General features: G+C 39.4%; 1 protein-coding gene, 1 long non-coding RNA gene, 1 other non-coding gene and 1 pseudogene across 7 annotated transcripts in view; 3 read left to right on the plus strand and 1 right to left on the minus strand.

Moving 5' to 3' along the window:
• Positions 1–6,460: 6,460 nt before the first annotated feature.
• On the plus strand, positions 6,461–8,736 carry LOC116743111 (annotated as a pseudogene).
• A 9,748-nt stretch (positions 8,737–18,484) lies between these two features.
• On the plus strand, positions 18,485–57,801 carry USPL1 (ubiquitin specific peptidase like 1). Of its 5 annotated transcripts, none has more exons than XM_032611331.1 (9): positions 18,556–18,687; positions 26,911–27,076; positions 27,593–27,721; positions 33,165–33,810; positions 37,434–37,547; positions 43,255–43,384; positions 46,587–46,712; positions 52,056–52,213; positions 54,152–57,801. In XM_032611331.1, exons 2-9 carry the CDS (start codon positions 26,978–26,980, stop codon positions 56,050–56,052), a joined length of 3,303 nt encoding a protein of 1,100 aa, XP_032467222.1. In that variant the 5' UTR covers positions 18,556–18,687; positions 26,911–26,977; the 3' UTR covers positions 56,053–57,801. The 5 variants fall into 5 exon arrangements, with proteins under 5 accessions (XP_032467226.1, XP_032467225.1, XP_032467222.1 ...); XM_032611332.1 differs by having other exon boundaries at positions 18,559–18,687; positions 26,911–27,058; XM_032611334.1 differs by lacking the exon at positions 26,911–27,076 and having other exon boundaries at positions 18,550–18,687.
• An 11,570-nt stretch (positions 57,802–69,371) lies between these two features.
• Positions 69,372–69,445, minus strand: TRNAN-GUU. Its single transcript has one exon. It is a non-coding gene; the product is annotated as a tRNA-Asn (tRNA).
• Positions 69,446–69,664: 219 nt separating this feature from the next.
• LOC116743103 overlaps positions 69,665–72,089 on the plus strand; it is a 7,784-nt gene continuing 5,359 nt past the window's right edge. The window contains exon 1 of the long non-coding RNA XR_004346682.1: positions 69,665–69,802. This is a non-coding gene — a long non-coding RNA (uncharacterized LOC116743103). The remainder of the gene's footprint in view (positions 69,803–72,089) is intronic.

Raw genomic sequence — 72,089 nt, forward strand, 5'->3', positions numbered from 1 at the left:
GAAGAGACGATCTCTTAACATTCTCATATTCAATTGTTTACAGTATACCACCAGTCTTTCAACAGAAAACAGAAAAGATCCTCTGTAACTATATTCAAGGGATGGCAAACTTCTTCTACAGAGTCAGATAGTAAATATTTTAGGCTTTGTAGGACATATAAGATCTCTGTCACATATTATTTTTTAAAAACTCTTTAAAAATGTAAACATCACTTAGTCCAAGGGACATACAAAAACAGGCCTCATTCCACATTTGACCCACGGGGAAAGTCTGCTCACCCACGATGTGTAGGGCTAACAAGCCTCTTTTTCCTTAGGTTCCTTTTCCTCATAGTTCCAAGCCCAGGGAAACTATTTCACATTCTTTTCACAACTAGATGGAAGATATTTTACACTAGATAAGGCATGCTTCCAAAGTTCTTAGAGCTAGCTGTCCCTTCTTGACTATTATAACTATTACACTGTAATAGTCCAGAACTAGCAGCTTTCCCCATTTCTCCTTCAGTTACTCTCCATTAAGAAGGAGGCATGCACATGCAAATTACTTGTGACTGTCAACTACACACTCTCAGAAGCACTAGTGCCCCCATGCTATTTCCAGGGACATTCCCAAGAATACCCTAAGGATATGCTGCTTTCACATCTCACAAAATGATTAACATCTAGAGGTTTAAACAGTTAAGGTGCTTTTCATAATCACCAGGTACTGTGGATCTGATAGCAGGGCTAAGTATATAGAAAGCTAGACACGGGCCAGAGACTTAAAGTTTCAAGGTGATGCCACAGGCTATTACTGTTGCTTTTCCTTCTCTTTTTCTAAATTGGGCCACTGCTGTTTTCTCACTAAAGGAGCTGGTTTCTGTAAAGTGAATAACTAGTACCTAGCATAAAATAGGTGCTCCATGAATGTTAAAGCCCTCTCTCCTTAACTGGGCTACTCATGTGTTTTACAAATTGAAGATAGAAAAACAAGATGGATGATTTTCCTGTTGCTTAGGAAAAATAACTAAAGCTTGTTTAGAGAATATACCTGAAAATGCAAGATGAAAGAAGCCAGCTTTCTGGTATGCATGCATGTTGGAATGGCTCAGGGTGATGTAGGGTCAGGTGAAAAGGATTGAGAAGTGGAAGGAAAAGGGGTTACCATGGCCATAGTGGTAAAATAAAGGAAGACACTTCTAACCGAATTTATTTCAAATACCACATCATATAACTTAATTGATTACTTATTAAGAAAAGATTCCTATAACCCATTCCTGATTTGTTCTCCTATAACAAAATTTTCGGTTTTGAAAAAACAACAAATATTAAACAGCATCTACAAGGGTGGAAAATGGGCCCTGTATTAGTTTGCTTGGGCTGCCATAACAGAATACCAAAGACTGAGTGGTTTACACATCAGTGATTTATTTCCTCACAGTTGGAAGCTGGAAGTCCAAGACTAAGGTGTTACCATGTTGGTTTCTTCTGAGGCTTTTTTCCTTGGTTTACAGATGGTTGTTTTCTCACTGGGTCCTCATGTGGTCTTCCCTCTCTACATGGTACATCTGTGTCCTGATCTCCTCCTCTTATAAGAACACCAGTCATAATGGGTTAGGACCCACCCTAAAGACTTCATTTTAACTTAATCACGCCTTTAAAGAACTTATCTCCACATACAGTCATATTCTCAGGTACTGGAGGTTAAAGCTTCAACATATGAATTTTGGTGGGGGGGGGGCCACAAATCAGCCCATAACAGGCCCAAACTTTAATTTGTCAGCACTGTAGTTTGCATTTATGGTACAATGACTGCATCTCTATTTATCTACATGTCACATAAGCAAATGAAGCAATACAGCATGATGACCTCAATTTATTAGAAAGCATCTCTTCTTCCTATAGAAACCCAAAGTGTGGTGATCTACTTGATAATTTGCCAGGGCTGGCCCACGGTAGTAGGCGGACCACAAGGAGCACCAAAGTTCCCTTTCCGAATCACCGCTTCCTCACTGGCTTGCCATAAAATCTAAAATTCTTATATTTTATTCCTTCACTGGCATTTTGTTTCCTCTGAAAATGTAATATATTAAGTGATCATTAGCCACTAACACCTTAGGGTAGAACAACTAAGTTCGCAGTCTTAAAATAACTAATTCCATCATAATGGAATTTTCTTTATTATGGCTCTGCTATTGGAATGTTAATGACAGTCTTCTTTAATAATAATTCTAGTATAGGTCATTCAAGTGTTTTTTGAAGATAGAGACAAATATCATGTATAAAAACACTTCTTCAACTAATAAAGAAACCTGAGAAGATTAAGAGGAAGGTGATGAATTAACATTTTTGAGTACCTGCTCTGTATCATGTACTCTGCTATGTACTTCAGAAAGCAAATAATTCAATCTTTAAAATAATTCTATATAGTAATATTAACCCCATTTACAGATGAGGAAACAGGCTCAGATAAATTAATATCACAGAGTTTGCTGATAGGTAAGGAGAGATTAAAACCCATGTCTGGTTCTGTGGCTTGCCTGTTGGGTACCTGTGGTCAAACTACTAGTACTGAGCTCCAGTTTCCTCATTTTAAGAAATGAAGGTAATAATGGTACCCTACTTTTCATAGCACTATTATGAAGTTTAAGTGAGTAATGTGCATACATAATAGTGTGGTGGAAAGCAGCAGAAGAGATGTGCAGCTTCTGAGACTAGGCCTAAAAACCTTGTCGCCTTTTGCTCTTGCCCTCTTGGAACACTCCTGCTGCCTTGTTAAAAAGTCCAAGGGAGACTATGAGTGAGGAAAGATGGCTTGGAGACAGAGACAGGCCCAGCTGAGATGCAGCATCCTGGCCTCAGACCCTTCAGCCCCAGGCCAGCTGCCAACTCACAGCAGCTACATGAGTGGACCCAGGTGAGACCAACAGAACTTTAGAGTCACCTATAGAATTAGCAGGAATTATAAATCATTTTTAAAGTCACAGAGTACAGTAGATGCTAGGGATACTTCTAAGCATCCTACAATGCACAGGACAGCCCACTCCCCCCAAAAGAATTATGGTCCCAAATGTCAATAATGCTGAGGTTGAGAAACTCTGTTATAATGTATCATAGAATGGTGGCAAGGATTAAGACAGTAGTGGGGAGAGGTGGAGAAGTGCTTAGATTCTGGATATATTTTTAAATATTTTAAAAGTAAAGCTGACTGTATTTGCTGAGGGATTAAATGTATAGTACAAGGGAAAAGGATTCCTATCAAAGATGACACCAAGGTTTCTCATCTGAGCAATTAGAAGAATGAAGTGCTTCGTACTGAGATGAGAAAGGATGTGGGAGTAGCAGGTAGGGAAAAAGTGCTTTGTTTTTATTTGGGAGTGAGAAGTAACTGATGGAATTCAAGCATTCGATTTTGGACATACTAAATTTGAAATATCTATCTACTTGGCGCCAAGTGAATAAATATATCAGGTAGGCAAATGGATATGAGTCTGAAGTTCAGGCGCAAGGTTGGGGCTAGAGAAAACTTGGGACTCTTTAGCATCTGTATAGTATTTAAAGCTACAGAACAGGCTAATACTATTTAGAGAGCAAATGCAAACTGAGAAGAGCTCTGAGCTCTGAGGCATTCCAATGTTTAAAGAGGAGGAGCCAGTAAAAGATACTAAGAAGATGAAGAAGACAACTTGAGGTAGGAGGAGGAGAGAAGAGAATGATCAACTGTGTCAAATGCTGCTCAGATGTCAAAAGGAAAATGAGGACCAAGAAATACCCACCAAATCTGGCAACATGGATGCCAACACTGATGTGGAAATGAACAGTTTTGGTGGGGACATAGAAATGAAAATCTGAGTCGCCTGGACTCAAAAGAGTTAATAGTAGAGGAAGGTAGAGATAGTAGCTGTAAATAGTGATCCACTCTCTCCAGGCCTTTGTAAAGCTGAGTAAAGAAACAATAATATCTGGAAGGGATTTTTTTTTTCTTCCAACTTCTTGTTCTACATATGCACATACAGAAAAGTTTACAGTATGACAACTCCCCTTATATCCACCCCAGAGATTCAAATTTTAACACTATCATATTAGTTTTCCTGTATATATATATACACATACACACACACACACACACACACATTTCTGTTATTGAAGATAACTTCACCTCTACATATACTTCAGATATACCTCATTTTAAAAAGGACTTTCTCCTTCATAACCGTGATAAACATTAACACACCCAGGAAAATAAAAAATATATTCCCAAATATATTCTATAGCCAGGCATACTCAAATTCTCCCAATGTGTTTTACAGCAGTTTTGTTTTTCTTTTTTTCAAACCAGGATTTAATCCAAGGCCATGCATTGCATTTGGTTATCAGGTTTCTTTGGTCTCTCTCAATGACTTTTTAAAAAGACCTGTTTTATAAAATGGATTGGATTGATTCTTTGTTATGACATTTAACTTGTTCTTCTATCCTGGAAGGGAAGTTTTTGAGGGTAGTAAATACATTTATTATTCCTGGCACAATATCCTAAAATTAACATTTCCCAATTTTCTGATCTCTCTCTGCAATGCCCTTCAGTTTCAGAAAATTCTCAATTTACCCCAAGATTTTAAAAAATATTTAACTGCCACCTATTAGTTCTGAAGACTCAACTGAGCAACTTTCAGGGCTTATACACTCTATATTCAGAAAAAATATACTACCATCTTTCATTTACTATAAGAATTCAAGGGAGATCTCATCTTAAAGCTAATCAGTACCCAAACCATACAACATTTTATTGATTAACCACAACAAATTACATTTAGAAAGTAAAATGAATTATCTGGAATTTCTTTCCTGATTAGCAAAATAGTGCCTCCTAATACTTGAGGGTGAAAGCTGCTGTTAAATATGCCTACATGACTGGAAATTATAACAGCCAGATGAGTTCACTGGGCTGATGCTGGTATGTTCTGTATGCCCTTCTGTCTATGTAGTAAACAGCTTAAATACAGATGAAAAATTTGATTATACTCATATTTGGGCTTCTATAACTGGTCATTCATGTACAAATTCTTTAAACAACTTAATGAACATTCTTTAAGCAACTTAAAATGCAAATCGACCCAACAATTTTTACAGCTATAATTCCAAGGAACATTTAGGTGTTGTCAATTTATCTTAAAACATTTCTGCCATAATCTTCAAATTACTGTCTTTTCCACAGTGTTGGAAAACATTAAAAATAGAATGTTTTATACAAATGAATTTTATACTCTAATTCAATGAACATTTCAAGTTCCCTCTAACTTGCATTGCTATTTTTTTAATCTTACAAAACCTGAAATTATTTAGCATTTATATGAGATCTAAATTATGATGAAATAAGTGAGTTCATCTCATATGATGAAATAAATGAGTAAAATAAAATGGTTAATGATTTTTAGTGCCTTGGCACTGGAATCTGAATCAAACCACTGGCGCTTACTTAGAGAGATGGAGACTCCTTTGGGCCTATGGACCATCTCAGGGCGGTAAATGCCCTTCACCAGCCGTCTAGTCCACCTCAACCTGATTACAAACCCTCCCTTGAATAAATCAGAAGCTGATCAGACTTTAAGAAACAACTTCCCTAAGACCAGAATTATTAATTCATATAAAAATCAAAACTGTAGCTATTATTACCTTATAATAAGTCAGCCTGTAGATCACTTGAACTTTCACAGACTATCTGGAAGACCATAATCATACTATGTAAACTTTAGATTTAGACGCAGAGCTAGATGGGAGGGAGGGACCAACCAGCAGCAGAAAATCATCCTCTCAATTTATTCTCCAGCTAGGAAATTATACAGTAATATATACAAAAATACAGTTATTTCACAAACTACCTTAATACTTTAATAATTTTAATGGGATAGTCAACATTACTGAATTACTTGCTCTCATATGAAGCAACGTGAGGTAACAAAATCAAACTAACGTTATATATTTGTGGTAGCCGCCTACAAGATGGGCTCCAGTGGGCCCTGCCTCCTGGTACTTACAGCCTGTGTACATCCCTCCCACATTATATCAAGGTGGATCTGTACAACAGAGTGATGGTGTGTCACTTCTAAGGCTATATTATAAAAGACATTGAGGTTTCTGCTGCTCTCTCAGACACTTGCTCTGGGTGAAAGCCAGCTGTCATGTTGTGAGGACCTGAATTGGAACCACTCAGCTAAACCACTCCCAGTTTCCTGACCATCAAAAACTATGTGAAATAATAAATGTTTGTCTTTTAAGCTGTTTTGGGGAAATTTCTTACAAAGCAAAGGATAATATATACTAATTTGACTGGTTGAAGTTATAACTCTATAACTTCTCATATAGGTATTAAAAATCACAGCATGCTGATGCAATGTAAGGTAGTAAAAAAATCCACTAACAAATACCTACTGAGTACCACTGAGGGCAAAAAAGCTCTCTCATACTCCACATGAAACTTCCTCAGGGTAATAGTCACGGCTGACCTCTAACTTCTCATTAACTCCTCCCTGGGTAGAAGGGAGTAACTGGTCTGATGACAAATTTGAGAGGAGGAATTCTGAGGCTCAGCTACTTCTCTCCTTTCCATTTCACATTTGTCTGACTAAAGAGAGCCATTTGTTCTGGTCTGCTGTCACACAGTAAACGTAGTGGGACAAGCTTTACTCTTGAAGACACTGAAACCTGAGATTTAAGTCTGAGTGATTCTGGAGCGCAACACTAGGAAGCTCACTGTTGCTGCAAACCTCAGCCGCATTTTGCAAACAACTTTTTCGGTAATTAAACTTACATTTGGGCGTACTCTGGGGGGGTTCACGCCAAGGAGTACTTCCCACAACTTCTGCTGCCCGTGTCCTTGTCCCCACGGTGAGCCACTGCCACCCCCCCCCCGCTGCAGGAGACCCTCCAACACTAGCAGGTTTCAGCATCAGAGGAGCCCAGGAGGGGGACCCTCCCGATCCCCAGCTAATGAGACTGGACAATATGCTTTTGGCAGAAGGGGTTTCAGGTCCTGAGAAAGGCACGTAATGAATTCACTACACACGTGATGAACCTTCTCCGAGAGCAGAGTAGAACACGTCCCATTTCCCCAAAAGAGATGGAAAGAATGGTAGGCATCATCCATTGAAAATTTAGTTCCATTCAGATGCAGCTCAAACAAAGCACTTGTGAAGCAGTTATGATTTTAAGATCAAGGTTTCTTGATGCCAGACGAAAAAGTCGTAACTTCAGTAAACAGACCACAGAAATCTTGAATGAATACTTTTACTCACACCTCAGCAACCCCTACCGCAGTGAAGAAGCCGAAGAGGAGCTGATCAAGAAATGCAGCATCACAGTGTCACAGGTATCCAACTGGTTTGGCAACAAACGAATCAGGTACAAGAATATCGGCAAGTTTCAGGAAGAAGCCCATCTCCACGCTGCAAAGACAGCTGTGACAGCTGCACATGCAGTGGCCGCAGCCGTGCAGAACCACCAGACCAACTCGCCCACCACGCCAAATTCTGGTGGGTACCCTCCGTCATGTGACCAATCAGATGGGGGGATACACTGATGGCCTTGGAGGAAATTCACTGTACAGTCCACATACTTTAAACGCTAATGGAGGCTGGCAGGACGCAACAACTCCATCTTCTGTGACTTCTCCTACAGAAGGCCCAGGAAGTGTGCACTCTGATACCGCTAACTAATCTCTGGCAACACCTTTCCCTGAGCTGACATGCCTTGATAAGTGCATTCAGAGTAACAGGAGGAAAAGGAAAGCGTTTTTGTAGCCTACCATCTACAGCTTTACTGTAAAACCTTGTCTTAATTAGAGAACTTGGTAAATCTGTTTTTTAAGGAATCATAATCATTTGAATTTATACTTAAAAACACACAATGTTAAAAAAGCACTTTAACCAATTAGGCCAAGGTTTAACACTGTTGACAGTCCTATAGCTATTTTATTATAATTTATTACCAATAGTTTACATTAATGGTTTCTCACTTGCCAATTACTTGGCCTTAAGGGTAAAAAGTACAATATATGCTAAACCTCAGTCGCTAAAGCAGATACAAAGACTCACCTCACCTAAATTGAACTTCTTGCATATATCCACTGCAGACTTTGATTGTCCTTCTTTCATATCACTAATGGAGTTGGAATAAAGGAGCTGTTTGGCTACCTGCTAATGATGGTTGTGTTTAAGAATCTTCTCGTCACACTTGGGTTTCGATCTCTTATGTTATAATTAGATCAGAGACTGGTAGCATCTTTTCTCTCTCTGAAAGCACCAGTGCCCAGAGTCTGCTCGGAAATTAAATTATGGATCCAGACTGTTTTGAGAGCTGAAGATACTTGCTGCTGATAGAGGTGACCACGAGATCCGTCTGGGGTTTTATGGTGTGCACTGGGTGCTGCACAGACTTGTCAAGGTTTGCTACGTCCTCTGGGCATGCGCAAAGGCCCTGCTCTCTGGAGTGTTGTATATAGTGTAGCAAAAGAGTATTTATACATCTCACCAATCAAAACACAGCTTTATTACCTCATGCGAACTCATACAAACCAAAAGAATTTCAACATGTTCTGTAGCTTAGAGTGCTTACTTACTACCTCTGAACAATACTCACGCTGTAGTTTGTCTCTTTCTTATCTTTTTGCATCTTGCAATTAACTCTTTGTTTCCCTTAATAAAATGTAATGTACATTGTAATCTTTTAAAAGAAAAATCAGGGTTGCATTTGCAACTTTAAAAAAACTGCGAGTGGTCTTCCCTGGTGGCGCAGTGGTTGAGAGTCTGCCTGCCGATGCAGGGGATACGAGTTCATGCCCCGGTCCGGGAAGATCCCCCATGCCACAGAGCGGCTGGGCCCGTGAGCCATGGCCGCTGAGCCACAGCGGAGAGGGCCACAACAGTGAGAGGCCCGCGTACCGCAAAAACAAAAAACAAAACAAAACAAAAAAACATGCGAGTGGAAACATTGGGTCTTAAATTAACACAGGATCAGTAAAACTGTTGTAAGTAAATACATAAAATAAACCTACATTTGAATCTTCATCTATCTGACTTCTGTGTCCTATTTCTAAACTGGATCCAAACTTCAGTAGGGAAAAGAAAAAAAATGGGGGGGCAACTTATCAACCTTTAAACTAAGTACAAAGTACTATTATGGGTATTTTGTGCCCTTGTGGAGTTTACGGCCTATTTGGGTATAAACTAGAACACCTGAAGGGTTACATAATAATATAAGAATTATCTAACAAATATAAACTATAAGAAGCACATAATTACTACCAAATATGTGAGAAATTATGATCACCTTTGAGAATCAGAAAATCTGAAGGAGAAAGGTAAAACACAGATGCCCTAATCTCCCCCCATGCCAAACCCATGAAATCAGGAATGGGACCCAAGCAATTGTATTTTTAATAAGTTCTCAATACAATGCTGACCCATACTAATCTATCAATAAGAACCCAAGATATACAAAGCAAGTGCAATAACTCTGGAAAAAAGGAGCATGCTATTACCTAGCAAAGGGAAGATTATAGCAAACAAAACTTGAAGCAAACTTTAAATGATATGCAGGATTTAGACGAGGTGGAAGAGTATGAGGGGAAAACAACACTTGCTGAGGGCTTATTAACAGCAGACACTTTTCTACATATCACCTCATTTAAGACAATTTCATTTCATATATGGAAAAACTGAGGCTCAGACAGATTAAATAATTTGCCTGAGGTCACAAAACTAGTTAAATGACAGAATGGGATTAGTAGATATTTTCATTTTAAAGATGAAATTGAGCCTCAGGGAGATAAAATATTTTGTCAGAAGTAACAAAACTGAAAAGTGGCAGAACTGTGATTTATAAGTGGCCAAGCTGAAATCAGGTCTGTGAATCTAAAGGCTATGCTTCCTTTTTTTTAATAAGGGGGGAAGGAGAAGATCTATATTGCTTAGGAAAACACACAAAAGAAGGAAAGCAAAAGCAAACTTAACAAAAGAAATATTAGACCATTACAAAACAGATACATCTTAACTTGTGATGCAGCCAGAGACCATACATTAAAGGCCACCAATGGCTTAAAAAGCAGTCAAAAAATAATTGTTTAATCGTTATGGTTTTGTGTCAATTATTTAGTTTACTAAATAATTACTGCCATCAGCAGTCAGTCAGGATCCAACTGTTACATTGAAGGGATGATGGAGCAACTAGTTGGAAAGCACCAAGCTAGTCAAAACAGTCAAATTAATTTTATGATTGGCCTCAATTTTAGAATTGTAATGTTAAGGCCAGAGTAATTTTATTTATAACTGAAATTTTTTAAGATTGCTTTATGACAACGTTTTATAAGATTCTGTGGTCAATATTACGATTTTAAGAACTTTTAAAAAAGTGAAACTAAACATTTATTGTCTCTATTCTCCACGTATAGGGACTTCAGTTCTACTTTTCTATCTACAAGACCAAAATCAAAATTCAACTCTGTGAGGCCCTTCCTGTAATTAAAATTCATCATTTTTTCTTCATTGCTGCTATACAACATTGCTTGTACAACTCTATTTAGCATTTATTTCATTTTGCCTTGTATGAAAGCTATTGGTTTTAAAATGTTTCTGCTTCTCTTTAGAGATAAGGACTATGCATTATTCACCTTGGTATTCACCCAGCATTTAGCACAGTGCCTTGCACATTTAAAAAAAGCTTGTTGATGAGTAAGCTAACATTTTTCTCATTAAGAAGATGAGCACATAAATTACATATACATTTCCTAAATCAACCCTGAATGAACAAATACAAGAACAAGGGGAAATATACTTTTGAAAACATTCCACTTTAAGAGTGGGTTTGGTCAGCCATGTGAATTGGGAATTGTGGACCACCAAGATCATTCATGCATCAACAAATATGTACTATGTACCAGGCAATGTATCTATAACAGTGATCAAAACAGATTAGCTCTTGCCCTCACAAAATTCACACCTAGTACAAAGAGAGACAATAGCAAGCATATATACACACACACACACACACACACACACATATATGCATGCTATGAAGAAAACAAACAGCAAGTGATAATAAGGAATTAGAGTAGGGGTGGAGGGTAAAAGTCTGCTCAGATAGGTGGACAGCTTAACAAGTGAAATTTAAGCTGAAACTTGAAGGGTAAGAGTCAGTTGTGCAAAGAGGAGAATAGTCAGCAGTTAAGGGACTAAAGGTGTGTGTGGGTCATGTGCCGCAATGCCAGTTTCAGGGGGATAGTTATTATAGCACATTCCCCAATCTTCTATTTTTTCAATTCTTTTGCTATTGTTTCTATCACCACTTCTTTTCTGATGGTTCAGATTTTCCTGGCTAAATTAAATGACAGCACTAACTCTGGGGAATGTAAGATTCCTTCCAAATAATCCTGATTCCCTTTCAGTCCTTACGACTGACAAATTCATCTCAAAGTGACAACTCTTTCCCAATTAGGAAAGAGTGTTTCCTCTATATCGGCTTTCATTTTTTGATTTGGAGCCCTCCTGATTGCTAATCAACATGTTGTATGATTACTTCAACAATTACGTATAGAATATTATTTTGTCATCATAAAAATGCACTGCTGCTTTCGGAACTCTACATTACTCTGGAGCCTAGGCAGAGTAAAGTTCCCTAAAGTGCTCCCTAATCACTGGGTATGCTCAGATCTGCTGGTGCTACATGTTAAATTAGAATAGAATGTGACATACTGGAAAAAGTTCTGGATTAGAAATTAGAGAATGTAGGTTCTAGTCCTAGGTCTGCCACTTTGTTATGCAAATATGGGTAAATTGTTCACTACTTTTAGAGTTTTCTTATTGGTAAAGAGGGAATACATAGATGTTGCATATTATACAAATTTGACTATATGTGCTTGGCAAAAAATTTAAAAGAAAAATATCAACTTAAATAGCACTCAAGGAGCATATGCCCTGGAGTGAGCATGAGCTGGAAAGCACAAATCTGCTGTACACCAATTGGTCTCAGCTCTTATATGCCTCTCACTGAAAATTTTACTCTAACGCATGATTTTAGTGTTTAAAATTTTATATATTTTTTTGTTTGTTTAGGACAAGGTCCCTACACATAATCCTTTATCTAGGGCTCAAGAAGCTCAAACGAAGAAACAGCCATGCAGGTGATGTGATTTCTCTCACGTTTACTTCAGAACCAAATAGAATGCTGAGTCTACTATACCATCATATTATACTGCCATAGGGAGCACATAAGTCAAAGTTGATGGAACTCTAGAAGTACACTTTTGAAACCCTGATTTATCAATTTATTTATGATACTGGTTACTAAATAACATATTTCATGAACTATGTCACTATTCCAATAGAGCTGTGTCACTGTCTAGGGCACAGATATATTCACATATGTAGGAAATGATGTACAAAGTTATTCACTGCATAACGCTTTTTTTTTTTTTTTTTTTTGCGGTACACGGGCCTCTCACGTTGCGGAGCACAGGCTCCAGACGCGCAGGCTCAGTGGCCATGGCTCACGGACCTAGCCTCTCCGTGGCATGTGGGATCTTCCCGGACCAGGGTACGAACCCGTGTCCCCTGCATTGGCAGGCGGACTCTCAACCACTGCGCCACCAGGGAAACCCTGCATAACGCTTTTAATAAGATCAGACAAAACCCTAAACGTTCAAAAAGAGAGGACTGATGAAATGATATATCATATGATGGAATATTATGCAGCCATAAAAAAGAATGAGGAAACACTGTATACAATGATATACACGTGGAAAAAAAAGGTACATAAACTATACGTAGTATGTACCATTTATGTAAAAAGATAGAAGAGAAAATATATATAGTACTTATTTGCTTGTAATAAGCATACACTTGGGGGGCGTGGGGAAATACACAAGAAACTGTTAGCACTGGCTGTTTCCTAGGCAAGGAAACAGGTGGCTGAGGGACATGTGTGGAAGAAAGACTTTTCACTGCATATTCTTTTTTTTTTTCGTTTCGAATTTTGAACCATGTGAATGTATTACCTAACCAAAGAGAAAACACAAAATTTAGATCAGCAAGAAAGTAGTTTGTGATGAAACAGGATCACGTTCTTAGTGAAAAACATTTATAAAAAGTAGACATAGTTATAAGGGTAAATACCTGCAGGTAGACTGTTTTAACTGTAAGGGACCTTCCTTAAAAGATCCATCTATCCCAAACTTCTCACTGTATAAATATCTAAACCAAGGCCTTGCAAATTAAGTGACTTGTGTAAGGTCACAAAGAAGAGTCAGCATTAGAAATCAGAAACTTCAGCACCTGCTCTAAGACTCTTCTTTATCTTTCTGTCTTCTCATTTTGTGTGGGTAAACCAGGGCCAAGTTAAGTTTAGGCTATATAATGGGCTGTCATCTGTCTAAATTTTAGAGTCTTAAAGTACAAAATAACATCAAACCCTTAGACTACTAATTTCTTGTATGGTCACTATATGGCTATACTTACAAATAGGTTGTGCATATCTCTATCACTGCACATACCACAGTATGAAAGATCTATCCTTCTAACTCAACTGAAATCACTGAGGGCAAGAACTAAAATGTCTTAACTTTTTTTCTTTTTAAATATGCCATAGTTTTCGAAATTTTAGCCACAGCAATCAGGGACAAAAAAGAAATAAAAGGAATCCAAATCAGAAAACAAGAAGTAAAACAGTCACTGTTTGCAGATGACATGATAGCATACATAGAGAATCCTAAAGATGCTACCAGAAAACTACTAGAGCTAATCAATGAATTTAGTAAAGTAGCAGAATACAAAATTAATGCACAGAAATCTCTTGCATTCCTGTACACTGATGATAAAAAATCTGAACAAGAAATTAAGGAAACACTCCCATTTACCACTGCAACAAAAATAATAAAATACCTAGGAATAAAGCTACTTAAGTAGACAAAAGACCTGTATGCAGAAAACTACAAGACACTGATGAAAGAAATTAAAGATGATACAAACAGATGGAGAGATATACCACGTTCTTGGATTAGAAGAATCAACACTGTGAAAATGACTATACCACCCAAAGCAATATACAGATTCAGTGCAATCCCTATCAAACTACCAATGGCATTTTTCACAGAACTAGAACAAAAAATTTCACAATTTGTATGGAAACACAAAAGAGTCCGAACAGCCAAAGCAATTTTGAGAAAGAAAAACGGAGCTGGAGGAATCAGGCTCCTGGACTTCAGACTATACTATAAAGCTACAGTAATCAAGACAGTATGGTACTGGCACAAAAACAGAAATATAGATCAATGGAACAGGATAGAAAGCCCAGAGATAAACCCACACACCTATGGTCAACTAATCTATAACAAAGGAGGCAAGGATTTACAATGGAGAAAAGACAGCCTCTTCAATAAGTGGTGCTGGGAAAACTGGACAGCTACACATCAAAGAATGAAATTAGAACACTCCCTAACACCATACACAAAAATAAACTCAAAATGGATTACAGACCTAAATGTAAGACCAGACAGTATAAAACTCTTAGAGGAAAACACAAGCAGAACACTATGACATAAATCACAGCAAGATCCTTTTTGACCCACCTCCTAGAGAAATGGAAATAAAAACAAAAATAAACAAATGGGACCTAATGAAACTTAAGCTTTTGCACAGCAAAGGAAACCATAAACAAGATGAAAAGACAACCCTCAGAATGGGAGAAAATATTTGCATATATTTTGAAGCAACTGACATACGATTAATCTCCAAAATTTACAAGCAGCTCATGCAGCTCAATATCAATAAATCAAACAACCCAATCCAAAAATGGGCAGAAGACCTAAATAAACATTTCTCCAAAGAAGATATACAGATTGCCAACAAACACATGAAAGAATGCTCAACATCACTAACCATTAAAGAAATGCAAATCAAAACTGCAATGAGGCATCACCTCACACCGGTCAGAACAGCCATCATCAAAAAATCTATAAACAGTAAATGCTGGAGAGGGAGTGGAGAAAAGGGAACCCTCTTGCACTGTTGGTGGGACTGTAAATTAATACAGCCACTACGGAGAAGAGTATGGAGGTTCCTTGAAAAACGAGAAATAGAATTACCGTATGACCCACCAATCCCACTACTGGGCATATAACCTGAGAAGACTGTAATTCAAAAAGAGTCATGTACCACAATGTTCATTGCAGCATTATTTATGATAGCCAGGACATGGAAGCAACCGAAGTGTCCATCAACAGATGAATGGATAAAGAAGATGTGGCACGTATATACAATGGAATATTACTCAGCCATTAAAAAGAAATGAAATTGAGTTCTTTGTAGTGAGGTGGATAGACCTAGAGTCTGTCATACAGAGTGAAGTAAGTCAGAAAGAGAAAAACAAATTCCATATGCTAACACATATATATGGAATCTAAAAAAAAAACATGAAAGGGTTCTGAAGAACCTAGGAGCAGGAATGAAGACGCAGATGTAGAGAATGGACTTGAGGACATGGGGAGGGGAAGGGTAAGCTAGGATGAAGTGAGAGAGTGGCATGGACATATATATACACTACCAAATGTAAAATAGATAGCTAGAGGGAAGCAGCCGCATAGCACAGAGAGATCAGCTCGGTGCTTTGTGACCACCTAGAGGGGTGGGATAAGGAGGGTGGGAGGGAGACGCAAGAGGGAGGGAATATGGGGATATATGTACACATATAGCTGATCCACTTTGTTATACAGCAGAAACTAACACAACAATGTAAAGCAATTATACTCCAAAGAAGATGTTAAAAAAAATAAACTAAGAAACATGGCAAAAAAAAAAAACCAAAAATGAAAAATAAATAAATAAATATGCGCATGCCTAGCACAAGTGTACTGCCAAAATTATTAATATAGGTTCACATTCCTTAACCAAAACCCAGGGGCTGAATGTGTTTTAGAAATAAGAAATTTCAGGAATTAAAAAATGTCACAAGGCACACAACCCATTATGTAACACCTCATATACCAGTGGCCAAGAATAGCACGTAATCAAACATAATATTTCTTCAGCAAAACATATGGGATAAGTACATAATATATATAACTTTTCATTAGTTCAGGTTGTATTTTGCTACCAAATGAATTTTGTCTCCAAGCTTAAAACGTTTCTGGTTCTCAAAGCCTTCTGAATGTCGGAATTAGATATGAGACTACAGACTACTCACAACGGTGCTGCTAGAAAATATGGTTAGTCACTTCGACGCTCATCTTTTTGATGAGCCCGGAACAAGCAGTTATAGCAGGCAGCTCTTATATCCCATGTTTGGGCAGACTTGTTTTGTTATTAAGGAATCCAATCTAGTAGAGGGGGGCAAAAGCTGACAATGTGAGAAGAGGAAAAAAAAATCCTAATTGTACAACACTGTATTCCTATTGGGGCTGCTTATTAATTATTAATTTAATAAAAAACTCCATTTGATTAAATCATGTTATTTAAATGAAAATAGGTAAATAAAACTCCTCCTGACAGGAGTTTTATACATTGCTAACAACGGTATGGAGGCAATGAGCTTGAATCCTGCTGGATGGTAACTGCACTCTTGGGGACCAATGTTCATAAAAAGAGGCATTCCAAATATATTGGTGAGAAATAAGCAGAAATGTACACAAATTTTCTCACCTTCGGACCATTACTCTAATGTAAACGAAAGGGGAGTTTTCTAGTCAACCTCCCCTTAATCGTATTAACTCTTTTATGCCTTTTTCTACTTTTTACAAGAGAAAAAAGTCTGGAATCAAAACACAGCACACACTAAAATCCATTCTTTTCTTTCCACAACTCAAGCCCCACCTCCATTTTGTTTCTGTTACTATTACAGAATTTCTCCTGGCAAAAAATCAAATTTGCACTAAAAGACTATAAATCAACTTTGCAGACAACAATGACTGATATGATTGGGCATGTTGACTTTCAATCTTAAAATTTTTGCGACATTTTAACTGAATCAATTATTTGTTCAATGTATGACGTTAACATTCAGCAAGTGTTCATTACAAAAAAGTGTATTCCATTCTAAAAATGGAAATACCAAGGGTGAAAAAGAAAACCCTTCTGAATTACCGCTACTATTTCAGGAAGAAACACTTACTACATCCTCGCATTTTCATCATAATTCATTAATATAAAAGAAAATCTAATTAGCTAGATCTGACAACCAATACACCGGCACGTTAGGTATCTAGTACAACCACAAAAAAGGTAAACAAAAACCAACCAGCCTATTTTTCAGTTTTCTGGAGAAAAAACAACAAACTCTCTGTTGGATTCTTGGCCATTTGCATTCAGAAGAACCGAAAACTAAAACTCCTTCTCACTGAAGAGTTTCTTGGTTCACGGGACTTCCTTCCTCTATATCACCCTATCAAAATTATCAGTATTCCAGAATATAATTTGTTTGAGACCACTTAAAAAAAAAGCCACAGTCCAAAATGCCCATGGTGATTATTCTGTAAAGAAATGGTCAAAAACTACACATTGTTAATCCAGGAAACAACTCAATCGAGCGAAGGACATCTGGAATATGCTGCCCCCAAGATTCAGAACGCAGACTCAGAAATAGCACGCGCGGTCACGATGTCCCTTAAACCACATGACCTTCCTACGAAAGCAGAGCCTTAAACTTAGAAACTCCATGAGAACTCCCCCCTCCTCTGAAGTTAAAACAAGGCAGGGCAGCTGAAATTAGCGCAGCAGGGACACGTCGGCCACTGCCTAGTAAGAATGGGTCCTGGAGAGCAAAGTCCCTGTGCTTCGGCTACTCCCCTTACCGTTAGAAGATCTGGGAGGGAGGAAAGGAGGAGATACACCCAGAATCCTGGTGGAAAAGCCCCTGGCCTCGCAGATGGGGTTTAGGGAGACAGGGAGGGGCAGCTCCGTGTATGGTGACCCTTTGTGAACACGCTCTGTGGCAGCTCGGCTCTCACCGAAGCTTTAGGAGAGCGGACTATGGGGTCCTCGCGCGGCCCGCCGTCGCGGTGACCTCGGCGCTGCAATGAGTCGCCGGCCAAGAGCCTCCATCGCACCCTCCGCCGGCTGGCGTGCCCTTCCCTCCTCCGCCGCCCGCCCGGCCGCCCACCCACCCACCCAAGTCACTCAGGGGCGCGTCGCCTTCCGACCCGGGCTCGCGCGGCCAGACCGCAACGAGACGCGTTCCGGTTTCTTTCCTCAGCGTAATCCCTCCGCTGCCGACCGCGCACTAGTTTTAATCACGCCCCACCCCCTGGCCGCCGGCGTCACCTCCGCCACTCGAGCGCTTTCCAGCAGCTTCCAGAAATGTCGCCACCCCAAACCCGCCACTCACATATGGCGGGCTCTGCAGCCACCGGCCCCGCCCCTAGTCGTCGCCGCAGCTGAAACTGCGACTGCGGCAGCCGGGAGGACAGCCACGCCTCTCTGCGGAGGCCTGACGGAAGTGCTCCCGTCCTCGCCTTCCCCACCACGCTTACGTCCTTTCAGGCCCCGCGCGGGGCAGGAAGGGGAACTCTTTAGCCGCGGACTCAAACCGGAAGCTGCTTTTCTAGCGGAGGGGCCGGTGGGGGAGGAGCAGGTTGAGGGGAACGTGGGCTAAACGTTGCACGCTGGTGTGGAGCTCAAGCTGGAACAGGAGTTTGGAGCGATCCGGCGCGAAGAAGGGGAGAACCCGCGGCAGGTAAGGGAGAAGACGGAGTAGTTTCCTTCAGCTCCTGAAATAGGGAAGGGGGACAGAGCTGGGGTGATCTATGGGATAGTTGCTCGCTGAAAGGAGGGGCTAGGCTGGCAGGGGGAAAGGATGGGAGTAGGTTCAGGTGGGAAGGCTTGGTGGTTAAGGTATTGGAATGGAGTCACAGATTCATTCGTTTGAACTCAGAGAGGTAAATGCAGAAGAGAAACCAGAGTCTCCCCCGCCCCCGCTTTCCCAAGGAGCGTGGAGATGGGGAGAATTAATGAAACCCTGATCATCCTAGGTTTCCAGGGTTGGGTTTTGCAAGTGACGTGTCTTAGTCTGTGGTTCTGGACGGCTGGGTTGGGTACCAGACAGGGCTGGGCACCGAAAGACGACCCCATTCCTCGGTTTCAAGTCTGTTGTGGCCTTACCTTTGACAGTTCGCGTGCTGAGCCCACTTGGTCTTGGAGGGAAAGCTCAAACGGGTATAAGGCCTTCTTCGAACAGCTGGTTCTCTGGGTTTCCCCATTTTGCACATAGGGCTGTGAATTAAGCTTAATTGCTTCTTTCGCTATCCCCAGAGCCAACTTCACACTTTGGTTGTGCTGTACCTGGGTCCCTACTGGGTTAGTAATTGACATTCGGGCTTTTGGAGCATCAGTAGATCACAGAAGTAATGAAAAGGGGGGGGCATCATGAAAAAGATGCGGAAGTTGAAGTGAAGTAGAGGAGGGTAAGGCTGGAAAACCAGTGGTCTCATAGTGCAGTGAGCTTTAGGTCATACTGAGCTGTTTGGACTTTCCTATAATCACACTGGAGTCAGTAGAGGATTTTAAGTTGAGTAGTGTCAGACTCAGACTTGTGTTATAGAAGCATCACTTTGGCATGATAGAGTGGGAATGGGATAGAAAGAGAGGTGGGGATTTGAGATGCTTCCAAAGAACTGTCTGTAGGATTTGATGACTTTCACTAAGTAAAGAAGAGGGAAGTGAAAGAGTAGAGAACCACTCAAAATTTTCATTTTCTTTTTTGTGTGCGTCGTGTGACATGCGGTATCTTAGTTCCCCAGTTCCCCGAACATGGATGGAACCCGTGCCCCCTGCATTGGGAGGACGGAGTCTTAACCATTGGACCACCAGGGAAGTCCCGAGAACCACTCAGATTTTCTAGTTTGTGTGTTTGTACGGATGGAGATGCCAAAATCTAGGTGAGATACAAACAAGAGGAGCAGAAATAGGTAATTTTGAAGGAAGGACAATGAAGGCGGTCATTTAGAAACAAGTTAAGTTGTAGGAATCAGCCCAGGGTTTTGTACATAGGACCAAGTAAATTGTATTTGAAAGACCTGAGTAGCCTACCTTTGATATTTTTTTAAGTGAATTTTCTTTTGGATGTTCAACCACCAACCTGCCTGTTTTTCCCATTGAATTGTTGGGTGATAGGATCAGGAGAGCAGATTTGAAGGCTCCTCATGTTTTACTTATGAGAGAGAGAGAGAGAGAGAACCAGCTGGAAAAGTTTTCTTAATCCCTCAGGTGGATGGAAATTTTCATCAAAATACATAGGTTACCAACTTCTCTTTTGAGAATACTGCATAATGATCCAAGCTATGCTGCCTATTTTCTGCATAAAGTATAAAATAGCACCAAATAGTGGTTACAATTTACTATGCGTCAGGTGCTAAGCATTTTACATGTATTATCACATTTAATTCTTAGAAGAAACTAACTTCACAAATAAATTTCTGAACCTAAAGCTCATGCTTTTATCCACTCTGGAACCAGAAGTTTGATACTTTACTATATAGTTGCCTTTAGTAAGTAGATTATAAACAGAACCAGCCAAAGTTAACAAATTAGTATTGTCTGTGAGGAGCTTAAAAAGAAAAAGTTATCACCACACTTGTTTTTACCCTTTTGGCAGTGGTTCTCAATGGGGTGATTTCCCCCCCTCCCCCTGGGAGGGGAGAGGAGGGAGGGACATTTGGCAATGTCTAGAGGCATGGTCACAGCTGAGGGGTGGGTGCTGTTGGCATCTAGCACATAGCGGTCATTGGTGCTGCTAAACATCCTCTTAACACGCAGGGCAGCCCTCACAACAAAAGAATTATCTGGTGCAAAATGTCGATAATCCTGTGGTTGAGAAACCCTGCTTTTGGATATTTCTTTAGGAATAGCATATTGACATCCACTGATACTTTTTTTTTAATATTTGAATTTTATTTTATTTATTTTATATACAGCAGCTTCTTGTTATCTATTTTATACGTTTTAGTATATACATGTCAATCCCAATCTCCCAGTTCAACCCACCACCTCCACCCCCCCACTACTTTCCCCCCTTGGTGTCCATACGTTTGTTCTCTACGTCTGTGTCTCTATTTATACCCTGCAAACCAGTTCATCTGTACCATTTTTCTAGGTTCGACATATATGTGTTAATATACTATATTTGTTTTTCTCTTTCTGGCCTCACCATGTATGACAGTCTCTAGGTCCATCCGTGTCTCTACAAATGACCCAATTTCGTTTCTTTTGATGGCTGAGTAATATTCCACTGTATATATGTCCCACATCTTCTTTATCCATTCCTCTGTTGATGGGCATTTAGGTTGCTTCCATGACCTGGCTATTGTAAATAGGACTGCAGTGAACATTGGGGTGCATGACTCTTTCTGAATTATGGTTTTCTCTGGGTATATGCCCAGGAGTGGGATTGCTGGGTCATATGGTAATTCTATTTGTAGTTTTTTAAGGAACCTCCATACTGTTCTCCATAGTGGCTGTACCAATTCCCATTTCCACCAGCAGTGCAAGAGTGTTCCCTTTTCTCCACACCCTCTCCAGCATTTACTGTTTGTAGATTTTTTGATGATGGCCATTCTGACCAGTGTGAGGTGATGCCTCATTGTAGTTTTGATTTATACTTCTCTGATGATTAATGATGTTGAGTATTCTTTCATGTGTTTGTTGGCAATCTGTATATCTTCTTTGGAGAAATGTTTATTTAGGTCTTCTGCCCATTTTTGGATTGGGTTGTTTGTTTTTTTGATGTTGAGCTGCATGAGCTGCTTGTAAATTTTGGAGATTAATCCTATGTCAGTTGCTTCAAAATATATGCAAATATTTTCTCCCATTCTGAGGGTTGTCTTTTCATCTTGTTTATGGTTTCCTTTGCTGTGCAAAAGCTTTTAAGTTTCATTAGGTCCCATTTGTTTATTTTTGTTTTTATTTCCATTTCTCTAGGAGGTGGGTCAAAAAGGATCTTGCTGTGATTTATGTCATAGTGTTCTGCTTGTGTTTTCCTCTAAGAGTTTTATACTGTCTGGTCTTACATTTAGGTCTGTAATCCATTTTGAGTTTATTTTTGTGTATGGTGTTAGGGAGTGTTCTAATTTCATTCTTTGATGTGTAGCTGTCCAGTTTTCCCAGCACCACTTATTGAAGAGGCTGTCTTTTCTCCATTGTAAATCCTTGCCTCCTTTGTTATAGATTAGTTGACCATAGGTGTGTGGGTTTATCTCTGGGCTTTCTATCCTGTCCCATTGATCTATATTTCTGTTTTTGTGCCAGTACCATACTGTCTTGATTACTGTAGCTTTATAGTATAGTCTGAAGTCAGGGAGTCTGATTCCTCCAGCTCCGTTTTTTTCCCTCAAGACTGCTTTGGCTATTCGGGGTCTATTGTGTTTCCATACAGACTTTAAGATTTTTTTGTTCTAGTTCTGTAAAAAATGCCACTGGTAATTTGATAGGGATTGCATTGAATCTGTAGATTGCTTTGGGTAGTATAGTCATTTTTACAATGTTGATTCTTCCAATCCAAGAACATGATATGTCTCTCCATCTGTTTGTGTCATCTTTGATTTCTTTCATCAGTGTCTTATAGTTTTCTGAGTACAGGTCTTTTTATCTCCTTAGGTAGGTTTATTCCTAGATACTATATTCTTTTTGTTGCAGTGGTGAATGAGATTGTTTCCTTAATTTCTCTTTCTGATCTTTTGTTGTTAGTGTATAGGAATGCAAGAGGTTTCTGTGCATTAATTTTTGTATCCTGCAACTTTACCAAATTCATTGATTAGCTCTAGTAGTTTTCTGGTGGCATCTTTAGTGTTCTCTACGTATAATATCATGTCATCTGCAAGCAGCAACAGTTTTACTTCTTCTTTTCCAATTTGTACTCCTTTTATTTCTTTTTCTTCTGTGATTGCCATGGCTAGGACTTTCAAAACTGTGTTGAATAATAGTGGCGAGAGTGGACATCCTTGTCTTATTCCTGATTTTAGAGGAAATGCTTTCAGTTTTTCACCATTGAGAATGATGTTTGCTGTGGGTTTGTCATATATGGCTTTTACTATGTTGAGGTAGGTTCCCTCTCTGCCTACTTTCTGGAGAGTTTTTATCATAAATGGGTGTTGAATTTTGTCAAAAGATTTGCTGCATCTATTGAGATAAACATATGGTTTTTATTCTTCAATATGTTAATCTGGTGTATCACATTGATTGATTTGCATATATTGAAGAATCCTTGCATCCCTGGGATAAATCCCAGTTGATTGTGGAGTATGATCCTTTTAATGTGTTGTTGGATTCTGTTTGCTAGTATTTTGTTGAGGGTTTTTGCATCTATATTCATCAGTGATACTGGTCTGTAATTTTCTTTTTTTGTAGAATCTTTGTCTGGTTTTGGTGTCAGGGTGGTGGTGGCCTCATAGAATGAGTTTGGGAGTGTTCCTTCTTCTGCAATTTTTTGGAAGAGTTTGAGAAGGATGGGTGTTAGCTCTTCTCTAAATGTTTGATAGAATTCACCTGTGAAGCCATCTGGTCCTGGACTTTTGTTTGTTCCAAGATTGTTAATCACAGTTTCAATTTCGTTACTTGTGATTGGTCTGTTCATATTTTCTGTTTCTTCCTGGTTCAGTCTTGGAAGGTTATACCTTTCTAAGATATCGTCCATTTCTTCCAGGTTGTCCATTTTATTGGCATACAGTTGCTTGTAGTAGTCTCTTATGATGCTTTGTATTTCTGGGGTGTCTGTTGTAACTTCTCCTTTTTCATTTCTGATTTTATTGATTTGAGTCCTTTCCCTCTTTTCCTTGATGAGTCTGGCTAAATGTTTATCAATTCTGTTTATCCTCTCAAAGAACCAGCTTTTAGTTTTATTGATCGTTCCTGTTGTTTTCTTTGTTTCTATTTCGTTTATTTCTGCTCTGATCTTTATGATTTCTTTCCTTCTACTAACTTTGGGTTTTGTTTGTTCTTCTTTCTCTAGTTCCTTTAAGTGTAAGGTTAGATTGTTTATTGGAGATTTTTCTGTTTCTTGAGTTAGGCTTGTATTGCTATAAACTTCCCTCTTAGAACTGCTTTTGCTGCATCCCATAGGTTTTGGATCATAGTGTTTCATTGTAATTTGTCTCTAGGTATTTTCTGATTTCCTCTTTGATTTCTTCAGTGATCCCTTGGTAATTTAGTAATGTATTGTTTAGCCTCTATGTGTTTGTGTTTTTTACGATTTTTTCCCTGTAATTGATTTCTAATCTCATAGCGTTGTGGTCGGAAAAGATGCTTGATACGATTTCAGTTCTGTTAAATTTACTGAGGCTTGATTTGTGACCCAAGATGTGATCTGTCCTGGAGAATGTTCCGTGTGCACTTGAGAAGAAAGTGTAATCTGCTGCCTTTGGATGGAATATCCTATAAATATCAATTAAATCTATCTGGTCTACTGTGTCATTTAAAGCTTGTGTTTTCTTATTAATTTTCTGTCTGGATGATCTGTCCATTAGTGTGAGGTGTTAAAGGTCCCCACTATTATTATGTTACTGTCGATTTCCTCTTTTATAGCTGTTAGCAGTTGCCTTATGTGTTGAGGTGCTCCTATGTTGGGTGCATAAACATTTGTAATTGTTATATCTTCTTTTTGGATTGATCCCTTGATCATTATGTAGTGTCCTTCCTTGTCTCTTGTAACATTCTTTATTTCAAAGTCTATTTTATCTGATAAAAGTATTGCTACTCCAGCTTTCTTTCGATTTCCATTTGCATGGAATAGCTTTTTCCATCCCCTCACATTCAGTCTATATGTGTCCCTCGGTCTGAAGTGGGTCTCTTGTAGACAGCATATATATGGGTCTTGTTTTTGTATCCATTCAGTAAGCCTGTGTCATTTGGTTGGAGCATTTAATCCATTCACATTTAAGGTAATTATCAATATGTATGTTCCTATTACCATTTTCTTAATTTTTGTGGGTTTGTTTTTGTAGGTCCTTTTCTTCTCTTGCCTTTCCTACTTAGAGACGTTCCTTTAGCATTTGTTGTAGAGTTGGTTTGGTGGTGCTGAATTCTCTTAGCTTTTGCTTGTCTGTAAAGCTTTTGATTTCTCTGTCGAATCTGAATGAGATCCTTGCTGGGTAGAGTAATCTTGGTTGTAGTTTCTTCCCTTTCTTCACTTTAAATATATCGTGCCACTTCCTTCTGGCTTGTAGAATTTCTGCTGAGAAATCAGCTGTTAACCTTATGGGAGTTCCCTTGTATGTTATTTGTCGTTTTTTCCCTTGTTGGTTTTGATAATTTTTTTGTGTCTTTAATTTTTGCGAATTTGATTACGATGTGTCTCGGCGTGTTTCTCCTTGGGTTTAACCTGCCTAGGACTCTCTGCGCTTCCTGGACTTGGGTGGCTATTTCCTTTACCATGTTAGGGAAGTTTTTGAGTATAATCTCTTCTTGGGTCCTTTTTCTCTCTCTCTCATCTCCTTCTGGGACCCTTATAATGCAAATGTTGTTGTGTTTAATGTTGTCCCAGAGGTCTCTTAGGCTGTCTTCATTTCTTTTCATTCTTTTTTCTTTATTCTGTTCCGCAGCAGTGAATTTCACCATTCTGTCTCCCAGGTCACTTATCCATTCTTCTGCCTCAGTTATTCTGTTATTGATTCCTTCCTAGTGTATTTTTCATTTCAGTTATTGTATTGTTCATCTCTGTTTGTTGGTTCTTTTTTCTTCTAGGTAGTTTGTTCTTTAATTCTTCTAGGTCTTTGCTAAACATTTCTTGCACCTTCTCAATCTTTGCCTCCATTCTTTTTCCAAGGTCCTGGATCATCTTCGCTATCATTATTCGAATTCTTTTTCTGGAAGTTTGCCTCTCTCCACTTCATTTAGTTGTTTTTCTGGGGTTTTGTCTTGTTCCATCATCTGGTACAAAGTCCTCTCCCTTTTCGTTTTGTCTGTCTTTCTGTGGCTTTCCTTTCACAGTCTGCAGAATTGTAGTTCTTCTCGCTTCTGCTGTCTGCCCTCTGGTGGATGAGGCTATCCTCCACTGATACTTTTCTAAAAAGCATTTTTATTTTTGAAATTATTCCTTGGCTTGAAAGGTGTGTAAAGTTTATACAGCGGGAAACAATAGCATAACTAGTTTTTAAAGTGAATCTGTGAGCCCCAGTTTCCTAGAAAGTGGTTGTCATAGAATCATGGATTCTTAGATTTGGGAAAGACTTTTGCTTGAAAGTGTTTTACAACATCCCTGTGAAGTGGTGATTCACTCTGCTTAAATTTCTCCTTTATCTTGTTTTCCTTGTATTTTAAATCCATATCTGAACCACTGTTAACAATTACTTTTCCCTTACACTGAGCTCCAGTTTCATAATTTCAACTTTACTAAATGTGATTCTACTCCATGGGTCTACACTCAAAACATTGTACAATTGACAGTGTTTATATTTTTGTTCCGTTACAGATTATTTACTTTAATGTAAAATAGTATTTTGTTCGCAGCTTTTATTTAAAAAGTAGCACTGTTCTCAGTTGGTGATGTATTCTTGGCAGTTGAAAGCAATAGGAATGTATGGGGTTCTTTTGTCCTTGTTAAGTAATGGCACAATGGATCTGTGTTTTATTTAAATGTTTTCTTGGTATAATGCTTACATATTTGTTTCAAGTTGTGTGTAGACTAAAAACTTAGGTTTTCAAGCTCTTGTCAATATATTTAAGTAATAGCTATCTCTATTACAAGTTTTGATAAATTTGTTTACAAATGAGTCTACTGTGAAGACTGGTCCTATTGCCAGTTTTTGCCCTCTCTCCACAAATTTGCTAGATCTTTAAATAAATTTAGGTATTTTGTTTTCACGTGAGATTACAATTTCAGAATATGTTTAACATAAGATATATAGTTCTCAAAATATACTTAATATGCATACATCTTATAAAAATTGTCTATTAACTTTTTTTTTTCCAGGGTTCATTGAAAAATCCTTAGTGATATTGACATGTTTCAAGTGACATAAATTAGCCAATGACTCGGAATGATGGATTCCCCGAAGATTGGAAATGGTTTGCCAGTGATTGGACCAGGGACTGATATAGGGATATCTTCACTCCATATGGTGGGGTATTTGGGAAAAGTTAGTGAACTTATTTTTTGCCTCAGTGCAAAGTTGGTTTTTTTCTCTCCTATTTTTAAGACTTAAATTTGGTTTTAATTTTACCAGTTAATTTAAACAAAATTGTATCTTCCACGGAAATCTTACAGTAATGGCGAAAGATTGTTCTCTGTTTACCTCTCTATGTTTTATTGATATGTAAAAGTAGAAATAAAACATAGACCGTATAGTTTACTATTTGAAAATGTTGAACGTATTTTCAGTGACAGTTGACATTACTTTTTTTCTTGCAGATAAAACTGATGCTATTTTTAACACTTAATTTAATATTTAAAACTAGAATATATTCTTTTTGGAACAATAGCTGTATTAAAGCCTATATGCATTTATTTTATTTGCTGTCTTTAAGATATCTTGCCAGGACACTTCTAGGTAAAAAGTGTACATTTTTTTTCTGGTTACTTTTCCATTTAACTTTTTGTAATTTTATACAATCTAGGAATGTCTATATTTTAATTTACTTTTTTTCTCTTTTAGAATTATGATTCATCTAAAGTACCGTCAGATGGGTATTGCCCTGCTTGTAGGACAAAGGGAAAATTAAAAGCCTTAAAGACTTACCGAATTAGTTTTCAAGAATCTGTCTTTTTGTGTGAGGATCTGCAGGTAAAGTATTAATCTTAGATGGTATTGAAGTTTTCGCCTTTTGCTTTTCTCTTCAGTGTTTAAATTTGTACTCATTTTGTAGTTTTTAGATTGTATGTTTTTAATATGTAGTTAGTCTCTAGATCTGTCTGGTATATAATTTTAAATATTTTATTTTGCCACTTGATTTCCTGAGTTATTACATGAAGATGTTTGTTTTTATTGTCATTAGACTTGTGAGAAGAGAGAATGTATTTCAAGATTTTTTTTTTAAACCTTGTGGGGCTCCTTTTAGCTGTTGTTATTCTCATGTGTTGTTTATTAACTTTGGGACTTATTGAAAAGGTTATTAGTCTCTAAATATTATGTACTTAAGGCTCTAAATATCTTAGAATTATAGTAATTTGTACCCACTGGCACAACTTTTTACACAGGAGCTCGTTAAATTCCATAATACTCTATATTTTACTGTCCTTGACAACTTATGAAACTGTCATATACATACTTAATTCTCAAAACTTTGCAAGGTAGGTATTCCCATGTTATGAATAAGAAAACAGATGCAGAGGGTTTAGGAATACAACATCTTCATAAAGCAGCAAAGCAGTGATTGGAATACAGTCTTCTAATGTCAGATATGTATTATTCCAGGTAAACTAGCAGTTCATCAGAATGACTTGGAAAACTTTTAAAAAATTTCTGGGTCTCACCTAGATCCTTATTCAATAGAGTTGGCCCAGAATTCTATAGTTTTATAACTTTTATAAACTGTCTGATGATCAGCCAGTTTTGGAAAATACTAGACTATATTATACTGTTGGTGGTAGATACTTTTGTTGGGTAACACTTGAAGAAAATTTCAGGTATTCTTACAAATAGAGATAAATTATTTTTTTGCATTTATGCAATAAATATTTATTTGTGTGTCACCATGTTGGCACTGTTTCAGATGCTAGGATACAGTGAATAAAACAAAAATTTCTTGCTCTCAACAAGGCTATGTTCTAGATTGGGAAAGAAAATAAAAAAGGAAAGCATACTTTTTTGTGTGAGGTAATGAAAAGTGCTGTAGAGAAAAATAAAGCCACAGGGACTGGAGTATCAGAGAGTGGGTAATTTGCAATTTTAAATAAAGTATAGGAGGAAACTTAATTGAGAAAGTGACATTTGAGCAAAGATCTGAAAGAGATGAAAAGGAACAAGTCCTGTGGATACCTGAGGAGTGAGCCTTCCAGGTGGGGAGAGTAGCAGATACAAGGTCCTGAGAGAGCGGAGCCTGCCTGTCCATGTTTGTGCTACTGCAGGGAAACCAGCAGAGCTGGATCGGAGTGAGTGAAGCAGAATAAGGGAAGATAGGATGGATCCAGTAAAGCCTTGTAGGCCGTTTGCTGGCTTTTACTATGAAATAAAGAACCATGGTAGGGTTTTTTTTTTTTTTTTTTTTTTTTTTTTTCCGGTACGCGGGCCTCTCAGTGCTGTGGCCTCTCCCGCTGCGGAGCGCAGGCTCCGGACGCGCAGGCTCAGCGGCCATGGCTCACGGACCCAGCCGCTCCGCGGCATGTGGGATCTTCCCAGACCGGGGCACGAACTCGTGTCCCCTGCATCGGCAGGCGGACTCCCAACCACTGCGCCACCAGGGAAGCCCCCCATGGTAGGGATTTTGACAGAGGAGTGACATGATCTGGTTTTCATGTTAAAAAAAATGTGATGGGCAAGATCTGAAGCAGGGAAATGGTTGGGAGGCAGTTGTAGTATTCCAGGGAGAGCAAGTAGTGGCCAGGTTGATGAGGCATGGTTGGATTCTATATGTATTTTGATAGTTAAAAGGATATGCTGAAAGAGTGGGGTACATGGTAGGAAAGGGAGGAATCAAGGATGATCCCCAGATACTTGGCTTGAATAATTGGAAGAATGGAGCTGCCGGTTGCTGAACTGAGAAAGACTTTGGGAAGAGGAAGATCTGGGGGAAAGATGAGATCAGGAGCAATCAAGCTTGAGGCGTCTATCTAATAACTGGGTATATGGAGTAAACAGTTGGATCTATGTGTCTGGTGTTAGGTGGAGAGTCTAAGATTGGATATATACATTTGGGAGTCATCAGCAAACTTACATGAACTTACATGGTTCAGTAAGTAATTGAACCATGAGGCTGGGTGAGTTTGCCAAGAGTGTGGATAAAGAGCTGCAAAACTGAGCCCTGGAACACTCCAGCATTAAAAAGTTTCGGAGGTGAAGTAGAACCAGCAAAGAAGTGAGACATGGAGAGTGAGGTAGGCGTAATCTCAGGAAGCAAAGTATATTGTCCTGGATGTCAAGTGAAAAATATTTAATGAAGGAAGGAATGATATACTGTCAATTCCAGTGAGAACTCAAGGTGGCTGAGGACTCAACTCACCATTGACTGGAGTGTCATGGGGGTCCTTGCAGGCCTTGAATTAGAGTGGTTTTGGTAAAGTAGTAGTGGTAAAAGCCTGATTGGAGTGAGTGATGGAAAATGGGAGAGGAAGAATTGAGAAATATAGACGTGAGGTAGTACCTGGAGGGAAAAGTTTTACTTCTGTTTGTTTTTAAGTTGGGAAAAATAGCAGCATGTTTGTACACTGGTTATATCCAGTAGCGAGGGAAAAATAGGAGAAAGTGTCACAGAATTGCTGGAGGGATATCCCTGGAGCAAATGACGGGCTCTATTGCACAAGGGGAGGGCTTGACTTGAGGAGACTTGACAGCTCAGCTCATCTGTAACACCAGACTCTACAGAGTTTACTAATTAACTAGCTCAGAATAAAGTTGTAGAATTGTGAGCACTGGAAAGAGAGAAAAATAAAACTTACTGATTCTAGAAGAAAATTACTTTTTTCCCTCTTCTGAACAGTACGTGATATTTCAGCAGAGTTCTTTAACCAAGGACTACCAGAATAGAGAAGTCTCTGTTCTCAGAACAGTGGTTTTAACTATTATGGTTAGATGTGTTTTTTGCATTTTTAGTTTTTGAAGCATTATTTTTTAAGCAATGAGGAAAAAAAATAACCAAGACTTTCAAGTATATACTTTGCAAATGTAAAAAAAGAACTTTAGGGTAATTATTGATCTAGTTTTTAGAAAATGTTCTAATCATCAGTAAGAGCCCAGTATATTTTATGAAGTACATTGGTTTACACCAGGAGTCAGCAAACTCTTTGTATATTACCCACTGGCTAAGAGTGATTTTTGTTGTTGTTGTTTTTAATTAAGTAGGGGTGCTGGTGGGATGTGCACACCATGATTTTGACTCTGCTTGAGAATGGTAAAGGTTTTTTTTTAATTTTTTGCCTTTAAAAAAAAAAGTAAAAATTTTTTTAATTGTTAAAAAAACATAAAATTTACCATCTTAACCTTTTTTTTTTTTTTTTTTTTTGCGGTACGCGGGCCTCTCACTGTTGTGGCCTCTCCTGTTGTGGAGCACAGGCTCCGGATGCGCAGGCTCAGCGGCCATGGCTCACGGGCCCAGCCGCTCCACGGCATGTGGGATCTTCCCAGACCGGGGCACGAACCCGTGTCCCCTGCATTGGCAGGTGGACTCTCAACCACTGCGCCACCAGGGAAGCCATCTTAACCATTTTTAAGTGTACAGTTCAGGAGCGTTTGCTATATTTCACATTGTTATACAACATATCTCTAGAACCTTTTCATCTTACGAAACTGAAATTCTGTACCCGTTGAATAACAACTTCTCTTTGTAGCCCAGGCAACTACCATTCTACTTTGTCTCTATGAATTTGACTACTCTAGGTACCTCATATAAGTGGAATCATACAGTTTTTGTCTTTTGTGATTTTACTTAGCATAATGTCCTCAAGGTTTATCCATATTGTCGCATATGACAGGATTTCCCTTTTTAAGGCTGAATAATATTCTATTGTATGTATATACCACGTTTTCTTTATCCATTTGTTTGTCCATGAACATTTGGTTTGCTTCTACCTCTTGGCTATTGTGAATAATGCTGCAGTGAATATGGGTGTGCAAATATCTCTTTGAGGTTTTGTTTTCAATTTTTTTGGATGACTCTGAATACAAAATTACTGCTATTGATTTTTAAAGTGTTCTCTGTCTTCTGACATGTGGTAGGACTAAGGAAATAATCTCAAGGTATAAAGTTGAGGGTCAAGTTGTTAATTGATGGTGATCGCACAGCTAGTTGGTAACAGGAAAATCAAGAACTTGTCCTATTAAACTAAAGAATTTCGAAGTAAGTACAGTATCATGCATATAGTGTTCGCTTGTATAGAAAATGCTGTACTTTAAATGAGAGCATTTCAGTTAGTTGTTGCTGTGAAGTGAACCATCTCAAAACTTAGTCACTAAAGTAACTTAATGGCTTCACTTATGATTCTGTGGGTTGACAAGGCAGTTCTTACACTTCACATACTGTTGGCTGGGACAACTAAAATGTACACATGGCAGGCTGTGGATGCTAGCTGCCAGCTGGGAGCTCAACTCAGGTAGTCAGCCAGGATCTCACTTCTTTTCCGTGAGGTCTCTCGGTGAGGTTAATTGGGACCCTTACAGTGTGATGGCTGGGACTAAGAAAGATTGTGCAGAAAGAGGGCTCCAAGAGGGCAAGCCCAATAAGCCAGTGCTTATTGAAGCATGGGCATCCTGGTTGCTAATGTCCCATTAAAGCTAGTCACGTGGCCAAGCCTGAGGCTGTGTGGCAGGGGGCTGATGGTACAAGGGCATGAGTATCTGGAGGTATAGTTCTTTAGTTCACTAGAGGCCACCAAGGGAGCAATCTACCATACTTGTGTAGAAGAAAGCATATTTTAAATGAGGGCACACGGTATGTAGATTTCTTGCATTCGTCTTAGAATTTTCACACTTAGGGAAAATTCATTGATTATTTTAGTGATTTGTTTACTCTTGATATTTGCCTGAAATTGTGTTCATGCATGGTGAAGTTATTAAAATTCAGCCAGTTTGATTCTTAGACCCAATATGGGTGTAAAATTGATATGCTGATGTGCTCTCAGATTAATACTCAGTTTCAAAACTGAGAAACGATACAGATTACTCTGTGCAACTTTTTTGGTTTGAAAATACTTTTCTCGTTTTTAATGCTATGCAGTGTACCTGTCTTAAAAAGAATAATACACTCATAAAATGTTGGAATTTTTAATTCACTCAACATTAGATTCTTTATTAAAGCAAAGTTATGTACATTTTCCTTGCTAGCTTACTCTAGAGTAACTCAGATTACGCCCTTGATTGTTCAGATTAACTAGGAAAAATTACTCTTTGGGGACGAAATTTTTGATTAAATAGCTGTTTATCCCTGGTTCCTTCAAATTTAGATTGATAATATTGTATACCCTCTCAGGTCAAAGTAATGCTAAAATTTTATACATATTTTTCATGATGTAGAATCTGTGAAGTTAAAGCTTGAGCTTATTTGAATTTTTAGTTTTTGTTATTTTTTTCTTTCTAGTGCATCTATCCCTTGGGCTTTAAATCACTTAATAACTTAATTACTCCTGATTTGGAAGATTGTCACACTCCAAATAAGCCTCAAAAAAGAAAGATCGTGGAAACCAACTATAAAGAATCACCTCTTTTAGCAAATTCCAAAAAGACTAAAAATCATAATGGTATTGATGGTGAACAAGTTTTGAACAGTAAACATAATGAAGAAGAGTATGATGAAACCTCATCAGACTTACCTGGTTTACTACACGGTGGTCAACAGAATCCAATTAGGACAACTGATTGCTTGGAGCAGAATGAGATTTTGGAAGCTGATATTGTTGACATGGCTGCTGAAGAAGATTCTACTGTGGTTGATGTTTCTGGAACTGCAGGGACTGCCCCTCAAAATGAAGGATGCACATCTGAACTGGAAATGCCGTTGGAGAGCAAGCATACCTCATTTTGCCAGACTTCATGTGTCCAGTGGAAAAATGCATATGCTCTCTGTTGGTTAGACTGTATCCTGTCAGCATTGGTGCACTTGGAAGGGCTGAAAAACACTGTGACTGACCTATGCTCTAAAGAGGAGTCTGTGTTCGGTCAGTTGTTTACCAGGTATAATCAAGCCAATGAGTTTCTGCACACCAGTCAGTTGGATGGAGTTAAAGGTTAGTAATAACATTTTATTTCTCTTTAATTTTTAAAGAGGTTAATGTTGAACGTTGTAGCACGCAAAAAGATGCCATCAGTAGCTTTTGTTTTACGTAGAACCTCGGAGCAAGGAGCATAGGGACCGAGTCTGTCATGAAGCTTGAGTGAACACCAGTTGTGTTATCATGACTGCCCAAAAGGCAGTCTTTTTCAAAAACTAAGAGTAAAGAATAAAGAGGCTATGGCTGTATCTTAGCTGTCAGGGTAATGGTGGTCAACATAGAGTACATCAAAGTACAACTTTAAGTTTTTGAGTTGCCGTAAAGCAGAATAAAGAAGTAAATACAAACCATCCATAATCCCACTATATTTTTATTTTCTATAAAATAGGATACCCATGAACCCAAGATAAATTAAAATATTTCCAGTGACTTGCATCTACCTATGTGTTCCTCCACATCCCATCATCTACCTCCCCCAAAGTTAATCATTATCCTGACATGTGTTAGATCAATATATTATATCATTTCTTGTTTTTTAATAGCTTTTCCTACATATATATGGCTAAGCAATATATTGCCTAATTTAATGTTTTGAACTTTATAAAAAAAGACATACTGTACAGTATTTCTTCTGGGACTTTTTATTTTTTTTATAAAGATTTATCTATGCTGGTTGTACTGCTTGTATTTGTGTTTCATTGATTTTTGTTGCTATATGATATTTCCAGTTCGTAAGTATATCAGTCTGTAAGTACATATGTGTATTTATTCATCTGTCATTCGGTTGTTTTTTGCAATTGTAAATACTGCTGCTGTGACTATTCTTAGGCAAGTCTCCTGGGGCACAAGAGTTTTTCTTGGATATACCATAGGATAGACTCTGAGTTCAGATTTACTAGATAATGGCTAATGGTTTTCCAAAGTGGTTGTACCAGTCTACTCCCATTAGCAATGTAGAAGAGATTTTCCTAATCCATATTTCCGCCCTTGGTTTTTTTCACACATGGTGATTTTTGCAATTTGAATGATATATAAAATGGTTTGTGGTCTTGATTTGCTTTTCCCAGATTTTAAAGAGGTTGAACAGCTCTTTGTATGTAAATTGACCCTCTGTTCCCTGTGTGAAGCCTGTTTGTGTCTTATCCCTGTTTGTTGTATTGTCATGTTCTTATTGATTTGTGTGAGTTTTTGTATGTCCTTGTTGCTATATTTATTCAGACAGGTTACCGAATCTCCCACTTCGTATCTCATGTTTCTACTTTTTTAAAGATATCTTTTGATGACAGAAATTGTTACTCTTTCCTTTTATAGCTAGTAATGTCTGTGGTTTTAAAAAGAAATGTTTCCTTTCTCCAAGATCAGAAAGTCATTTACCTCTGTTTTCACTGAGAAGTCACAGAGCTTTGCTTTTTACGTTGAAATTCTTAGTTCAACTGGAGGTAATTGTGTCTGGTATGTGGTAACGTTTCATTTTTTTCCATTGCATAGCCAGTTTTTCTAGCTCCACCTTTTTCCTCAATTGATCTGCATTGCCCCCTTTGTCATATAACATTCTATGTATGTGTGCAGCTGTTCCTTAACTCTGCTTTGTTTTCTTGGTCACTTTATCTGTCCCTGCACCAATACCACACTTTTAATTATTAGGGCATCTTAGGTCTTGCTATCCTCATCTTTATTCAACTTGACTTTGATCATGCAATCTTTTATACAGATCTTATACATTGTTTCCCCATTGTTGACTATTTTTCTGTCTCTGTACCAATGCCATACTCTTTAATTATCATGGCTTTTGGGGTTTTGGTATCTGGTAGGTGGAGAATCCTAACCTTTATGCAGTTTGACTTCGGTTGTGCAACATTTTACTTTATTAGTATACTCTTATACATTGTTTCCCCATTGTTAACCATTCAGGCTACTTATCATTTTTTTTTTTGCTATTATGTGTAAATACTGTGGCAGATATCCCTGTATCCTTTGAATCCATTGCTGATTATACCCTAGAAGGGATGTTAAAATATTTATATAAAGGGTAGCCCCCACTCGCTGCAACTAGAGAAAGCCCACGGGCAGCAACAAAGACCCAACACAGCCAAAAGTAAATAAATAAAATAAATAAATTTATATTAAAAAAAAGAAGGGGATCCCCTTGGGGATCCTTTAAAAAAAAAAGAGTCTTTCTAAATGGCTTTCCGAAGGGTTATACCGACATAATAATTCCATTTTCATATGTAGAAATAAACATCCCAGAACACTGTAATCACCTTTGCGTAGAAACGTTTAAAAAGTTGTAATTTTTTTAGATAAAAAATATTTTGTTTCAATTTGAGTTTCTTTGAGATTGAAGTTTTTTGCAATTTTTAAAATTCAGTTTCTCACAAGCATATTTGCTTCTGCCTTTTCTCTTTATTCCTGTTTTGTATAATTATAGAAACCCCAGTACTGAGTTGGTGACAGTTGTTTGTTGTAAAAGAACATACCTCATTCAAATTTTGACTTGAATATTAAATTAATATTAACTTTTAATTTTAATATTATATTAATTTTTTACAAGATAATTGTAGTTTTTACAATATAGTTGTAATTAACATTTGTTCAAGCTACATTACTTTGGATTATAAGTTTTCTCTTTTCTTCAGTGTGGTCAAATAAAAATTCTGGTTAATGCTTACTTCATATTACAGAAGACTCCGGATGTTTTCATAGTGAAACATATAAGCAGAGTGTGATCAGGCTGTATGAATTATTTATTCGTAAGAGATTTGAGTGAAAAGATCTATTTGTAGCTTAGAAGTAACTAGAGTCAGATGCATATGGCGGTTTTTATTCAAAATAATTTTCTTATTAATCTTAGGTAGTTTTCTGCCAGAGTAATTGCATCTTGAGGACTTTTACCCTAAAGAAATGATGAAAAACATGGACAGGTGTGTGCCCAAAGATGTTTAACATGATAGTATTTATAATATTAAAAAAAGAAACAACTTAAATGTCCAGCAATAGGGAATGGCTAATAAAACTATGGTTCAGTCAGAGTATAACTACTAGCCTGCACATTTTTTAATGAAGCAGATTTGTGTAAAAAAAAAAAAGCAATGTAGAATTGTATGAAATGTGATGATGTCATTGAAGGCCCTTCAAAAGACATAGGAGGAGGAAAACATACCAAATGTTAGTTTGGGAAATAATCATGACTGTATGGAGACTCCTTATAAATTTGTCTGTTCCTGTGATCTAGTTAAGTTCAGTAAAAGTTAAACAGAGAGGATTAAATGGTTAGATTTTGTCTCTAGCATAAGTAATAATTTCATGAAAAGAGAGCTTCAGCTGTTTCAGAGATGGGCAGAATATCTGAAATGTGGCTCTTGAGCTAGGCCTGAAAGACTTGCACTGAGAGTTTACTCAGGCAGAATGATGTTGAACCAGGCAGTCAGTACTAATGATATTGTGCTGTTAACACATGCTGAGGGAATATATGGTGTACCACAGAGAGAGGAAGAAGAATTAAGGAATTTCGTAGCTTCCATTTTTGTCTCTGCAAAATTTGTTGACTCTGGTAAACTTTCATTTTGGTAATGTCTTAATTGTCTGTAGAAAGAAATAGGTTGATGAGAAATTGATAATGTTCTGTATTTTATTATCAGATGGAGATTGTAAAAAACTTCCTTCTGAAATATTTGCAAAGATAGAGACCTGTCTGAATGAAGTCAGAGATGATATTTTTATTAGGCTTCAGCCTCAGCTTAGGTGTACCTTAGGTAAGTAATTTATGGAATTGAATTGTATTACTCATCTACCATAAAGACATACTTACATCAAAAGGAAATATAATACTGTTTTATTACTTGGGATGATCAGATTCTTGGAATCTGATCATTTAATCACTGGTTAAATCATTCGTGGATGGAGGTGTTCTATATAAATATGCAGGCATGTGTTCCACCCCTTCAGCGTGGATGCAGTTCTTAGGACCAGCTGAATACTCACGGGATACACCATCAGTTCCTTTCCCAGTACTGTCCCCCAGTAGACTACTCCAGCGTTTTCAGCCTTGACTGACTGTGTATTAAAAAGCACCTAGGAAATTTATAAGTAAATAACTAGTGCTGGGAGCCCATTATATAAGAATCTCAGGATGGAGTTCAAGTATCAGTAATTTTTAGAAGCCTCCATGTGATCCTTATGGACGGATGGGGTTGAGAATCTCTGGTCTACACCAACCATAATAATTCTATTTCCCCTGCTAGTGATTGGTTTAGGAATGGACATATGGTACAATTTTAGCCAATGGAATATGAGGAGATATATACTGATGACCTTTTGGGAAAGTTTTCTTACTTTTAAAAAGAGCATAAGAATGAGACCTGCTTTGTCCTCTATGAATTGTCTTTTGGCCTCTGGGAGCAGAGTGGAACAGGGGCGCTAGAGTCTCCAGGTCTTTATAAATTTTTTTTTGTATTGCAGAAAGGAGCTGGTAGTGATTGTTTTTTTTGAGGGGGTGCCTTTTGTTTTAGTTCTCTTTATCTTTTTTTTTTTTTTTTTTCCTGCCACACGGCTCGTGGGATCTTAGTTCCCTGACCAGGGATAGAACCCAGGGCCCCAGCAATGAAAGAGTTGAGTCCTAACCGCTGGACTGCCAGGGAATTACCATATTTCTCTTTATCCTTTTTTTTTTTTAAGTCTATTTTTTAAAAATTTTATTTATTTATTTTATTTTTGACTGTGTTGGGTCTTTGTTGCTGCATGTGGGCTTTCTCTAGTTGCAGCGAGCGGGGGCTACTCTTCATTGCCTTGCGCGGGCTTCTCATTGTGTGGCTTCACTTGCTGCGGAGCATGGGCTCTAGGTGCGCGGGCTTCAGTAGTTGTGGCACGTGGCCTCAGTAGTTGTGGTGCATGGGCTTCTCATTGCGGTGGCTTCTCTTGTTGCAGAGCACGGGCTCTAGGTGCACGGGCTTCAGTAGTTGTGGCTCGTGAGCTCAGTAGTTGTGGCGCACGGGCTGAGTTGCTCCGCGGCATGTGGGATCTTCCCGGACCAGGGCTCGAACCCTGCATTGGTAGGTGTATTCCCAACCAATGCACCACCAGGGAAGTCCCTCTCTTTATCCTTGTATTAACTCTTCAATTAATATCGTGTTGTAGTAGCTGAATATATGATACTCCTATAAGTATAATACTCCTGTTAAATCATGTACAATATCAATGCCTTCAAGTTTTTCTCTCAACAAGTAGCATTTATTTCATCAGACCCAGATAGTGTATCTGGAAGCAGTGTCTTTTTTGCATGGTTGTATCCCCTTATTTCTTTGTCCCACAGTTCTGTCCCCTAGTTTTACTATTTTGGTTTTCATGAACTCCTACATATTTAAGTTTACTCTGTTCTTGTAAACTGATTTTCCATATGCCAGATCTTTGGCATTGCCTCCTCTAGGACTAAAGGGCTATTCTAATTCATCATCAGGTGGGATCTCAGATGGGACGAATATTCTTTTTATCAAAGTATGATTTACATATAGTAAAATCCTTTTCAAATGTATACAGTTGTGTTACCATTTCCACAATCAAAATATAGAACAGTTCTATCACCATGAAAATGTTCCCCTGGCTCCTTTATGGTCAGCCCCTTTCCTTACCCCCAATCACTGATCTGTTGGGTGGATACTCATTTCAAAGGAGCCTTTTTCATAAGATTGCCAGAGTGTAGACTGAGGGGCTCCCGTGTTGCATTTTGCAGGTATCATTTCCCTCCTAGAGTGACCTGAGATGTTTTATTCAGGTTCCCTACTCCAGTTCCCAATTGAATTAAAGAGTGGTTTCTTCCCCAGTCTGAATCATCACTCTTCTTATCCCTGCTAATTGTACTTACAAGGTGGCGTCTTGCTCCATTGCTACCTTGGGTCTGGGATTTGTAAATTTTGTGCACTCATAGCAATTGGGCAAGCCTACAGCTCTTCCAATACAGTAGAATCCTCTCATTTGTGTTTGTACTACTCAGCAGTGAGAGGTGCTACATTAGAGGCTAAGATCTTACTAATGAAATCTTTGTTTCAGGGAGCACTTTAGAGTCTTACAACATATGTGTCCTCATTCTGAATATTAACATGTATTTTAAAGTACTAAAGAAAGAGAAGTAGAATCTGTATTGACCCGGAATGTGTGTTAAATTTTTAAGATCAGCCAGCCACTTCCTCATTTTGATTATTGTTTTTAAAAAACGCATTGTAAACGGTCCTCTCTGCTCTCCCTCCCCCATAAACTGTCCTCTCTGCTCTCCCTCCCCACAGTTTAAGAAATATAACATTACAAATACAACTGAAGCCCTTTTGTACTCTTCCCCAATTCTTCCTTACCTCCCCACAAAGGTAACTACTATCTTCAATTTGGTGTTTTCTTTCCCTCTAATGTGTATATTTCTTTCTTTTATTTAAAAAGGAAAAAGCTGTTATTGTTATGGTTTCTACTTATTTATGTAAGTGTAAAGAGTAATTTAGCCTTTGAGTGTAGCGTACCAGTGTAAGGATAGACAGACCACTAGAACAGAATAGAAAGTCCAGATCAGAACCCTCCCCGTTTGGTTACTTCATAACCATGATGGAGGTACTGATGCAGGTAGGTGGGGAAAGAAAAGGCCATCCAGGAAACGGTGCTTGGGACAGTAGTTTCCTGATACAGGGGGAAAATTAGATCCCTGCTTCACACCGTAATTAGAAAGAAACTTCAGCATATTTAAAAGCCTGAACATGAAAAGCAGAGTTGTAAAACTCTGGAAGAAAATACAGGTGAATATTTTACTGCTCAGTGGGGAAGAATTTCCTAAATAAGATACATAAAAGAAGAGATTGGTGACTGTGATTACATTAAAGTTTAAAACCTCTGGGCAAAGATAGAACAAAGAAATAATACGCAGGATATCTTACAAAGAACTCCTGTACATCAGTTAAAAAAAACAAAAAAAACAAAAACTGATAGAAAAATGGCCAGAAAACATTAATGAGAAATTAACAGAAGAGGAAACTTGTATAGCTAGACAGCAAGGAGTCACTGAAAGGTTTGCATCCTGGTAATAAACGAAGGTACTTTAGGGCAATATGCAAACTAGGTACTAGGTCCCCATCTTTCAATGGTCTGACTTTTGATTTTACAATGATGTTAAAGAGATAAATGCATTCAGTAGAAACTGCACTTTGAATTTTGATCTTTTCCTGGGCTAGTGGTAAGTGGTGTGATACTCACTTGTGATGCTGGGCAGTGGCTGCAGCTCCCAGCCAGCCATGCAATCATGGGGTAAACAACTGATACACTTACAACCATGCTGGACCCAGACCACCGTTCTGTTTTTTACTTTCATTATAGTATTCAATAAATTATATGAGATATTCAATACTTTATTTTAAAATAGGCTTTGTATTCAATGATTTTGCCCAACTGTATTCTAATGTTAAGTTTTCTGAGCACGTTGAAGTTAGGCTGGGTTAAGCTGTGATATTCAGTAGGTTAGGTGTATTAAATGCATTTTCGACTTAATGATATTTTCAGCTTACAGTATAAAGGTTTATTGGGACCTAACCCTATCATAGGATGAGGAAGATCTGTAGTTGGGTAGGAGTTGGGGATAAGGTACTAGAGGCAAAGAAACCACTTAACCAGGGCTTCCCTGGTGGCGCAGTGGTTAAGAAGCCGCCTGCCGATGCAGGGAACATGGGTTCGAGCCCTGGTCCGGGAAGATCCCACATGTCACAGAGCAACTAAGGCCATGCACCACAACTGCTGAGCCTGTGCTCTAGAGCCCGCAAGCCACAACTACTGAGCCCGCATGCAACAACTACTGAAGCCCGCAAGCCTAGAGCCTGTGCTTCGCAACAAGAGAAGCCACCACAATGAGAGGCCCACGCACCACAATGATGAGTAGCCCCCGCTCACTGCAACTAGAGAAAGCCCAAGTGCAGCAACGAAGATCCAACGCAGCCATCAATCAATCAATCAATAAACCACTTAACTAATTTAGGCTGGAGGTTCTAAAAATTAGAATTAGGTATTGGCATTATATGTTCTCTAATAGGATGCTTTATACCCATAAAACTTATAATCAAAGGAAAAATAATTAAGATCAATTTAGGAGCTATGTAAATTATCTAAAATGATCTGTAATCATGTAACTTATTTAACTGTGTTTTGAGCTCTTTCATGATACTTTGATTCATTGAAAACTTCATGTATTTTTAGACCTAAAGATTCTATGTCCTCATGAAATACAAATTACTTACTTTTCCACTTAATATTTAGTTACAATAGAGTAAGCATTTAAAGGCTGATAACTAATTGCAAACTCATGCTATACTATGCACTGTTTATGCATACGATGTTGCATCTGTTCATTCTTAGGAGATTGATTTGTATTTATTTCTGTTTAGAAAAAATATTTTATGTTTTTTGTACAAAAATAGCTGTGGGACTGCACCACAAAGGTGACTATTAAAATAGCCTTTGTGACCACCGATATTTATAGAGTGTGCTTAGGCAATAAAACCCACTGTTCTGCCTTTTGGTCATGCCAAGGTGACTCCTCCTGGCTGTGTTCCAGGCAACTGTAGTTCCAGCCCAGGGGGAGAACTGAACCACGGAAGTGAGACTGTCCCAGGGGAGGGAGAGGATAGAAGAACTCAGGTTCTTTCTCAGGCCAAATCAGTAAGGCAGCATCTAAGCTCCCCGGAGGGTAGGAAGGAGAGAAACCAATTGGAGGATGGATGTAAGAGGAGAATATAAATCCTCCTACTAACTTGCTTGCTGGTCTCTAAATTGGAAAACAGAATCCACAGTTGGGTTTTTGTTTTAATGACAACAAAATTCAGATCTTCTTTAGCCTTAAAGTTGTTGAAGTTTAATTTTAATTGTTAAAAGATTAAGAAGAGTAGTAGGTAAGCTGTCTGGAGATTTGAATCTGGTCCTCTAAGCCTGGTTTGTCCTGCCCTCACCACATGTAGAACAAGAGAGTCAGAATAGAGATGGCTTTTTAATGGTTTTGTCCAGCTCTGAAATTACTATTGTACAGTGTTTCACCAGTCATCTTACTTTTAGTATCTGTACCAGACAAACCTGTACATATCTTTGCTTTGTTTTTATAATACTCTAGGGCTGTTATAGTTCTGAGGATATGTTTTCCCTGAGAAAACCTAAAAAGATCTGAGGAGACAGTATGAGCCTTTTCTATCTTTTGTCTTAAGAAGTTTTCTTAAGTGTCCACCAAGACAAATGAAAGATACTGAGTGTTAATTAAATCTTTATGATGGACATTTTTAGAAAATGCTTTGAAAACTTCCCTTGCCCAACCGTGAATAGCTTACTCTGTCATACATACATATTCACATATATTCACACTGTGAATGTAGTGAGAAAAGACAACAATTTGTACTTTTGGTTTATCTTTTTTCAGTTAATTATGAGCAATAATTTTTTTTTTTCTTCTTCAAGGTGATATGGAAAGCCCTGTGTTTGCATTTCCCCTGCTCTTAAAAACAGAACCCCACGTTGAGAAGCTCTTCACATATTCTTTTTCTTGGAATTTTGAATGTTCACACTGCGGACACAAATATCAAAACAGGTTAGTTTTTCTATTTTTTAAAATGGATTCATTCTATTGAAAATGGCTCCAAGTAATAAAATTGGAAGAAAACTTGCTTCCACTTGTAGCACTGCTCTCTCCACCCTTGATAAAATTTCCCACCATATATTGAAGTTTCTCCACCATTAAGGTTTAAAGGAAAATTTTGAGCCTCAGAAATTGCAGTTTGCTTGCTTCTTCATACTAGAAGAGTACAAAAAAAAAAATGGTTTGATAGATTACTAGAAGGCATTTTCTTAAGAAGTTCTTTAGTGGGAAGTGGGGACAAATGGGAACGTAGCGCGTTCCCCTGTACTCCCCTCCCCTCTGGATTCCCCGCTGAGTAAGAATACCTCTTAGAATTCTTTGAAAAACTATGTGTGTTTTGTTTACTCCAATATTAGGGACTAGGGCTTTTGTTTGCTTGTTTTTAACATCATGGCAACTTGATTTTAGGCTCCCAGAGTCTGATAGCAGTCCTCAGAGGTAACTTATGCTTTCCCATTCCTTTCCTTAGTCCCATGAAAGACCAGCCATCACCAGAATCCTTCCACACGTGAGCTGTCTTAGCCGTACTTTCTACTTCCCTGATGCCTCTAGGTGAGGACTAGAGGGGTCATGATTGTTGTACATGACCTTGAGATTGGTACTTGGGAGGAAGCATGGAGAAGAAAGAAGCTGCAAATTTATTTTGCCTCCATACACCTGCCACATAAATAAGGAGAGAAGTTAGGTTTTAGAAGAGGAGTCAGGGAGAGAAAGTTCATCAGGCATGATACCCTCACTTTGTCCATATATGAGAAAATCTCTGGCTGGCTGGCCTTTCCTCTTTTCTGAAAGTCAACTATTAGTAAACTAGAAAATTTGGAGTCTCTCAAAGTTATTCAATAAAACTATAAGAGAGAAGTATTGCTTTAGATACCCATTATCTTAATCAAGATTATTTTTAGGTATTTAGGGATCAGTTGAGGAGAGTTGGGACTGAGAGAACACTCTAGGGAATCCAAGCTACAGAACCAGGAAACATTTGTATTTTCACCACTTAGCTTGAAAGTACTAGAACAGAGTAAGAGTTAGCATTTCACTCATACCTAAGACATAAATAATTTTGTGTAAGTGAGTATGAGAACAAATACCTGCTTCTAGGTCTTCTGTCATTAATTTCTATAAATTACCTGACTTTCTCCTCATTTGACAGTGTGAAAACTGAAGCTTTAAAGGGGTTAAATTGATGCCCAAGGTGACACGATAGTAAGTGGCAAAATTCAGGCTTAGGTTTTCTGTTCTCTAAGACTTTCCTGCTCACTGTCGTATACTGCCTAATCACCACCTGGATTTTAAATAATATAAATAACATATACAAGTCTGATGATTAAAATCAGCTTCATTAGAGCTTTTCCAAAATCCCCATCTCAGTTGTTTGACAGCTTTTCATTGAACATATCCTGTGTGCCAGGAACTCAACAGAAGTAATCTTAATTCTGGCCAAATTCAGACCAGTTAGTTAGGGAAGTAACATATGAACATAATAGGGGACCGGTGACTTAGTCGTTATTTTGATCTGTTGGCTTTGAATACAAGGTGGATAAGTGCATTTTGGAGCTGTATAGAAAAACACTGAGCGCTCAAGGCACAGATGCCACCAACCACTTGGGTTTGCCTTTTTTTTTTTTTTAAGTTCTTTGTTCTAAAAGTAAAAGGAGTTACAGAGGAAAAGCTAATATGAAGTGGCATTTTACTAAAACTGTCTTCACTTAATCTGGTGGAAGAATACCCAGCAAACTCATTCATTTTTGTGCTGCTGCTTTTAGTGCCAGTTGAACAGCTCTTACTTAATTTAGAAGATATGTTCTGGAGGCAGTTAAAAACATGGTCTTTGGAGTTGGACTCCCTGAATTCCTGTCTCTAGTCTGTCATTTATCATCTGATGTATTTCACTTTCCTCATCTGTAAAATGGGGATAAGAATAGTACCTGCCACTTCGATTTGTTTGGTACGTGAGTGCTTAGTTAGCACAGTGACATGTACGTAGTAAGTGCTCAGAAATGTTAGATGTCCTGTGGAGCATTAACACTTATTTGCTGAGACAAACTCCCTTTTATTAACTAAAAAATAGGAGCCTTTACTTCACGTTTATCTTTGAGAACTAAGAATTTAGCAGAAATATAGTCAGTGTATTTGTTGATACCTCTCTGTGGCTTTGCTTTTACAATGTTAGCTTCCCTGATCTATTTTTAACGGCCTGTGCTTATCTCACTTATGATTTACCAGTATTTGTTACTGTTTAGAGAAGAAGGTGGTGTCTCCTAGATAATAAATAATTGCTCTTTTAAAGATATTAGTAAAGCCAATCTAGTTGAGGTACAGTGTGAATCTGTAAAGATCATCTTTTTAGAGGCCTATTGCTCTTTTAAAGATATTAGTAAAGCCAATCTAGTTGAGGTACAGTGTGAATCTGTAAAGATCATCTTTTTAGAGGCCTATTGCTATTAAGTATTCAGGCTAAAGTGCAAATTTAGAACTTGTGTAAACTGTGGAAACAGTATTCTTTCGCAACTGATATTCTTGTATTTTAAGGATCAAGATAATTAAGTTGTCTCTATTCCTGATCGTACATATTTGTAAGCGCCCCTTTTTGTTTTAGTTTGTCAGTAATGGATAGCCAGATTGTGAATTTTTTGAGTAAGAGATGAGCTCTTAATAAATTTGAAAGCCTTAGAACAGTGGTTCTCAACTATTTTTTGAGACAAATATTTTTTTGTGTGTGTGTGGGGGGGGGGGGGGGCTATTTTTGTCCCATGGGACATTTGGCAATGTCTGGAGATAACTAGTTGCTACAGCTGGAGGCTGTTACTGGCATCTAGTGGGTAGAGGCCAGGGATGAGGCCACATATCCAGCAATGCACGGTACTGTGCTCCACAGCAAAGAATAACCCAGTGCAAAATAGCAGTGGTATTGCTCTTGAGAAACTCTGCCTTAACGTTTTCTTCATCTCATAGCTGGAAAACTATAGGTAATTAATGTGGAGAGTCCTTACAAGAGCTTTTACTAGAGTAGGGTTCGGGAGGAACATTGATATATTGATTTGAGGGGATAGGAAAGTATGAATAAACAAAGGAAAGTACCTTTTTATTTTAAATGTTGATTGAGTTAACATAAATGAATTTAACTTAATCAAAGTTTTGTCTTCTTTTTTTACAGATGTATGAAGAATCTGGTCACCTTTACAAACGTCATCCCTGAGTGGCACCCAGTTAATGCTGCCCATTTTGGTCCATGTAACAATTGCAACAATAAGTCACAGATAAGAAAAATGGTATTAGAAAAGTGAGTTTAAATTGCACTACTATTTTTAGAACAAAATGAAGGTGGATTTACTTTTTTTTTTTTTTTAATGTGTAGAATTGAAAGTGATGACTACAACCTACTTTCAGAAGCTTGAGTTAACGTATGTTTGTGAATTGCCAAAATGCTGCTCTATGTCAGGAACTTTGGCCAATAAGCAAGCTGTTCAGGCAACATACCACTGCAGAGCTGACTTAGGGTGATTGTCTGACCCCACTGTCCTACTGTCTTACCTTCTTTTGCCTTTTTTCTCTCTTTAAGGGTATTAAACTTCCATTTTTCTCACCTCTGCCAAGTGCCTGGAGTCATTAGAATTCTGGAATGTCCTTAATCTAATTTCAAGAACTGAGATGATTCAAAGATGAGCCATAGGCTCATCTGTCTGAATTTCCCTCTTCTTCCAGTCCTCGGCCTGATTCCTCATCCTTTTGTAAGCTCTCTGCTGCCCTTGAGCAGATGTATCATTTTTATATTTTGCCAGCTCTTCTATTTTTTCCTCAGTGGGAGGACTGCTCAGAATTATCTTTTCCAGTGTTATCAGAAGCCCCATATCTTTAAAAACTCACAGGTAAATTCCATTTTAGGCAGTTTGTCTCTCTTTTGTTAATACACTCACACACATACCTCCTCTTGAACCTTTGCTTTCAGTTGCCCTTATCTCTACATAAAGGAAATGTTTTGAGGTTTAATTTGATGTAATAAAGAACCAGTGACATTAACCTTTTCTTAACCTTTTTCTGATGCCCTTGGCTGTGCCAAGAAACCTCTCAGAATCTTTCCTAAAGGTTTATTATCATCCAAGTAATAAATTCTCAGTTAATCTAATAGTGCCAAGACTTAAAAGGAAAAAACAGCAGTGCCACTCCTACCGCATCTCCAGGCATCTGCTTTTTTTTTTTTCAATTTTATTTATTCATTTGTTTAATTTTTTAGCTGCATTGGGTCTTTGCTGCTGCACACGGGTTTTCTCTAGTCGTGGCGACCGGGGGCTACTCTTTGTGGCGGCGCGTGGGCTCCTCATTGCGTTGGCTTCTCTTGTTGCGGAGCACGGGCTCTAGGCACCTGGGCTTCAGTAGTTGTGGCTCGTGGGCTCTAGAGTGCAGGCTCAGTAGTTGTGGCACACAGGCTTAGTTGCTCCGCGGCATGTGGGATCTTCCCGGACGAGGGCTCAAACCCGGTTCCCCTGCATTGGCAGGCGGATTCTTAACCGCTATGCCACCAGGGAAGTCCCGGGAGTCTTCTTTATACACACTTGTGGTCACTGTCTCAGTATTCAGCCCAGGGCCTTACCCCTACCTTCTTCAACATGTGTTGCCTATCAGTATTCAGTCTTTAGGGGTTCTTTGGGGGTATGTAAGCTCTTCTCATCAGTATCCCCACTCTGTAGCAGTCACTACATTCATCACTTCATTCATTCTGCTAAGTTACCATTTTTCTGTTTGCTTTTTGTCTTCTAAGTATTTATCGTCTTCTTGTTTGCTCGTGTCTCCTTTCCCTCTTTTTGTCCTTTTGGTTTTTTACCTTTTTTTGTCCTTTACTATCATCGGATAGCATTTGATTGGGGAGACAGTGGAGATATCTTTAACTAAAAGTCCATAGGCTGTCTGGGGTCCAAGCTTTGAGATTTAAGTCTTGAGGGAATCCCCCCCAACCCTTTTATTTTTCTGACTGTGCTGCATGGCTTGTGAGATCTCAGTTCCCCAGCCAGGGATTGAATCTGCACTCTTGGCAGTGAAAGCACAGAGTCCTAACCACTGGACCGCCAGGGAATTCCCAGGGAATCCTTTTTTTTTGAAGTGCTTTCCTTAGTGATGAGGTAGAAGGGCAGCCAGATTGCAAGTCTGTCATCCTGCCCTGGATCATTGGATCACTTGAGGCTTCTTGGTATATATAATTTATAACAGTTTATAGTGCTTTTTCTCAAGCCCTAACATTGAAGATAAACTCACTACTATTTTGTTTGATCTATTAATTTGTTGTATTGCAACATATAATTTTTAATTATACAAATATGTTGCTTTACTTACATTAAAGATTCATACTCTGATCTGGAAATGTATCCAGCCCGTGTTTCAATGGGAAATGTGTTTAGAGTTCTAGTGAATGGGCCAATTTGTAAGCAGAATTTATAATTTGGACATTTACTGTATTCAAAAGTAAATTGAACTAGTATGTAAAATTTCACTTAAATTTTAAATGACAAGGTCTTTATAAAGTCCCTGGTAATTTTTTTACTTTGAAATTTGTGTAACTTGATTGTTGGTATCTAATGGAATTTAGAAGCAAATTTAATGTAGCTTTTAGGGATAACTTAAAAGTAATTAGGTCCATCATGATATCGTGCATAACTCAATCTTATAGCATTCTAAAAATTAATAGTGTTCCCTGAGCACCTTGTCTCAGGTAATCTCCATCTCTGTATGTTCCCATTGGAAAAAGAGTCCATTGATAAATCTGGTGGGTCCAAATCTGCTACTTTTCTTTAAGTAAATTTGAGTAAATTATTTAGGGATTATATCCAGAGCATGGTGACATAGACTTAGAATGTGATTTAATTTTACTTCACAGACTCTTGAAATGAACCTCTCATTACTGCCACGATCTCCTTTAGGAATCTGGGCATACACTATCCTGGATTGTCATTTGAAAAGCTTACTTAAAGTTTTAACAATGATCTGTTTTTTAAACAACTATTTCTAAAGGATAGGGGAGTAGGGAGAATTGAAATAAGACATTTCTGCTCTGTGCTTATAGAGAGAGCTTTGTTAAACTGTCTAATACAATGATTTTCAGACTTTTAAAACAGATAAAGTACACTCTCCCCTACAAATTTTGGATGGAATACTGATATAAAAAATAGTTAAAATTATGTTTCTTAATTTAAGTCTTCATTGTTTGGCAGGAAATGTTTCATTATTTGTGAGATCCTTGAACCACCTTCAGAAAACACAGTTTGTAAACCTTTGTTGAACAGTTGAGTTTTTTTTTTTGGCCACGCAGCATGTGAGATCCTTGTTCCCCAACTAGGGATTGAACCCACACCCCCTGCAGTGGAAGCATGGAGTCTTAACCAGTGGACAGCCAGGGAATTCCCGAACAGTTGAATTTTTTCTAAAGATGTATTTTCTTTTTTACAATTAACATGAACGAATTCTAATTCTTTGAATTACACCTAATTTTACTCATATTTTTCATTTTTTGTCATATTGCAAATTCAAACAATGGTATAATAGAGCTAAAATGTAATGAGGTTTAAAAGTTACATTTGCAGATTTTTTTCTGCCTAAAGCCTACATTATTACAGTTCAGAAGTACGTATGTACACATTGTTAAATATGCTTTTTCTAAAATATGAATGATTATATTACATTAGTTGGGCTGAAAATCAAAAACTTGTACTCCAGGCCATTAGCACAAGACTGGCTACTTTTTGTGGAGCTGACTCAGTGTGCCCTGCTGACTTGCATAGCAGGGCAGTTAGCACAGTTCTCTTGTGCTTGCTTTCTCTCTTTCCTATTTTCTCTTCTCTTCCTGAGGGTAGATCCTTATAACAGGAGGAGTTGAATCTCATGTTAGGGAGGTGAGTACAGATGGATCGTAGCTTGAAATCTCTTGTGACTCTTGGTTCCAGTTCTGTTAACCTGTCCCATCCAGTTTTTTATGGTTGAGTCAGAACCTGACTTGCTCTCTTCAGCTCTGAGCACTGTCTTTGACACTCAAGGGTACTGTGGGTAGGAAGAAGTGTGAGAACAAAATCTGTTATTGCCAAGCTAGAGGTAAACTTCAACCCTCACCTGAGAGGCTGGAAATGAGACAAGCTGGAATTATGGGTAGGAAAATACCGTGACTTTTAGGGTTTAGGAGATGTAGAAAGGAAAATAAACTAGAAAGGGAGGAGGCATCTGCTTTATTTTGTTGACTCCAAGAAGCCAACGTTTCTAAGTTGTACTGTTTTAAAATTATGCCATTAAAAAATAAATGCTGCTTATTTAACATTTTCCACGTGTAAACTCACATAGAAACTAGTAAGATTGTGTAGTCTACGGATCAACAAGAGAATGTTTTAGTAACTAGCCTCAGCAAATATATTGAAAAGGTAACATTTGAGGCCAAAAGAACTAAATATTAGTACTTGAAGAGGCCTAAAGCCTGCCTATCCAGCTGTGAGAGTAAACCTCTGGTTTTACTGTGGATCACTGATTCACAGACACAGTTTCACCTTTTAGCATGTTTGAAATGGGAATACATCTAAAAATCGATGGCATGGTATAGTTTATTTGGCAGTCTTCTTTCATAATGGTACATTTTATATAATCAGTGGCATCTCAGATCAATGTGTGGCAAAAAACAATGAGAGTTTAGTGTTATGGACGGTTTTGCAGGACTTTTAATTTTATCAGTACTTAAGTTTTAAAGACTTGATTATTCTCTAACAGAAAGATTGACAAGGGATGATTTACAAATTATCTCTCATCAGTTTGAATAATCTGCATTTTGGACATTGATTCAAGTTTATTTCAGCTGAATAAATTTTGGTAAGCTAAGTAAGTTTTAACAGCTGTTTAAATATTGGGAAGAGGTATTCAACATTTTTGTAAATCCTGAGAGCTTTGTTAAATTTAATTATTTGAAGCTATTTTGGGCTCTATTTTCTGGTTTGTTATGTTACTGTAATAATAAAATGTATCTTTGAAATTATGGATGTCTTAAAGTTTATAGTAAATCAACCATCATGTTGTATTTTCTTCTCTACTTCCTCACAAATAAACTTTTTGTAAGTAGAAATTTTAGTTTGATGGGTCTCTCTACTTCCTGAGAAAACTGAGAGGAATAGGCCAAAGTATTAGCATGTTGTGGTTTTTAAAATGTTTGTTTGAATATCTTACGTTTGTTATTTTGTTTCACATATCACCTGTCCCATCTAACAAAGGCAATTAATTTGGGCACTTGATGCCAAAGAGAATTCTCAAAGGTCTGGATTTTTTTCTTTTGATTCTGTGAAGTAGTTTCCGAGAGCTCTTCTTTAAGCCAAAGCAGCATCACGGCTCACAGAGCAATTTTTGTTTAATGGTCTGTGTTAGAGCCTTATTGCATTATGGCTTCCAACTGTCAGTGATAGCATTCGGAGAAGGGTTTACTGTTACATTCTTCTTAGAGTGAGTTCTCCATTTCTAATTAAGGCACACATCTGGAGGTTCTCAAGAAAAATCAGTGCAGTTGGCCTTGAAAATGTTATGTGTGACTTACTCGCTTTAGACCATCTTCTGTATAACCAGACACATGGTATTACATTTGTTTGACTTCTCTTACCTTTCTCTCCCGCAGAGTATCTCTCATATTCATGTTGCACTTTGTGGAAGGCTTACCACATAATGACTTGCAGTACTATTCATTCCATTCTGAAGGCTGTCTTTATCAAATAACTTCTGTAATTCAGTACCAAGCAAATAATCATTTTATAACATGGATTTTAGATGCTGATGGTAAGTGTTTAAACGTTTTTCTTTTATGATAATAGGCATGGACACTAAACTGTAGTTTGTTCTTTTAAGACAGACTTTGCCTTGGTTCTTTTTTCTCTCTTCCTGTCCTTGCCTGTTACTATTCTGCCCCTCTCCTCTATTCTGTCACTCTGCTTTAGAATCACTCCTAACTTTTAACTTTGCTTGTTTATATTAGCATATTTATGGGTATACACATGCATATGCATATTTCTTTTTTAGACAGAGATTGAGGTGATATACTACTGTTGGTTTACAGCTTGCTATTTTTCACTTAATGCCTTTGCTTTCATTTTTTTATTATATGAGGAATATGTGTTCAGTATAAAAAATGGTCCAATTTTGAGTTTTTAGATCTATAACCTTGTATTTCTTTTAAAAAGAAAGTGCATTGTTCTGGAGGTTTTTTATTTGAGAACAAAAATAAAATAAGTTTTGCTGAGTTTGCAGTTGTTAGTAATATAAATAAAAGTAAACATCTATTTCTAAGACTATTAGACATTGCAGACTATATAACCTTCTCTCACTGTGAAATAGAATATCTGAAATCCGTAGTTTGCTAACAGCTACAGTCAAGGTAAAGCCTTTATTTAAATAATTAAACTTTTCAATACAAGGTTAACTAGTACAGCTCATGAATTTTGCTTTTTTCCCTTCTGTATATTTAATGTGGTTTATCATTGAGTTTGTTTCCCCTCACGATGTTCACTTTGTCTTAGACAAGATAACTCAGTCTCCTTAAAGTGTTATATCAGTCCATTGATAAGGGGTCACTTTGATTTTGTTCTATTTTTCCATTTACAATTAAGAAATTTTTCATATTTGATATTTTCTTCCTGGGGATGATTTGTTTAGATGACACTAACCAATAACGTGTTTATAAAAGCACTTTGCAAATTGAAACTCATTATAAATATAGTTATTATAGTTATTACCTTAAAGTTTTACCCTTCTTCAGAATTTGGGGCGGGGGAAGTGGTTCTCAATAACATAAAAAAACTTAGAAAAAATTTATTTTACTTTTTTATTGCATTCTAGAGAATGAAAAGTCTGCTTCAGGTAGAAGAGGTTAGATGGTTTCCAACTTTGACAGCGTACAAAAATTGTATGGTTAGCTTATAAAAAACAACCTGGCTCTCTCCTAGACCAGTGAATCAGTCTCTGAGAATTCAGCCCAAATATTAATCAGATGATTCTAATGTGTATATGTAGTGGAGAACCACTGACCTAGGCAAAGAAAATATTCTCAAAGTTTTAATGGGTATAGGATAAAAAGTGGTGGGTTCAGATAGTTTATAAGGGTGTATCCACATAAACTTAACAGATGGCTTTGTTTGGGGTTTTTTGGTGTGTAGAGGGACATTAACCTCTTTCCCTTCACCATCATCTCATTCCTACTTGACAAATGAGAAAACAGGAGCTCAGAAATAAAATAAGAGCAGACACCTAAAGACCTAAGCTTCTTTTTCTAACCCCCAAAAGAAATGAAATAAGAATTGAATTAAGTGTTGGCATTTGAGTTAACAAGCTTCATTTATCTTGAAAATTCATTATATTATGAAAAACTTAATCTATTTTCTAATATTGTTATATTATATTAGGTGATACTGTACTGAATTCTAAGTTCCAGAAGTTAAAGATACTTCTGTCTTGATTTTTGTGGGCATTTTAGAAAAGAGTAAACACTACCTCAGTTTTTCACATTTCTGGATGTTAGTGTATAACTTTTGTTATCCAAATAAGGACTTTTAACATTTGGCAGAGAAAAATGGTGACATAAGGATAAGGCCGTGTTTTCAAGCATTCTCCTTCGGTGGATATCCAGCGATACAGCGGTTAAAAAGGCCAGAAGAAAGTTAACCCAGGATGGTGGTTTTTTTGAATGTCTAACATCTTTCACTTTCCTTCCCCATCCCCCAGGAAGTTGGCTGGAATGTGATGACTTAAAAGGCCCATGTTCTGAAAGGCATGAGAAATTTCAAGTTCCTGCTTCAGAGGTACATATTGTTATCTGGGAAAGAAAAACATCCCAAATGACAGATAAAGCACCTGCCTGCTGCCCACTTAAAAAGACTTACGATCAGCACGCTCTCGGAGATGAGAATCAGGTATCACCAGCACTGTGTTCTGTAGGTGATGCTGCCTCCGCTGAACTGTCCTCAGGAACTCACCCCACAAAAGTGTCAGTTGCTCCTAATACTCTTTCGCAGGATGAAGCTGTAACTTTTGAACATCATTTATTTTCAGGTCTGAAAGGTTTGGTCGACAAGAATATTTCACCTTTGACATTTGAAGAAATACAGGTTAACTCGGAAGGTTTTTTATTAGAAAATAAACCTGTGGCAGAGAACGCAGGGGTTGTCGAAACACATACCTTGCAATCGCAAGAGTCACTAATGGCTTCTTTAGTATCGGCTCCATGCAAGGACAAGCTTACCCAAGACCAGTTTGTGGATTTAAGCTTTTCATCTCAACTTGTAAATACAAATGTGCCATCAGTACAGCTGAATACAGAAGATACTGTAGTTACTCAGCCTGTGAATGATATTCGTGCTACTGACCTTACACAGAGAGTAAACTCCGTAGAAACTGAGGGTACAGTTGCCCTAGAGAAGGATGCTCCATCGAAACAATCTCTTTTACCAAAAACTGAGAAATTAAAACCAGAACAACATGTTACATCTCAGGTGTCTGATTTGAAGGAAAAAGAAACTGCAGCGTCTTCTCAAACCGTAACAGCTAAGCTGTCACAGAATCCATTTCTGAAAGAAAATCCGAAAAAACCATTTGTGGGAAGTTGGGTTAAAGGCTTATTAAGCAAGGGTGTTTCTTTTATGCCGTTTTATGTTTCAGCTCATAGTAGAAACACTGTGACTGATTTGCAGCCTTCAGTTAAGGGGGCAAGTAATTTTGGTGGCTTTAAAACTAAAGGTACAAAACAAAAGGGTAACTGGGCATCCAGGGAAGCTCATAGCTGTGCAAGTAAGCCTCCTCCAGTTAGTAACCCTGCACCAAGCCATCCATCACCAGTTAGCACAGCTTCTGCTCTCCCTGCTGATGGTAATGGTGATTTGGAAGTTTTGAAGAAATGTGGAAACGCCTCATATGGAGCTCACCTCAACCACAATTCTCATGGAAATGAAAATGGTGTTTCTTCAGCAAACCGTGGAGACTCAGTTGAGGGTCAGATTCATAAACTTCGTCTAAAACTTCTTAAAAAACTTAAGGCAAAAAAGAAGAAATTAGCTGCTCTTATGTCTTCCCCCCAAAATGGAACACTTCCAAGTGAAAATTTAGAACATATGTCCCATTGTGGATCTCCAAATGATTGTGAATCAATAGAAGACTTGTTAAAAGAGCTACAGCATCAAATTGATATTGCCGATAGTAAATCTGGATGCCCCACAGTTCCTAGTGTTTCCTCATACAGTAGTCAAACTCATGAAGAAATTTTAGCAGAATTACTGTCCCCTACAACGGTCGTTTCAACAGAGCTCTCAGAAAACGAGGAGGCTGACTTTAGGTACTTAGAAATGGGAGATAATCATATCCCAGCACCAGTACCTAATGAATTAAACAGTATTCCCCAAAACACTCATCTGAGACAGGACCATAATTACTGCAGCCCCACTAAGAAAAATCAATGCAAAGTTCAGCCAGACTCACTCACAAATAATGCCTACGTTACAACATTGAACTCGGAAAATTCCATGAAGACTGATATTTTTGATGAGTTTTTTTCTACTTCAGCGTTAAATTCTTTAGCAAGCGACACATTAGACTTCCCTCATTTTGATGACTATCTGTTTGAGAATTGTTGAATGCTTGGTAACTGTTTTTAGTTTAATATTTATTATTACTCTTGGAAAAATTTACTGTGTTTTTAGATAGTGTTTACACACTGGCTTTGTCATGAACAAAATGTAAGCTACTGAAGGTTTTACCTTTGGTTAGGCCCACAAAGCATACGATCTGTTTCACAAGTTTAAATGATGAAGAATTCGTTCTCCTTGTTGGCTTCATTTTGTGTTTGTAGGAGAATGAGGATTTCAATGTTAAAAATGAAAAGTAGTTTGTAGTTTCTGGCAGTCTGTACAGTTGGGTACATTAAATTTCTACATTTTAAATTTTAGTTATGTTGGTTCAGGCAAAACACCAGTTGATACAAACTTAAGTCATTGTATGTGGTACATGAACACATGACTGTTTTGCTAGTGGTTCTGTGGTCTTACATAAGAGCCTCAGCCTGTCTCTTCTACCAGTAGAGTGGTGTAGAATGTAAGCTCCCCTCATACAACTTGTTTCCTCTTTCTCTCTTTACAAAAGATGGCAGGAAACTTGTTACTAGAACTTTATATAATGTTAGGTGATCAAAAAACTGATCTGTAACCTATTTTTGTGTTGATGTGCTAAGAGTTTACATTATAAGTATCATCTTTCTCCCCCAAGACATTTATTTCCGTAACCAAAGTGGGACACCATCTAGCAGTTATATTTTGGGAGAGATAGCCAGTACATGTAAGGCTTGCCTATGTTGGATTTTTACTATAAATGAAACATTAATTCATTTAAACCTCAGCGTTCCTACGAGCAAGGTACTCGTATCACTTTTAACAGATAAGGAAACAGCACAGGACGAGTAAGTTGTAGAGCTGGGATTGAGTATAGAGTGGTCACTACAGTGCTTGAACTTACTATATGTTTTACCTCTAGCTTCATTTAAAGTTTGGGTGCCCAAACAGTACCACTGCTATAGTGATTTGAGTTAGTAGCAGAGTTACTAAGGTTTGAAGGTGGCAGTCTTGGGGGAGAATACTTTGTTAGGGACTCAGTACTGCAAAAATGATTTGTCAAAATTACTCCCAAACCTCCCCCTCCCTTTTTTTCTGATTGCAGAAGTAAAAAGTCATGTTTATTGTAAGGAAAAACTGGGAAAATACAGGAAAACACCAAGAAAATTTCGGAGCACTCATCTTAACACTTAGTGGTAATAACTACTGCAAACATTTTCATATTTTTATGCATTTAGACTTTAAGAAATAAATATGAGATTCTGTTGTACCTGTTTGTTAATGATGTGTGTTAATGTTTAATGAGCATCTTTCCATCTTAGTTTTTGACAACTTTTGGATAGCTATATAATGTTACATTGTGTGTATTACCATTGTTTCACCAATTTATATTTTGAGGTGATTTGTATTGTTTTGTTATTGTTAATTATCCTTATCGATAAAACTTTTCACAAATCCAAGTTTTATTTTCTGGGAGTGGAATTTCTGGGTCAAAGAACATGCACTTTTTTGTTTGCATGGCTTTGCCGAACCCTCACCAACACCAGGTAGTAGCATTGAAGGCGGAAAAAACCTTGGCTGGTTTTGGTTACATTTCCATGATTATTAGTGAGGTTGAATATTTTCTGTAACTTTATTGGCCAGTTGAGTTTCTTTGAGGAATTGCTTATCCATCCTTTACTTGTTATTATTCATTCAACTATTTCTAGATTTCTGCTGAGTGCCAAGCACTGTTGTAAACCTCAGATATAAGGCAATATAAATAAATAAATAAATAAAAGGAAATTCTTGCCTTTTAGTAATTTGCCTTCTAAACAAGGAGGTAAATATATAATGTTGGGTGGTAATAGGGGATACATACGGTTGACTCCTGTTATTTGCGGTACTTCTGTTGTATCAAGTCACCACAAACACTGAATTAGCAAATACTGGACCACTGCTCTTGGGAGAATACAGTTAGGTTCCTGTGAGCCTCTGGTCACAACATTTTTGTCACCTGATCAACAAATGTTGTTTTTTGTGTGTTTCTGTTTAAAGATACCTTATGTAGTATATATTGTTGATTTATTAATGTTGAACACAAGGTCACCAGCGCTGTAACTCCTGCCTGAATGGAGCTCATCCCACACATGTTTTTTTCCATGAGGCATGTCACACCTTTCTTGCACTTTGGAATACTAGACAGCACTTGAGCACCACACTTGGGGGCCATTTTAAACAAGTGAAATAACCAACGAAAAGGACAAAAAACATCCATAAGACATTTGGTCCATGCCAGTGGTCCTTGAAATTTGGTCCAATCCAAAATGTCCATGTGCATATTTGGTCCATGCCAAATGATCTGTACCACATAGCAAGAGCCTTGATATTTGGCGTGGACCAAATGTACTGCAAGGGCTTCAGATTTTTCATTGCTGTGTACATGTACAAGAGCACTGCAAGTATTGATTTTTAGGGTTACAAATAAATTTTGGCAAGTAGGCAAATTCACAAGTATAGACTCTTCAAATAATGACAATTGACCAATGTCAGGTGGCACTAAATGCTATGGAGAAAAATGGGTGAGTGATGGGAGGACTAATTTAGACTGAGTGGACTTGGAAGGTTGCTTGGAGTGACATGACATTTGAGCAGGTGCTTCAGTGAAGTTAGGGACTTAGCCACGTGACTGGACGAAGGGCATTCCAGGAAGAGCAGAAGTCCTGAGGAGCGAGGGTGCTTGGCAGGATCGAGAAGAGGGAAGAGGCCAGTGTGCTTGAGTAGAGTGAGGCAAGGGAAGGAGAATTATAACGAGATCAGAGAGGTTGGCAGAGGCCAGATCACGTATGGCTTTGTGGAGCATAGTAAAGACCGTGTCCTTGCTTGAGAAAAACGGGAAGCCACTGGAAGGTTTCAGGCAAGGGAATAACACAGTCTAGTTTTTTGTTTTTTTTTTGCGGTACACGGGCCTCTCACCGTCGTGGCCTCTCCCGTTGCGGAGCACAGGTTCCGGACGCGCAGGCCCAGCGGCCACGGCTCACGGGCCCAGCCGCTCCGCGGCATGTGGGATCCTCCCGGACCGGGGCACGAACCCGTGTCCCCTGCATCGGCAGGCGGACTCTCAACCACTGCGCCATCAGGGAAGTCCACGGTCTAGTTTTTAAAGGATCACTGAAGTGTGGAGAATGCAGTTGGTCAGAAATAGAAGTGCTAGTCTATAACAGTCTCAGTTAAGACGGGGTGACCCGCTGTGGAGGTGGTAAACAGCTGGATCACTTGCCTTTCCAAGGCAGAGCCAACAGGTCGTGTTGATGGTTGAAGGTGGGCTAGAAAGAGGAGGCAAAGATAAACCTCAGATTTTGTTGCCTGAACAAATGGGTTGCGCTATTTACTGAGATGGGACAGACTTGGGAGGGAGAACATTTAAAGGAAAGAACTTATTCAGTTTTGGATGCGTTAGGCATAAGATCTCTATTAGACTTCCAAGTAGAGATAATTTAATAGGAAAGTGCATCTGCCGTGTTGGGCCTCAGGAGAGGGCGCCGCTGGAGATACTCTTTTAAGAATTATAAATGCGTGGATCCTATTTAATGCCATGATATAGGATGGGGCCATTTAAGGAGTTAAAACAGGTCCAGGGAACAAAAGGGGCGGTTAGGAGGAAAACCAGATGAGTGGTGTCCCGAAAATCAGGGGAAGATCTATCAGATCTGCTGCTGGTTTGTCAGGTGCTGCTGGAAAGTAGAGAAATAGGACTGAGACTTGACATTGGCTTCGGTAACAGGGACGTACATCCTTGGTAACTTAGCCAGGACAGTTCAGTGGAGCTGTGAGAATAAGTGTGAATGGGTTCAAGCGAAAAGGGATGGTGAGAAAGGGCAGATACAGGTACATTCTTCTGAAATGATCTAAAATATGCTGAGAGGTTCAAGTGTGTCTACATTCTTTTGAAACATTCACTTGACATCTGGTGGCGGAATGTGAGGTCAAGGTTTTTGTTAATGTTTTTAAGATGGGAGATGTCATAATATGTTTCTATATGAGGCTGAGTGTTCCAGGGAGAGAGACAACGGATGTTGTACATGAGAAAAGGGACAGTTGCAGGAGCACTTTTCTCTGGGATGAGATCCAAAATAGGAGGAGGGTGTGACCTTAAGAGCTAAGAGTTTATCCATTTTAATACTAGGAAAAACAAAGTATATAGGTATAGTCGTTAGGAGATTTGATGATTAGAGGATAAGAAAGGTCTTGTGATTCTTTTCTTGGGAGATATAGTAAAATCAGCTGAGGGCGTGAGGGGAGGAGGGGTTGAAGATCAAGGAAGAGAGCCTTGAGTCTCCAGAGCTAATTGACTAGGGACATGCGGTGGGCTTGCTAGGCAGTGCTGAGAGCCCTCCGGAGGTTTATGGTCATAAACTCTACTGAGACCAGCTAAGATGGTGGTTTATTTCTCTGCAATCACGTGTGCTGCTCAGGTGCAGGACAGAGAGTAGGTGGGCAGTTGGAGTCAGCTAAAGTTGGAGGTATTGTCAGACAAAGGGGACAGAGAAGAGAAAAGGAGTTCAGGTTTTAGGAAAGGAACAGGATGATAGTGGTGGATAAGGAGGGAGGTAGGGACATGGGACAGATGATGGTCATTTAAAAAGTGGTGGCACTCGGGCTTCCCTGGTGGCAGTGGTTGGGAGTCCGCCTGCCGATGCAGGGGACACGGGTTCGTGCCCCGGTCTGGGAAGATCCCACATGCCGCGGAGCAGCTGGGCCCGTGAGCCATGGCCGCTGAGCCTGCGCGTCCGGAGCCTGTGCTCCGCAACGGGAGAGACCACAACATTGAGAGGCCCACGAACCGCAAAACAAAAACAAAAACAAAAAGTGGTGGCACTATATGGGAAAAGAATCTGGAAAAGAATGGATGTATGTATATGTATAACTGAACCACTTTGCTCTATACCTGAAACACAACATTGTAAATCAACTATACTCCAATATAAAATCAAAATTAAATTAAAAAAGTAAAAACTAAAAAGTGGGGCTTCCCTGGTGGCGCAGTGGTTGAGAGTCCGCCTGCCGATGCAGGGGACACGGGTTCGTGCCCCAGTCCGGGAAGATCCCACATGCCGCGGAGCGGCTGGGCCCGTGAGCCATGGCCGCTGAGCCTGCGCGTCCGGAGCCTGTGCTCTGCAACGGGAGTGGCCACAACAGTGAGAGGCCCGAGTACCGCAAAAAAAAAAAAAAAAAAAACTAAAAAGTGGTAGCAGATCTCAATGGATTGGAGGTGGGTTCAAAGAATGCCAGAATGGGACTCATGGAGGAAGTAAGCTTGAAACTGAGCTTTCAGACACGGTACGGTTGTGGGTGATGACAGGGTCTGAAGAATGACAAGGGAAGTGCAAGGCCAAGGTTGGGTGAGAAGTCCATGAAAAGTGAGGAGATACAGGAGCCAAGAAGCCAGGACGGTGTGTGGATAGTCTCTGGGCGGCAAAGACATCTAAATGGCAGCAGGAGTCCTGGCGGAAAGGAATATACAGTAAGCCAGGAGCTAAAACCCTCAGGGAAAGGCAGGAGACCATGAAAAGGGCGGATGACAGCAAAAGGAACAGCACAGGGGGTTCAGTCTAATGGTTTGTGCTTTAAAGGCACTGGAGGGTTATAAGGAAGATGGGGGAACCGTGGCTGAAATAACAGCAGGGAACCAGGAAGATAAAACAGCCACCACTTGACAGGGCTATTCAGGTTTCACCCAGCACAAAGGAAGGGAGAGTCTGTTTACAGAAGTTGAGGACAGGAGAGGTCCTGTCAGTGACAGACCATGCACTCCAGAAGGCGCTGGGGGGGATGGCTAAGGTGTAGGTTGGAGTGAGAGATTGGGAGAGATTAGATCTAGAATTTAAAGTCCTGGGAGGATCGGAGTTCATAGGCTGACAGAGCTAAACAAGAGTGCAGGTTGTGATGGGATCTCTCGGGGAGAGGTGTTTGGGAGGATCCTGAGTTCCAAATACAGCCTTCCTCTTGGGATTGGCCTCTTGGGCAGTTTGAAAGGTAAGGAAAGATAGGAGTTTTTTGAAGGGGGCCACAGGGAGCAAGGTGCCTGAACAAGGAGCTCTGTGGGAGCTTCAGTCCTGCGGTGACTGAATTGGGGTCTTAATGCTTTATACCTGCTCTTTACGTTTAAGGTGTTAAACTTTTCCCCGGCACGTGGCAGTTTTGATTTCTAGCTGATTATCATTTTTAATGGTTTGACAAAAGTCTTACATTATTTTATAGTCTTTTCCCTTTGGTATTAAGTTTTGTCAAGATTACTTCTACTGCCCCAAATATATAAATATTGACATATTTCTTCTAATGAAACTAGGTTTCTTTTCTTCCTTTCTTCTTTTCCCTTCCTCCCTTCCTCCCTCCCTCCCTCCCTCTCTCTCTTTCTCCTTTCTTTTTCTTCTTCCTTCCTTCCTTCCTTTTTCTTTCCTTTCCTTTTCTTTCCTTCCTCCCTCCCTCCATCCCTCTCCCTCTCTCCCTTTCTTTTCTTTCCTCCCTCCCTTCCTTCCTTTCTTCCTTCCTTCCTTCCTTTCCTTCCTCCCTCCCTCCCTTCCTTCCTTCCATGAATCTTTAATTCTTTTGCAGTGTATCTTGATGTGGTGCCATGAGGTTTCTTTCCCCCCCCAACAGTATATTTGTTCAAATACCATTTATTGAATCACCTCACTGTTCTTTAACCATTTAAAATACACCATTCATATTATATCTTTCATATTATGTTAACAAATATTCAATTCCTATAGTGTATTGAAGTTATGTGGGAAGAAACAGTGATCAGTTATAGAAGGCAATTAAACTGTAAATATCAATTTCCTAGGGGGGAAAAAAAGGCTAGGAGGAAAGTCTATCAAATTTTAGCCAATTTTTCTTCCAGTTAACATTATTGCAGTAATCCACTCTGCAAGTCAGAAAAAAGTATATGAAAAGCAGAAGATACAGTTTATTAGAGCTTTGTTTCTTCCAGTTTTACTGAGATATAATTGACATACAGCACTGTAGGAGTTTAAGGTGTACAGCATAATGGTTTGAGTTACATATATTGTGAAATGATTACTGCAGTAAGTTTAGTTATCTTAGTGTATTCCTGGGTACCGCAAATGCAAACAACACAAAATGGACTAGTTTTTCCAAACTCAGAATCTGGGGCCAAAGACAGTGATCCGTGTCCATATGTGTTATGGCAGGGGAGGAAGGGTGGAATCGAGCTGGCAGTTTAGAGGGAACATCCCAAAGGAGTGACCTTAAACTAATGACTTCTGAGCCGTTTCCAGAGGCATCTCCTCCTGTGGGCGCTCCTGCCGCAGGTAAAGAGCCCCATACGGTTGGTGGCTCTGAAACAGGCCTGTTCAGTGAGCTTATCTGTGACTGTCTTTCTGGCCCTCCTTTGCTTTTCACCTCCAGGAGATCCTCACCCCTTTCTCCCCACCCGTGCTCCCTCAGGAAGCCACAGAAGAGGCAAAGGCGGCTGACAGGCACTACAGGGTGCTTCTGAGTAAAGCAGACCCACAAAAGGCGCTTATTAACTTCTGCAAGACAGCAAAGTGCCAAAGCGACAATAAATCTGGTACCGGAGAAGTTTAATCAGGAGATTAAATGTAACCACAGAAGCGAGAGGTCATCAGGAGAAAAGGAGCTCCTATGAAATACTTCAAATCTCAAAATGAAAATGCATTTTCTGTTTAGTTATTGCAGGCACTTAATAGCTTGATCAAGCACCCTTCTTGCCAGCTTTCTCATTATTATAACCTTCCCACTGCCTTTGGAGGCAGAGATGATCTAAATATGCTGAGAAGTTCAAGTGTGTCTACACCTCACCTGATACTTAAAACTCCCCCAGTCCCAAGGCAACATAAACGGGGCTTGTTCAGCAGGATGTCGAGATGTTTGAGTTGTAAACTGGAGTCCCAGTGATATGGACCTTGTGGTTACTGTAAAGCATCCCTGTGCTTGGTAACTAATAGGGAAATTCTATATTTAAAACTTCAGTTCTATATTTAGTTCTTATCCATTGCAGATTTTCACCTCTGTAGTAGTAGTATAGTGAATTCCTTTTTTTTTAAACATCTTTATTGGAGTATAATTGCTTTACAATGGTGTGTTAGTTTCTGCTTTATAACAAAGTGAATCAATTATACATATGTTCCCATATCTCTTCCCTCTTGCATCTCCCTCCCACCACCCTCCCTATCCCACCCCTCTAGGTGGTCACAAAGCACCAAGCTGATCTCCCTGTGCTATGCAGCTGCTTCCCACTAGCTATCTATCTTACGCTTGGTAGTGTATATATGTCTATGCCACTCTCTCACTTCGTCCCAGCTTACCCTTCCCCCTCCCCATATCCTCAAGTCCATTCTCTAGTAGGTCTGTGTCTTTATTCCCGTCTTACCCCTATGTTCTTCATGACCTTTTTTTTGTTTTCTTAGATTCCATATATATGTGTTAGCATACGGTATTTGTTTTTCTCTTTCTGACTTACCTCACTCTGTATGACAGACTCTAGGTTCATCCACCTCACTAGAATTCCAATTATCAAGCCAGCCTCTGTTCTTGTACCGGTGAATATATTGGATAATTAAGTATAAATAAACTATCATTATGCTCACACATGCATATAATAATCTATGATCTACTTTGCAGTTTATTACTAAGGTAGTTGAAGATCTCCTTATTTTAAAGTGTGTATTTGATTTACTTGTTTAGGAATAACTAGTTTGAGTCATCTTTGACAGACAATAATTTTTGGTTTGTTTTTACTAAAAAAAAAAGAAAAAAGGCTCAATTCCTATGAGGGGGTGACTAAAATATGATAGTTTGCTGGGTGTCATTAAAGTAACTCCCAAGAAAGAAATACAAATTGGTATCTGGTGATGGTGTAAATCCCTATAGAAGGGATCCGGGAAGGATCACTATATTAAAGCCCTTCACAGCCAGTGCTTCCAGTCGCTCCAGACTGTAACAATAAAGCATTAAATGTTAAAACCTCAAGGTAGTTTTTTTTTGTCTCAAGTCCTTTATTACTAATTTTACATATGTAATTAATTGCTCAGAAAAAAAAAGAAAGAAAAGAAACTGGCTACTGGCTTCTCTTTGTGACTTGTCAATACGATTAGACTCTTCTAGTTCTTTGTGTTACCTTAAAATCTTCAGTTTAGTAATTTTTCCATACCTAAACACTTTGGATTTGACATGCTTTATGACCTTTATCAGTAATTAGTATACAAATCCAATAAATAAAATACAAAGCCGGGCCTTCAAAATCTGGGGGCCAAGAACTCTGCTCCAGAGCCTCTGTGACTCTTGGACATTGTCAATAAGATTTTCTCTGTGAATGTGTACATTCTGGGGAGAGGGTCCTTAGCTTCCCATTCAGATTTTCATAGGGCTCTGTGGACCCCTAAGTAGTCTCTTGGGAAGTTTATCTTAAATAAATGAAGTTTAACTTAAAATGAAGATTGTTTCTGAGACTAGGTTCTAGATAAACTCCACGGTGGAGAACAGGCCACAAGTTAGGAAAGCTAAGAGTATGGACAATGTATAAGTTTTCTAATTTCAAGGTTTCTTTAAGACCCCTCCAAAGTCCCACATCAAGCAATGGTATCACCATTTTCTGGGTCTCCCAGGCTCTAAATGCGGGCTTCACCCTCAAACTTCCCTCCTGTTTCAGTCCCTAAATCTTGACCAGGCTTCCCTTGAATCCATCCATGCCTTCTTTCCTTTACCCACCTTAGCCCAGAGCGTCACTGCCTCTCCTTTGAAATATAATTGCGTCTAAACTGTCCTCTGATCTCTTATTTCTTATTGACATTGTTGCCAACCCAACCACCTAAAATAGATTTCATTCTGTCCTGAAACAGAAACCTTTAATAGTGACTCTCTTACTCTACAGGGTAAAGTGCAGCCTCTTCTCTCTCTCTCTCTCTCTCTCTCTTTTTTAAGTTTTTATTTTATACTGGAGCACAGCCGATTAACAACGCTGTGATAGTTTCAGGCGCACAGCAAAGCGACTCAGCCATACACATACATGTAGCCATTCTCCCCCAGACTCCCCTCCCATCCAGGCTGCCACATAACATTGAGCAGAGCTCCCTGTGCTATACAGTAGGTCCTTGTTGGTTATCCTTTTTAAATATAGCAGTGTGTACGTGTCAATCCCAAACTCCGTAACTATCCCTTCCCTCCACCTTCCCCCGCCCCCGGTAACTGCATTCTCGACGTCTGTGAGTTCATTTCTGTTTTGTAAATACATGCATTTGTATCATTTCTTTTAGATTCTGCAAATAAGCTATATTATACGATATTTCTCTTCCTCTTACTTCACTCAGTATGACAATCTCTAGGTCCATCCACGTTACTGCAAATGGCATTATTTCATTCTTCTTTATGACTAATATTCCACTGTATATATGGGCCACATCTTTTTTACTCATTCCTCTGTCGATGGACACTTAGGTTGCTTCCATGTCTTGGCTATTGCAAACATGCTGCAATGAACATTGGAGTGCATGTATCCTTTTGGACTACGTTTTTTTCCTGGGTACACGGCCAGGAGTGGGATTGCAGGAGTGGGATTGCAGGGTCATATGGTAGCTCTGTTTTTAGTTTTTTTTGAAACGATAACTCTTTTTTTAAAATTAACTAATTAATTTACTTACTTATGGCTGTGTTGGGTCTTCGTTTCTGTGCGAGGACTTTCTCTAGTTGCTGCAAGCGGGGCCACTCTTCATCGCGGTACGCGGGCCTCTCACTATTGCGGCCTCTCTTGTTGCGGAGCACAGGTTCCAGACGCGCAGACTCAGTAGTTGTGGCTCACGGCCCCAGCTGCTCCGCGGCATGTGGGATCCTTCCAGACCAGGGCTCGAGCCCATATCCCCTGCATTGGCAGGCAGATTCTCAACCACTGTGCCACTGGGGAAGCCCTGTGTTTAGTTTTCTAAGGAACCTCCATACTGTTCTCAGACAGCCTCTTCTCTTGGTCTTCAGGGCCCTTCCACAAGCTAAGTTCGTTTTCACTGCTCCCTATTTAAGTACACTTTGTCCATCACCCCCATCATGCCCTCATCTTGTCCTGAAATTTCCCCAGCCTTAGATACCCCTCCTCTGCCTCTGGCCTGTCCAGATCTTTCAGGGTCATTTCAGATCCTCATGAAGACACCATCCAGCCCATCTAAGTTGACTTCCTCCTTCAAGGCCTGGGAACATTTTTCTGTGTTTCTCATGCTGACCCTTCATCATATGCATTTTTATCTGATTGTCAGTCTCTGTTAACCACATACCCCGAGAAGGCAGGGATTGCTCTGGTCCTGAGCGTGTGCCATGGGACAGGCCTGTGCTAGATGAACGGAGACATGGTTCCTACTCTGAAGAGGTTATATTCCTGTGCAGGGGACAAGTAACTCCCTGGTTTCAGGGTACTGTGATGCATGCGTGGAGGATGGACCTCTAAATCAGAGGAGGCAGTGTCAGGGGAGGCTTCCTGAGGGGGTAACTCCTCAGCAGATGTTACCCAGGTAAGCAGAATGGGGGAGGGGGGAGGGGCACATCGGGGTGTAGGGACAGGTGTCTGGCCGGGAAGGGGGTGTAAGTCAGCCTGGGCCATTCAAGGAACTCCTGGTAAGTGCTTATAACCTCTAAAAGGTCTCAAGTGGAAACTGGGCAGGAGACACAGCTGTGGATCATGAAAGCCCTTGTGCGCTAAGCTCAAGAATTTGAACTGTGTCCTGAAAGAAATCCTTTGGACCCTGAATTGATCACTAATAACAGAAAATGGTCTCTTCCCTCAAGGAGCTTATAACCTAGTGTACATATACTCAGTTTCAAGGTGGAAGGACATGCTAAGTCCCCATCACTTCAGTAATAGCAAATATTACACCTTCTTCATCTTGAAATGTGAGACTCAATTTCAACAGTGTATAAATGATCTTATGACAGAATTGCACTGCCACCCCCTCCCCGTTTCTTACTTCCACTGTAAGCTATCCTTTTTTTAAATTGAAGTATAGTTGATTTACAATGTTGTCTTAATTACTGCTGTACAGCAAAGTGATTCAGTTATACATACATATATATATACATTCTTATTTTTATACTTTTTTAAAATATTCTTTTCCATTATGGTTTATCATAGGATATTGAATATAGTTCTCTCTGTCACTGTAAGCTATCCTTAAGTGTAGGTGGCAAGTTTGGAATTTTGAGAAGCATCAGAAAGGCCCCTACCTAAGAATATTTTTTGGGGGTGGCTACCTGTCATTCTGCCTGGAATTCCACCATAAGTGTAATATTGTGTCTCCTTCCTGAGGGGTCCTAACGAGACAGTAGAGGATATTTTGTTATCAACCATAATTTGATAAATAATTGTCAGCCAGCATTTGCCAAGGCATTCCCTAGGAGACACCCTAGTGAGACAGTCAACTATTCCTTCTTCTAGGTCTCAAAATTCTATCCCTGATAAGAACAACCTAGAGAAAAAGCACCTACCACATGACCTCAATCTTGGCAGAAACGAATTACATATTCATGCTATCATATTATCATGTGGTTCTCTATCTTTATAGAAACTCGTATGTATGCAGTGATACATGTCAATTATTTCTCAATAAAATCAGAAAAAAAAGAAAGTCATATGCAAATCATCTGCTTGAAAAATATTTGTGTCTTCTGTGAGACGAGTTGAAAATACGTCATTTGAGACGTTTTAACAGGAACCCATACAAACAATTTCTGCTTGAGTTTAATTTCAGAAAAAAATCTGCCAGCAATCTAAAGAAAACGTTAAGGCTTTGCGTAGATTCAAGTCCTTGATCCCAAAGCTGTAACACAGCTTAATTCAGCAAATAGTTCTTGGTATAACGGTGCCTCCACATACTTTTGACTCTGAGATGTCTCCTCTTGCATGTTCGCATCTGCATTTGCTTCTCAAATGCTTTTGGCCGCAGATATGGCAAAATTGAATAACTACATTTGCTTTTTGGTGGTATCAGATTTTCTGAGAGAAACCAATGGCATTTATTCATTCACCTGTCAATGGGCAATTGAGTGTTTTTTGTTTGTTTGTTTTTGCCATTACAATGTCTGCTGTTGATGAACAAGGTTGGGCAGGTCTCCTGAAGCATATATGCACACTTCCCCCGGATATTCGGTAGGACTAGAATTAGCAATCCACCGGCTCCCAGTTCTGCAGCAGTGTGGCTCCTGGATTCACTGTGTTGGGCACCAAATACTATTAGGAGGACGTTGTCTTCCTCTATCCTAGAAACGTATCAGTGTCGTACTCCTATTTGATTAAAAATCTCAGAGTTGTAGTTTTAAAATGAATCCCCGTACAGGAAAACAAGCTCCCTCGTCCCTGGGTGGGCTCGAACCACCAACCTTTCGGTTAACAGCCGAACGCGCTAACCGATTGCGCCACAGAGACCGGGTTGTTGGGGCCCTGCTGCGGTGTGTACAGATTTCCGCGGCCGCGGCGGCTCTCTCGCCGCCCTGGGCGTAGCCGCGCTGGCACCTCGGAGGAGCGCGCCGAGGAGGCGGCGGGAGGAGCCGGGCTGCGGGCGGAAGCTCGGGCGGAGCCGCGGGGCTCCTCGGGGCCGGCGCGCGTCGCGCGGGCCCCGCCCCCGACGTGAGAGCCGGCCCCGCCCCCGGCTCCGGGGGCCCGTAGCGGACCCTCCCCTTCCTTGTGCGCGCTGGAGCGGTTGTCCCGGGCGGCCGCGGGCAGTGACAGTGAGCGTGACGACGACCCGGCCGACTGGGTGCCCGGCTGCGGAAGCTGGAAGGGGTGAGGTCGCGCGTGCTCTCCTGCCGGACCACACGCGCTCGAGCTGTGCGAGAAGCCCAGAGGGCTGTGCGGGCCTGGAGGATGGAGCCACATCCCGGAGCGCCCCCCCAGCTTTAGGGCAGTGGTCTCAGCCTTTGCGTGGTTGTGTTATTGCCCCTCTCCCTCTCCTTTGGATATTTCCCCCCCCAATCACCAACCCCCATAAAATTTTGGTACCATAGATACACCGCGTATGTGTGAATTTGCCCTGTGCACTTCTGTGCTAGGTGCATAGAAAGAATAAGATTTTTTCACCTCAGAGAGACAGTTTTTGCCCCCTTGGCGAGGATAGGGCCAGCGTTGAGAATGCCTGGTTTGGGACATCAGAAGAGCCCTATGGCAGTTAAGATATGCCTTTGAGTTTGAAATGGCCTCTGCAGGGTCCCCCCCTCCGCGTTCCCTGACTTCTGCACTGAGGCCTTTGAGATCTGGAATGACCCGTCTCTGCAACGGCGGGGAGTGGGGGCCTTAGCATTAGTGCCACACCCTTAGAACTTCCTGGCTTTCAGTTTACTTTTGCGAAGCCAGATCTCTTGAGCTCCTTTGGGATCGCTCCCCTTGTCTTCTCCGCCCACAGAATAGGAAATTCACCCCAGCTCTCCACGTGCTAAATCCAGTCCTGTGTGTTCCCTGTTTCCGTTCAATTCACCTGTGAGGGACCCTCCTCCACCTTCTTCTCCTTCCCGCACCCCTTCCTGTCCCCTTCCTCCTGGTTCTTTTCTCATCATTTTAACCTTTTTTTTTTTTTTTAAGCGCACAGTTCAGTGGCATTAAGTACATCCACGCTGCTCTGCAGCCATCACCACCATCCATCTCCAGAACGTTTCCATCATCCCAGCCTGAAACGCTGCATCCGTTAAACATTGCTTCCTCCTTTCCACATCCACCCCATCCCCCCGACATGGCAACCACCGTTCTACTTTCTTTCTCTATGAGCTTGATGACTCTCGGGACCTCATGTAGTGAAATTGTACAGTAGTTGTCCTATCTTGTTTCACTTAGCATGTCTTCAAAGTTCGTCCACATTGTTGCATGTGTCAGAATTGCATCCCTTTTTAAGGCTGAATCATATTCCATTGTGTGTATGCACCACATTTTCTTTACCCCTTTATCAGTTGATGGACACTTCGGTGGCTTCCACACTTTAGTTATTGTGAATAATGCTGCAGTGAATATGGATGTGTAAATATCTCTTTGAGACCTTACTCTCAGTTCTTTTGGGTACATATCCAGAAATACAACTGATGAATCATATGGTAATTCTGTTTTTAATTTTTCATACCACTTTCCACAGCAGCTGCACCGTTTCACATTCCCACCAACAGTGCGCAAAGGTTTCTATTTCTCCACATCCTGCCAACACTTGCTATTTTCTTTCCCTCTTCCCTTCTTCCTTCTTTACTTCTGCCCTCCCTCCCTCCCTTCTCTTTCTCTCTTCTTTCCTTTCTTCCCCCTCCCTCCCCCTCCCTCCCTCCCTCCCTCCCTCCCTTCCTCCCTTCCTTCCTTCCTTCCTTCCTTCTTTCCTTCCTTCCTTCCTTCCTTCCTTCTTGTCTGTAATAGCCATCCTGATGAGTGTGAAGTGTTAACCTCATTATGGTTTTGATTTGCATTTCCCTAGTGATTACTGATGTTGAGCATATTTTAAAAAATTTCTTTTGGATCTGGGTTCTCTGACCCTTCTACTTGCTTCCTCCTAGCAAGAGCCAGCTCTGCTTCACTGAGGAGAAAGCTGAGTGATGGAGGCCAGCTTCTCATAAAGGGGGGAAGGGAAAGAGCTAAGTGGAGCTGCAGAGTTGAGCCTGTGCCCTTCAAGGAGAGGGGATGAAGGAGGAATCTTCTGAGTAGGACTATCTAGAGATCCTGTTGTCAGGAGGTTCTTGCCCGTCTGTGCTGGGCAACTTTTGGAGTCAGTTATGTTTAATCTGGTTCTGTGGAGTTATTTATGCATGTGGTGCTTATGAGTGGCGAACAGGTGAAGAAGGAATTGATGACCTCCACCTTGGAATTCCTGGAACAGATAAGGTTTTCCAAACTGCACCTTTAAAAGTTAGCTTAGGGCTTCCCTGGTGGCGCAGTGGTTGAGAGTCCGCCTGCCGAGGCAGGGGACACGGGTTCGTGCCCCGGTCCGGGAGGATCCCACATGCCGTGGAGCGGTTGGGCCCGTGAGCCATGGCCACTGAGCCTGCTCGTCCGGAGCCTGTGCTCCGCAACGGGAGAGGCCACAACAGTGAGAGGCCTGCGTACCGCA

The sequence above is a fragment of the Phocoena sinus genome, chromosome 18, assembly GCF_008692025.1.
Source record: "Phocoena sinus isolate mPhoSin1 chromosome 18, mPhoSin1.pri, whole genome shotgun sequence".
NCBI classification, from domain to species: domain Eukaryota; kingdom Metazoa; phylum Chordata; class Mammalia; order Artiodactyla; family Phocoenidae; genus Phocoena; species Phocoena sinus.

Excerpts from the sequence above, each read along its gene's own strand:
- USPL1 (XM_032611331.1), top strand. The coding sequence starts at position 26,978 with ATGATGGATTCCCCGAAGATTGGAAATGGTTTGCCAGTGATTGGACCA. Across the intron at positions 33,811-37,433 it reads TCAGTTGGATGGAGTTAAAG|ATGGAGATTGTAAAAAACTT; the intron begins GTTAGTAATAAC and ends TTTTATTATCAG. Across the intron at positions 43,385-46,586 it reads GGACACAAATATCAAAACAG|ATGTATGAAGAATCTGGTCA; the intron begins GTTAGTTTTTCT and ends CTTTTTTTACAG.